Raw genomic sequence first — 72,089 nt, 5'->3', positions numbered from 1 at the left:
TATATTAAAGATTATTCGATTTTTTTTTTTAAGGAACGGTCCCAATAAAAAGTTATACATTTACGTACAATAATGATATTTTTCTACACAGTGCCTGAAACTAAAAGAACATTTGATAACTTTCTAGTGTTACTTTAACTTCTGCTAGCGTCGCTTGTCTCAGTACTGCTGTTGCTATGAGCTGCAGTCTGACTGATGCCTTCAGGAACTATCATAAACGTAGAAATGACGATAATCTGCAAAGCGAGAAAAAACAAAAGAAGACAGTGGATAACGATTGTATGAACGTGTGTATCTCAGAAGGTTGACGCTTTTGCACTCTTTTGTAAAAACCGTTGGCCGTCATATTGTTCTTTTACACTGTAAAAAGGCTATTGTATTTCATTCATTAGTATTTGTTTTCTTTTTGTCTTTGAACAGCTCTTCCTCTGATTGAAAGCAGTCAAAAGTCTGAAAGGTCATTTTTTTAAATGAATAAAATCTGAATAAAAATGTTAAAGTCAGAGCCAGGGTAAATCCTGTGAGCTTTACAGGATATGAATTCAATTGTTTCTTTTCCTCTCTCTTTCATTATAGCCTTTAGTTTCCCTGGTGTGTTTATAGACACAGGTTGTAAACACAGGATACTGGTTTCCTCCTATATATTTGTCTCAATAAAGCTCTCATAAGAGAAAACACCTATTGCTTAGCCAAAACATCAGTTGTATTTAGTACATAGTATTAATAGTCCTTAAGAAAATGTATTTTCAATTGTTTATATGTATTTTTTCCGACAACACACAAAGGCAACCTGATGCGTGTAAAGGAAACGCGCAAATTTACGAGTATCATTGAAGGCAGCATGCCCAGCGTGTTTACGTTGAGCTGACACACGCTGCAGCTCAGTTGTGTAACTGTTAATAACTGTGGTATAACTGTGTTATAACTGTTCCTGCTCGCTGGAAGTTAGCGTGAAGATGACTGCGAGTTTAACAAAGTGTAAGTCTGTGCTGATAACAGGCTCCAGCAGAGGAATAGGACTACAGCTGCTCAAACAGTTAGCTAAAAGCACCGACAGACCCGCTACCATAATAGCGACAGCCCGAAACCCGACTGGCTCCAAGGTAATAAACAATGTTTCAAAATGTTCTACATCATTATTATGTCACAACCATACACTGTATACACATATATATATATATATATATATATATATATATATATATATATATATATATATATATATATATATATATATATGCACCACACAGGCACGCGAGCTCCAACGTATTGTCTGTTTTGTCACGCGAGGGACCGCGCGACACCAGACTCCTAAAAACTCAGTGAATATAACGTCAGTTCAGATCAGATATTTAGCCTACAGTATGTCCCTCAAAGGGAAACTTGATTTGCCGTGACAGTACAAAAATCAATTAGCACAATAATAATAACTAAAGAGTGACATAGAGCATCATTGCAGCCTACATCAGATCAGTTACATCTGGAGATAAAGTGAAAGTTGTGTTTTGGGCCGTCTAATTGGTGTGTTTTCTGTCCCCAGGACCTAAATATGCGTCATGTAAAACCTTCATAGAAACTACCTGAAATACTTTATATCTATTCTTTAACGCTACACTTCACAATGACATATAATTGAAATCCCTCAGTTTTTATGTTATTGTATGACAATATTTCCAATGTAGACATAAAATACAATTTTATACTTTTTTATAAAGTATACATTTTCTCCATAATATGTAATACACATTTTAGTCGTGTCCCCAGGTTTTGGCTCAGTCCTGTTACCCTGACACTTTCCCCCTCTAAATATTTGAGACATTCCACAAGGCACATGATCAGTAGCAGGACGTCCCATCATTTGAGTATTTAAGACCAAAAGGAAGGTCTTTCTCTATTTACTATATTTTTATCATATTGTGACTGAGAATGTCAAACTCAGCGTTCAGTCCTGTTACCTCATATCTGCACAGATGCCTTATAGTTTTAAGGCAATATTTTAATGGCAGCCACAGAGTGATAATTAAAAATAGAACTGAAAAAGAACATTTAATGCTGTAGTTTATGCTCATTATACCACGACTAGCAACCTATCAGATTGCCACATTTTAACTACCCATTTTATAATGTTATATGGGACTCTAGGAGCAGATGTTTGGCTTTGGTTTGTCAGCCCAACCCAAAGTGTGTATTTGTGTGTGTGTTTTGCCTTGCTTTGCATGAAAGTAATTATTACATTTTGTCATCACACTGGTTGAACTACTGAAAGTAAACAGTGGAAATGAGTTGTGCATCCGAACTATACATTTCTGCATAATTGTCCTGAATAATCAATTCACTTTCTTGCTTAACTTAGGAATTGCAAGAGCTGTCCAACACATGCCCGGGTGTTTATACTGTGACACTAGGTGAGTCTGCATATACTGTCTTATTGTTAAGATGTTAGCTGTATCAGGTACACCATGCATATGGTCTGTCATATCACTATTTTAGTTTTTCTTTCTATAACTTTATACTTCTTAGTTTTGTGTGCTCTCACTACTTTATATATTGTAATTACTATTATTAATATGGTTGCTGAACAGTGGCACAATCTGCCCGAATGAACCAATACTCATCTAAGTATATTATTTATAGCACTAATTCAGTTTCTAGACATTTAATTGCAGTACTTTCATGTACAATACCACTATGTCAGTCACATTAACAATAACGATACTGATATTTACAGGGCTGAAGTCTGCAAATGATCTTGTGTTCAAAGTTTTCTGTCATTTTTTACAGACACGGACAGCCAGCAGAGTATCAGCTCAGCCTTGAAGGAGGTGCAGTCCATTGTAGGAAGTAAGGGACTGAACTGTCTGATCAATAATGCTGCCATCAACATCTCTACAGACATAGACACTGTTACACCAGAGGCCATGATGAAGACCTTCCAGACAAACAGTGTCGCACCACTGTTTGTCACAAAGGTACGTTTGCAGTCTGCAAATGTGATACTGAGCGTCAGACAACATTTAGTTTTGTTAATAATCTGTAGTACAATTGATTTGGCGCTATATAAATAAAGATTGATTGATTGATTGATTGATAGAGTGAGGTAGTTGAGGTCGCTTACCTTCAAATCAAAATTGTTGTCGTCTTTTGATTTTTGATGAATTAGGACAGCCGTTCCAGCTTAGTTACCAAAATTCAGAGATGCATGACAGAGCCGCAACAACTTGCAGTCTTCACACTCAATGCGAAAGATGCAATGCTGTCATTTTTGGCACACACACACCTTCTCAAACCTAGATTCATGCTGATATTGGTCAGAATCACTTGATTAGGCACATTTCCATCCTCAGGGTGGACATTTCTGTGTGTTTCAGCAGCAACAATACGTTTAGAAAATTTGCCTGAGACACAAATTAACAGCAGTTTGCTTGCAAATTAAGAAACTTAAGGGAAATACACAATGGCGGCATATCATGCATCAGCAGAGCAGTAAGGTGTCATTGCAAGGGGACATACGACTGTCCTGTTTCCAGGCACTGAGGCATGCAATTTCTCCTTAAAAGCAGTGGTAATTATTTTCCCATTTTAAATGAAATGGCAGAAATGTTTTTTATTTCTCTATATGGTCCTTTCCATAATGTTGTCAGACACTTATAATAACAATCTCAGTCTGTCAGTAGCAAAAACACACTTTTAGTGGACATACAATGACGGGACAGAATTGCCCCAAACAATTATATTGCAGCACATTTTGCTTAAGCTCTCTCTCTCTTAATACTGGAACAGTTTCAAAAATTGGTGTCCCCATTAAAGATGTAGACACAAGAAGATGGGTAAATAGCATCCAGGTTGAAAAATACTGAAGTTTACCTTTAATGCCTTAAATGTTATTAAACCACATTGCTTAACATCTAAACAGGGTTGTGTGACTATATGCAGTGTTTGACCGGGTTTATTCCATACTCACATGCTATATTGTGTGCATGAAAGAATTATTGTTTGGTATAATAACTTGGCCTTTGCACACTGATTATACTATTCCACTTTGTATTGTGGAATACAAAATCCACAAGTCCTTTTTTCTGTATATCTCACTGAAGGAAACAAACTTTTTTCTAAACAGATTCACTTTGGAAGATACACACAGACTTCTCCAATCTCCAATCGCCTCAGCTGAACATTTTTGCACAGACACTAATCTCTTACATAGGAGTCACTCTATGAAGGTATCACTTCACAGCCACTATGTAGAAGAGAAATGATTACAGTGACCAGTAACTCTTTCAAATTCTGGTATTGTGCATATTTACATGCATTGACTTGCACCTGAAACAATCAAATACTATCAATTGAAACCTTTCAGATACTGTCTCACCAAAAACTTGTGAGTAATACTGTACAGACTAAAGGCACAGTAATGTACAGTAGTGTGTATCCGCACAGTGAGACGAGTCCTGAAGTCTGCAGCAGGTTAGTCCAGACAACTCGAGTGACACAACACTGCCATCTGGTAACAACTTAAAGTATCTGCACACTTTCAGATTGAACTCCAGTATATTCCTCACAAATTTGATATTTTAATTATTCACTAAAAAGTGGGCATTGTACAAGGGATTTGAAAACTGTTATACTAATACAGGGTTCAATGGTGTAGTTGTTTTAACGTTTTGGACTATGAATCCAGTGATCCGAATATGAGTCTGGGTGGAAGCTTTTGTTAAAAATGTATTGCTTGCTGTTGTAAATGTAGGCTTTGATTCTCTGTTCTCACACTTCAGCCAAATACCTGTCACTGACAGCCAATACGTGGTGTCATTTCTCAACACTGACGTGGAAAGAGTCAAGGAAAAACCCACTGGTTGAAGAATGCAGTCAAATCAGATGCAGACTTGAACATCATTCAGTGGAGGGGGGAATCCCAGGTGGCTTGTTTCTTGTGACTCGTTGGTCTAGGGGTATGATTCTCGCTTTGGGTGCGAGAGGTCCCGGGTTTAAATCCCGGACGAGCCCCAATGGCAGGGATGTACCTCTTTTTTTATATAAAAAAGGGAGGTGAGAAACAATCAGAATCAGAAAACTTTATTAGTCCCAAAAGGGCAATTCATTTCTAAAGTCAGCCCATTACACCTTGAAGTTATCAGTTGAGATGTTTGGGAGGTATGTCCAGTCTGGAAGTTACACTTGGCCAAATTGTAGGTGCTCCAACCCCTTCGGAGGGTTCTGTGGCTCGTTGGTCTAGGAATATGATTCTTGCTTTGGGTGCGAGAGGTTCCGGGTGTGGTTCCTTCCATTGGCTTATCTGGCTAACTTTGGAACTGTTGTAAAGCTAAGCTGCATCTGAAGAAGGAGGTGAAAGTTCAACTACTGCATTGCATACATGTTGAAGGTAACAGTTGTGATGGTTGGGAGTTATGCCAAGTTTTTGATCAACTAAAGAACCATAAACAACTTTTTAATTTCTTTCATTAGAAACATTTTTACTATTATTATTAACTTTTTTTTATGGATACAATTATATACAGTGAGTCTTTTAGCAAGAAACACATTTTGTATTGTCATTTCAATTTAGTCGCATTTGACACTGAACATCTCTGTGTGTTGAGTAGAAACTGTAGTTTCTACAGTCTGGGCCTGTAGACGTCCGGATGACAGACTCCAGTCCCGGACCTACTAGCTTCAATGTTGATTTCAATGTGCTTCTCCCTCTCTCCTATTCTTCCTCTCTCTCCTCTCTACCCCAACCGGTCGAGGCAGATGTTCTCCCACTTTGAATCTGGTTCTGCCTGAGGTTTCTTCCTGTTAAAAGGGAGTTTTTTTTTGCCATTGTCGCTAAATGCTTGCTCATGTGGGAATGTTGGGTCTCTTTAAAATTAAAACCTGAAGAGTTCGGTTTAGAACCTGCTCTATGTGTAAAGTGCCTTGAGATAACTTTGTTGTGATTTGGCGCTATACAAATAAAGCTTGATTGATTGATTGATTGATAGTTTATTACGTTACATAGTTACAATTTTCCTAATAAATAATGTAGGCATTTTCTAAGACTTTCTTATCATCGCCTAGGTTATCAAATGATGACTTTACAATCTGAATGTCAATAAATGCAGATGCAAGTCTGTATACCGACTGTTGTTGGGTTGATCTGTACTAGGGTTGGGTACCTTTCACATTTAAACTGATACCAGTAAGATAATAAAGAATTCAACATCATCATGAATTAAATGTGATGGCATTATCTTTTTCAAAAGAAGATCATTTGTACTTTAGCATTCTGTATCTATCCTCCACAACATCTGAGGCAATAATAATACAGTCCATGGTTCAAAAGACAGTCTCTGTGTCTATATTCTTCATTTTTTCTAACTTTAAACAAATTCCATGTGCAAACCCAAACCAACAATGAATTGATCCACTGAGTATCTTTTTCCTTATTCCTACACTATTTTAGTCCAAAAACTATTAAAGTAGAGTAAAGTAATGAACTGTTGCACTGAGTGGCATGTTCCTTCATTATCATGAACACACACACTATAGTTTATTTTTACTCAATCCTACACACACCATTCTGGAACACAACAAAAGTGGATTCATCCGCTTTTAAATTGATACATTTTTGTCAATGATTTCAATCTATTACTTGCTTGAACTTCTGTATTGAACTGAGGAACTCACTTGAACTGTGAATTTTTGATTTGTGTGACTGCCATCTATCTAGACCAGCTAGACTTATGTTCTTTCAAGCCTTGCTTTGTGACCCATGCATTAAGTACATCTATTGACATCAAACCTGTTGATCTTCTGCTGATCACTTGTGTTGTTGCTCTCTTGTGGTCCAGGCCTTCCTGCCTCTGCTGCAGACTGCTGCAGGTCAGTCCACAGGGATGGGAATGCACAGAGCAGCAGTTATCAACATCTCCTCCATCCTGGGCTCCATCACATACACCAGGGGTGAAGGTGCCAACTTTAAGAGCTATGCCTACCGCATCTCTAAGGTCTTCCTCTCTTTATTTTACACAGAAGCGATATATGAAATTATCATGAAGAGTGCAATTTCGAGAATAATGTGTTGTATGTGTTTTTTTTATTTCTGTATTCACTTGAAAACAACAGCTAAAGAAGTAATGCTTGTCTTTTGCTCAACAAAGCATTGCTTTCTAATTTTCATAGGCAGCATTGAACATGGTGACTAGGTGTTTGGCTGCTGATCTGGGGTCACATGGAATCCTTTGTATGGCTCTCCACCCCGGCTGGGTCAAGACTGACATGGGAGGGCCTCTCGTAAGTATTTCATTATTATTATTATTATTTATTTATTTGCTGTGGGTTAATATGAAGCTGCATTAGTAGATCGTTTGGCCGTTTGAAATATGTGCAAAACACATCAAATAAAGTGGAGACTCATTAGGTTAGCTACACTGTTACACACTGTCCACTTATTCATAGCATGGGCATATTATTGTATGACAAGCTAATTATTCCGAATGATATTATCAATGCTGAATGTTATATTACATACTTGTGTGAAAATATCATTTAGTTTATGCTGATAAATCTGATTGGAGACCAACAAATTAAAGTGGTTAGTGATCACCTGTGAAGAATGCAAATATATGATAATAACAAAATAACCTGCATTGTTATGCTGATCGTTTAGCATCAGAGCTCTTGAAAGTGTTCATCATAGAAATAGCTACTGCAAGTAAGCTAGCTCAGTTGATTTTTTTCTTATTTTGGAGGCATTGGGCCTCCATACATAACAGTGATACTTAAGCTGTATTTAATGGAATTTACATTTATTTTGCACTACTACAATTTTCAACTCAGCCTGACTAATAAAGTGGTAATAATCTGGCTGTTTGGGATGAATTTCAGGCTTGAAGTTGTTAATGTGTTAAAGTTACTGAAGTCTTTCTGGGTGCATGTTTCTGTGTGTTTCAGGCTGAATTGACAGTAGAAGACAGTGTCTCTGGGCTGCTGACTGTCCTCTCCAATCTCACAGATAATGACCATGGAGGATTCAAGGACTACCGTGGAAATAACATACCATGGTAAAATCAAACACTGGGTGTAACATTGTAATTCAAAATCTGCACTGTTTAGGAAATATTTAAAGCAGTGTGTCCAAGCTTATTCTAAACAGCTTGAAATTGAAAAGTAGATGTGGTTGCTGTTTCTCTTCCCCCGTCACGAAACTGTATATTTAGAGACTAATGACAAGCTGGTCTTGAGTGGATTCTGACTGATGTCTCAATCATAGAAACTTTTGTTTGATCAAGAAAACTGTTCAGCAAGATTTCAGATGTTGGCCCAGAGCAGAGCAAGATGTTAACACTTGCACTGGAATCTCAATATTGTACAAATCTTCGTGAATGAGTGTTGTTTTTTTTTGGTCTGACTAAATTTTTTCCAAAACATCTTAAACATTTACATACAAGGCTTGGGCAGTATTAAGGTAGATAGAAGTCATGAAGGTATGATTTTCAATATCGCCAAAAACATATGCTCCTTTCTCTTTTAAACTCAGAGATATTCTGTTAACGTGATGTATTGTAGTGCATAACATGCACCACCAGAGGTCAGTCATTAATCATAAAGACGTATAGGCTGGTGGAGCAGGCAGGCATAAAGGCTTTGATGTGCCTGTGGGATTATTTGGGATTCAGATCCAATGATATTGGTGAGGCAGTCGGCAAAGACAAATCTGTGAGCACTATTTGCTACAAGACAGTTATTACGACAGAGGGAAACACATCAAACCTCCATTTGCACCTCAAAGTGCATGACCCATTTAAGCCCTATCAAAATCTTTGGGATTGTGGCCAGCTAGTTGAATAAAAGGAGCAGTTCTAAACAGTTTGAGGTGTGAGAAATTGTCACTCATTTCTTACATTCAATATACAAAGCAATTAATAGATGAATTCAAGTTGGTACAACTTAACTGTTCCCAAGGAATTTTAACATTTTACCATAAATATACACAGTAAAGAATAAATATTGTCATCATGACTCAAGAGAAGAAATAAAATCAAGATATGAATCCAGTGCCATTTGTTTGTTTATTTCACTCCATTCTCTTAAATCAGGTGATCATTTATTAGGATGATAATGCAGTGTGTGGGATTCTGAACAGAGCTCCCTATTAGAACCACCTACAGTCAGTAGACATCCACCCACTGACTTTCAGTGGACGTTAAGTTTTATTTACACAGGAGCAGAAAGATCTGATATTTGTAATTGGGGGGGGGGGGGATCAATCAGTGTCACAACGAGTTGAAGAATCAGATCTTTGGTACCAGGACAAATCTCAGAATGTGAATGGAGCTATAGTAAGGTAACATTTAGGGCAGCAGTAGCCACACAGCAGAAACATAGACTGGGATAGAGGGAGGTGATCAGAAGAGAGGCAGACACATTAAGGATTGGCCAGTTCATCTGATGTCACAGAGGAAGGAAAGCTGTCCAAGGCTCCCATCTCTGCAACCACACACACAAACATGGTTTTAAGAGTCAGAGCACATTTACAATGATTTTTGTAGACAGGCAGGCAGACAGGCAGTTTGTAACTTAACAACTCTGATACCACAACCTAAGACAGAGGCTGAACTGAGGGGCTGCACAAAGGGCCAGTCTAAATGTGTGATGACATATTTTAGAGGCTGTTCTAGTGGAGTGTCAAAATGACAATTTAGAGCTGGAAATGAGCATAAATTCAGTGCCACCATGAGGAAAAATGTTTTACCTGTGCATGATTTATCTCATAATCTAAAGCCTTCCAACATCACTGTAGTAGATTTAATATCTTAGTCATCTCTTATGCACAACATCAGTTCAATACACTGGGAAAGACACACTTTTAAGATCAATCTTCTCATATGAGATTAAACAATAGTAACTATTTTACCCCCTGCAGTGTGACTGGAGCAGAAGAGGTTAAAAAAACCCTCTTACAACCACATTAGCCTAATAATCAGAACCATTCATTTGTATTTCTCTATAACTGTTGAATAAATGAATATCTTGTTGAATATCTTGTGAAACATGTACATTGATACTGCATGGGAGCAGATAGGAATTAAAGAAGAATCCAGATGTAATGACACAAATGATAAGCTTCACCTTTAAGTTTGAGGTACGACAGGAAGTCAATGATGGTGTGGATGATGTCTTCATCTGCTATTCTCAGGGCACCTGTGGAGGCAGAGCGACAGAGTACTCAAGTCTGTATTAAATGTCAAATGTACAGTTGGAGTTGTGTTTGAAACTCTTGGTAAGAAACCAAGATATGTTGAAGAATGAGTTCAAACATTTGAACTCTTACATTCTGTTCATATTCTGAGATCATGACTAGTCTCTGCACCGATTCACATTTATAAATTCCCTGTCAGTCATTAATACATTTATGATTAATCCTTAATGTAGCTGTCAGAGAGCAGACAGAGTGTGTTCTATGTATTTATGGTGAAAAAAGACATTCACAATCACTATTTCATAGAATATGGTGAATACAACATGTTTGAATGCTTTTCTAGGTTGTCATTAGGTTGTTATAAGGGTTTTTGGGGGTGGTTGCTAGGTGGTTGCTGTGGTGATTATTAGTGGTGAGCTTTGGATTTAGCATCACTGTTTAGGAGTTATATACTGTAACAAAATCAAAGAGTGTATCTGTTAACAATTGATAGAGTCCTGTTTCCATATGGAAGAGACAAACACACAGACCTGGTCTGAAGTCCTCCTCCTTGCCCATGTCTCTCTTGCCAGCCAGACCAGGCTTGTCTCCTAGTGTCCTGTGTCCATCTATGCCATCTGGACAATGAGGAGTGATCACAGTCGACACGGTCATACAAACAGCAGAGCATTTCATTCCACTGGGTGCAGCCCTGATCTCAATTCACTTCCAATTCAACCATTTCATGATGTATTAAAAGTTAAACTGCATTTTAATGTGATCAAAGTAAGACAGTAATTAGTGTGTTTCATTTCAGAAGAATCATTTGCTGCAGCTTCAGGTTTTCCTTCATATTAGCCTTGTATGAAATTCTTAGTTCGAACTGAAAATGTCTCTTTACAAAAGAAACTGATGTGAATTTACCAAGCTTTAACTACTAAGTGAATAAAAACATAGTAACTAGGGTTGGGAACAGGGAACACATACATCAGAATTATCTCACTGTATCAGAAACATCACACATACATACACAGTGCACACATGGCACACCTCTACCTACAGTAGTTCTCATAAGAAGAGCTAAAGGACATTGTTGTATAGTCAGGTGGTTATTTCAGCATGGTATTTTGTTTGTAATTGTTTGGTTCAATTTCCAAACGTGTACAGACCACCTGCAGGGCTTGGCTCATGGAATTGCAATAAAAACAGAGATTTGACCAACAGAAGAAATGAAAAAAAAGCACATATTTAAAGTAGGATGATGAAAGGCATTCAAATAATATTAATGATAAAAAATGAAAAGAAATAGAAAAGCAAAGTGATTTTGCTCAGCCATAACAATGAGTATAGCTACATGTGGTGTATGTATTAAGAGAATGCCACTAGGATTACAAATAATAGTAGCTTTTAAACTGCATTCTGTTCCGGCATATGACGTTTAAAGTCTGTGTGTGTGTGTGTGTGTGTGTGTGTGTGTGTGTGTGTGCTATCCTAAATCCTAGTGGTACTACTTTCTGTGGATAGCACATGGTAAACCAGTCAATAAGGGGTTTGAATGCCAATATGAGAACTCTTGGCTTGAAGTTTAATATTTTTTATGAATTAAAAGAATAATTTTGATTTTTTTTTTTTTTTCCTTTCTCAGTTTAAAAAGATCTGAGGCGTGAGCCATTCAGCTGCATACATTTTGACATGACAATCATATCATAGCTCTCAGGTTGGACCATGTCTCAGATTGTGCAGTAGCAGTCTGGTGTTGATGGATTGGGGTCTCAGTTTTTGACCTGTGTAGAACTGTAGTGTGCAGGTACAGTGGTGATAGTTATGTGTTTAGCCTAGCTTAGCCCCAAAGACTGGGAGTCAGGTGAAACTGCTAACCCAACTCAGCCAAAACAGGAAAAATATGCCCTCTAGAAATCCTAAGAGACCTCTGGATTTTTGCTACATCTGGAAATACGGTAGCTCCGAGGTTAACTGATTCTAAAACCATGATATCGTTTTTACTACCATCTCACAGAGCTAAGGGAAAGGTGAAGATTTACAGTGTGTATGCATGTATGTATGTATGTATGTATGTAGGAGGATATAAGTTAATGAAACATTCACTAAAGAAAATATCTTCCTTATCAAACTGCTTTTCTTTTACATTGCATTATTCAGTGCCAATATATATATATAGTATATATACAGTATACCAGTCTTTCTCAGGTATGTGTCTTTAAGTTCACACATCAGTTCATCACTCGACTGTATGAGAGGTCATGACCTGTGATTTAAGAGGAAGGACATGAAGTGGCCGAGATGGTTTGAGTCATCTCGGGAGCTTCCTCATTAGTTAAAGTAGTGCTTGAGCTGGTACCCTCAGCATCAGTGTGTGTGTGTGTGTGTGTGTGTGTGTGTGTGTGTGTGTGTGTGTGTGTGTGTGTGTGTGTGTGTGTGTGTGTGTGTGTGTATGTGTGTGTGTGTGTAAAACTTAACATTTAAGAGTCCAATTAGAATACATGACATTGGAGTGACCCAAAAGTACAAAGAATATGTTAACAGGTTTCCTCTTTCAGGTATAAACTTCTCCTCTTGTCTATATGTCTATATGTCTATATGTCTATATGTCTATATGCGCTTGGTGATTCAGTCTTTATATTTAATATTCTTAAACAATTAGTAATAAAGGAAATGTGTTGAGGCGGAACAGTACCTGTTATGGCTGTAACAGCAATAATATTTTCTTCAAAATGTGAAACTTGTTTTATTACTATGTTAATTTGTGAATTGCTGTAATAATTCACTGTGAAAATATTCTGTTGTCCAAATATAACACGGGATAGTGTTTTTTGCTTTTTTGTTAATGTTATGAAATCAGACATACAGTATATTAGTGTGCTATCAGCTTAGAGATCCATAAATCCCACAGAGGAAGATTGTTTGTGTTTAATCAGCTTTCAGGTGTTCACCACAGTGAAAAGAACCCATCAGGCTTTATTGTGTGCAGTTATTATGTATTTTCAATCAATCAATTCAAATACTGTGGTGATGAGTTTAGCCTGACTGCTGGCTTTCAGTCTTAAGGACGATGAAGGATGCGTGCAGGTTGTAATCATGCTGGAGAGGATGTACAACCACAGATTCAATATAATGACTGCTTAACTTTAACCCTCCTGTTGTCCTCGAGTCAAGGAAGGAAAGGAGGAAGGAAAGAAAGAAGGACAGAGGAAAGAAGGAAGGGAGGAAGGTAGGGGGGAGGAAAGAAGGAAGGAGGGAGGGAGTGAGAAAGGAAAAGAGGAAGGGAGGAAGGAAGGAAAGAAGGAGGGAGTCAGGAAGGGAGGAAAGGAAAGAAGGAAGGACGGAAGAAAGAAGGAAGGAAGGAAGGTAGGGGGGAGGGAGGAAAGAAGGTAGGAGGGAGAAAGGAAAGGAAGGACGGAGCAAAAAAGGAAGGTAGGAGGGATGGAGAAAAGAAGGAAGGAGGGAGGGAGGGAGAAAGCAAAGAAGGAAAGAAGGAAGGAAAGGTAGGAAGGAAGGAAGAAAAGGGAATGGAGGAAGGAAAGAAGGAAGGGAGGAAAGAGAGAGGAAGGACAGAAAGAGAGAAGGAAGAAGGACTGATGGAAGGAAGGAAGGAAGGAAAGAAAGAACAGTCAAAACAGACAGGGTCAATTTGACCCGGGAGGACGACACAAAGGTTAAGTTTATTTGTCTCATTACTTTGTGTTTTGTAGAAACAAGGCTCAGTCCCTATACTGTTCTTTGATATGGAGTCGACATTAACTTCATAGACTCTTAGTTTCTTTTCTAATTGAAAGCACCGCTCTCCTACTACATCCTGACTGTACATAGACTGTACAATTCCAGAGACGACATCACAAAAGAAATAACATCACATAGAGTAAATGAGAGACACTGAATTCATATCCTACTAAAAGTGTAACTATCCTGTGCAAATGAACAGTTTTATGCCTATTTTGCATTATTTTTCTATTTGAAAGATAAGTGTGCATTCTACATCAATGCTAGCCTTATTATGTATGTAATGTGTTTAAAATAGCATTTATAGATAGCTCACTACAGCATTAGATTGCCCCTTTTTTTTCCTACATGAATGTGTTTCTAATCTCAAATGAGCCCACAGGAGCTCATACACACACAGGTTGTGTATGTTGTGTGTCTGCAGACAGCCTGTGTTTCCCATATGGAGTCAAACACAGTATTTAGCTTAGCACAAAGTAGAGGAAACTGCTAGCTTAGCTCCATTAACAGCCAGAAATGTTGCCTTTCAACAACAAGTCACACACGTCATATCTTATTATTATCTTATATGTCATATTTAACACATGCACAGCAATGTGAAGGGAAATATTGTATTCTTTACTCCACTACATTTATGTTCTAATGATCCAATATTTCAAATGATAATGATAAAAATCAAAGATTAGAGAAAAAGTCCAAAAACTGAAAACACATTTATCTAGACGATAATCTATAATCTATAACTCTAGAGCTGTGACAGATCGGCTATGATATCTTCCATTTGGCCAAAATAACTACGGAAATATCAAGAAATCTACAGCAAAATAAAATAACGTAAAATTATTTCTACTCATTTAAAAGAAGCCACACACTCTTCACATGTGTTTTACTTGGTAACTAACTGTCACAGCTAAATGAAATGACTTAATCTGGTGTGACTGGTTAGCAACAGTGGTAAACATCTTGGAATTTAGAAATAGTAGTTCCAATTGAAAGTAGTTTTTCCCACTCTGCTTACGTAGATTGCAGCATTATAGTCACGCTGAAAAAAGGGCCCGATTCAATATGAGGTTCTTAGCTGAAAGCACACATAGAGATGCGGTGTTTGGATGCGTAAGCGCAGACAGCAGCAGGATGACAGGCTAGAAGGTGAGATGTTCGGACAGAGCAATTCCCGGCCTGACACCAAGGCCCTGCAGCGGCCGTATATATGTTTCTATCTTACATTGAGTGACCAGCTCGTCTCTGCCTCTGGCACTGGGAGAATCCTTTATCTGAATTAGGTGATCAATACGACCTGAAACACAGGATGAGGCAGGAGCAACCTTTACCGGGGCTTCACACACACACGCACACACGCACACACACACACACACACACAAACGCGCACACACACGCACACATACACAAAGGGACAACATTTCCAGGGTTCTTTGTTCAGGAGTAATTTGGACCCTACACATTGGTAAGAACATACACACACACACACACGTACGCATCTGGACACTCAGTGTTCACTTAATATGTCCTCTATAGGTAATGAGAGCATCTTTAAATTATACTAAATTAGCTGACACAGCGGAGACAGTGGGAAGGACAAAGAGAGATAACAGCTGATTCACAAAAGATGATCATCTCTTTTGTAAGTCACATTACATAGGCAACATTTTCTAGGCAATACGTGTGAGCTCTTGAGCCAGAGTGAGACACCTTGAGTTTTATAACAGCCTGAGATTTTGGGTTTATAAACAATAAACAGTGCATGGCTACATGGGACAAGGAGTCTTATCAGTTCCACACTTTCAGTTATAGCTGCAGTAATCAATATGTTTATGTTGACAATAGATTAATGAGAAACATGATAAAGCCACTATACACAGCTGCTCAGCACCACACAGCAGACAGACAGTGTTAGAGACTAGCTGGTGAACATGGTGGAGCATTCAGCAGATAAAGAGTCAGAGTTGAAAGAGACTTTCATTAACAAACACTCCAAATGAAGACTAATGCTGCTATTTGATGTATTTTATGTATTTAAAGAATGATTTTATGGAGTTTATGGATTCTATGGATATTATGTAATTTCTGTATACTGTATGTCTGTTACTGGTGAACCAAAGACAATTTTCCACCATAGTGGACAATAACGTTCTATTATATTATATTATATTATATTATATTACATTATATTATATTATATTATATTATATTATATTATATTATATTATATTATATTATATTATATTATATTATATTATATTATGTTATATTATATTATATTACATTACATTATATTATATTATATTATATTACATTATATTATATTATATTACATTATATTATATTACATTATATTATATTATATTATATTACATTATATTATATTATATTATATTACATTATATTATATTATATTACATTATATTATATTACATTATATTATATTATATTACATTATATTATATTATATTACATTACATTATATTATATTATATTACATTATATTATATTATATTATATTACATTATATTATATTATATTACATTATATTATATTATATTATATTATATTATATTATATTACATTATATTATATTATATTACATTATATTATATTATATTATATTATATTATATTATATTATATTATATTATATTATATTATATTATATTACATAAGGACATCAGATTTTGTGCCCTAAAATATCAACTACTGCAGCTTGAACTGTAAGAGAAGACTGTGATTATAAGGGCAAATGTTGAAATTCCCGTTTCCACTGACCATGTGAGAGCTTTAGGGAAAGACTTGAAAATGAATCAAAATTGACTGCATGTTTTAAGAATACTGAGAAATAATTCTGATATATTTGGTCAGAATTCAGCTACATGTCTATCTCTTGCAGTTTTGGAACATTGATAAAAACATGTTGTAATCATATCTACATGTCAGCCAGTGCAGTGTTATCCTCTGTGGCTGTGATTGTGACTCTGCTGAAGTCAATATTGCCCAGAATGTTGCCAATGTATCATCACTTATAGATTTTTCAGACTGAAAGCACAGGTGTATAACCATCTGAGCACCACTTGTTATAACATATATATCAAAAAAATCCCTTTCCATCTGCTACAATGCAGAAACTCAGTGGACATCTGCAGGTTTGGACATTTTGATGTTAATGAGATTATCTACTTCAACATAACCTTTTTTTTTTGTCAGCTTCAGTTTGTTTACATGAAGCTCAAAGACACAACAAGACAAACCAGATGCTGTGTGAGCACACAGAGGCAGGATGATTAGAAGATAGAAAGCTAACAGGGAAACGCTCATCAGCAACATGAGGATGGAAGTAGTTGTTGATACCAAAGTATGTGATGTGAGGTTAGCAGCTGGCTAGAAAACAGTGAGACTATCTTAACAGTGTTCTCCTGTGCTGGAGGTGTCATGTAGGACAAGTGCTAAATGAATGTGTTTTTATTTTAATGAATGTTTTATTTAAGGTGGATGCTGATATTTTAGAATAAAAGCTACAAATCAAATTCTTTTGTTTTCATTTTTGATGCCAACATGCCATCAATGTACACTATAAACACTGACAGTCAGGACAATTGTATAATTAAATATTTTGTATAATGATGTAAGCCAACAAACAGATGATTTAAACTTATTTGCATACAAATCCTCTTTTTGTCATGATGTATTTGATCATTTAACTAGGTAGGTACTAGGTCTGGGTTACAGGTTCTCAATACCTTTAAGGTATCTACAAAAAAAATGGATACCAAGTAGTATTGAAACATCTCCCGTCAAATGATACCTGTAATTTGTTCCTTTTTGCACTCAGAGCTAGAAAATATGACTATTTGTTTGGACTTGCTCGCAGCCAATCAACTACTATAGTACTATACCCTAGTATAGTAGTCAGTTGGTATCACTTTAAAGGTACTTGGATAGGTACTGGTATCTACATTTTTCAAACGATACCCAGCGCTAGTAGTTACAGTATGTTACCAATTCTGTTATTTAAAATTTTAAAATGCAAAGTTTGTAATGTATAAACAATTACTTTACATAGGATACTGTTTTGAACATGTTCCAAGCACAAATAATGACACATAATAAATAAACTTTGCTTCCATTTGATTCACACTGGAGCTGATTAGTGATGCAGTGTAACAGTGGGCTGGTCAGTGTGTGTGTGTGTGTGTGTGTGTGCTCGGTACTTACGGGGCCCTAACAGGTAGCCAGCACTGTTCAGAGTCCAGCCACGCTTATCCTTCGCCTGCAGGACCGACAGACAAAATGATCAGATCATGAATTCACATTCTTACTCTGTCTATTCAAATGTTTATTTTACACACAGGTATACACACTGGGTATAACCACACTGTCTTATCATTATATCAACCCAACTACAACATCAACATTCACTGACTGAGATGAATTTTCTTTTGTTATTGTTGTAAGATGCTGCCTAGCTTTACCTATACATTACATGTACAGTACACACTATGTCATGGTTTGCATATTATATTCTGTCTATTCTCATCCATATGAATATGAAGAACTAAAGGCCAGCCTGAGAAATCTAGTAACTGGACTTTGAGTTGAAGGACATGTTCAAAATGTTGAAAGTCTGTCAGTCAATAGTCAGGTGTTCATATGAACAGTAAAGAGGTTTTCCTCTCTGTAATGATTCCTCCTGTTCATACTGACTATTAAAAGATCTCCTTCAAATGTGCTTTCAATGGAAGTGATGGAGGACTAAATCCACAGTGTGTCCACACAGTCATTTTAAAAGTAGATGATCAGCTTCTATTCTATTCATCAGTGTGAGTTAGTCATATCAAGTGATATCTGACACATTTACATCTTTTTACCATCAAATTCCCTCTTAGTGTTTCCCTGTTGAGCTGTGGTGGAAGTATAGTAACAAAAAGAGAAGATTAAAATTTGACTCATTTAGACGGCTGAAGCTTCATATTAGCTTTTAAATACGTTACGTTATGTTTACACAGAAGGATTACTGTGGATTTAGTCCTCCATCACTTCCATTGTAAGTGTATTATGAAGAGATCTTCTAATGGTCAGTATGAACAGGAGGAATGATTACAGCAAGAAAAAAGCTTTACATGTTCATTTGGGCTCCTGACCGCTGTTTTAAGACACACTTGAAGTATTTAAAACAATGTTTTTTGAAACTTTTTTTACTATTTCGAAACACAAAAATGAACCATCAGGCTCAACAGGTTTGAATATATATATATTATATATTATATATTTATGACCAGTTTCAAACCCGCCTTTGAGTGATTTCTGTGTCAACTATGAGATCAACGTTATCAATCTTGAATCTTACATACCTTACATCTGCTTACAGCCCACATTATAAACCTGCATAAACTACTTTAAACTTTATGGTCTGTCTTATAAATCTACATGATGAGCGGTTAAATAAACGTTTTGGCACCTGATCGGATATGCAGCTGTAATTTGGTCGTTAAGAATTAAAACAAAGCTGCAACAAAATGAAAACTTTAGCACAGTTATTCATTTAGACTTCATGAGTTAACAACGTACCGCAATCACCAACCCGATGGTCTCAGAGAGAGTTGCGCAAAAGATGAGCGATACGCAAAAAATCCCAAAGCACTTCTGCATCTAAGAAACAGAAACAGAGAGAAGAAGAAAAAAACAACAACATCACCTGTAAAGTAGTTTGAAACATTTTTAATTAAGATGAAATTCATCCGCGAGCATTCAGGAGCACTTTTCAACTCTAAAAAAACATCAACTCCATAAAAGAAGTAGCTTACCTTTGATATGACTTTTACACAGCGTCTGTTCCTCTATGAAGTCAGCAGCAGAAGTTGCTGTGATTGTGCAGCAGTCAGTGGTTCGGATGAAATGAGGTCTCCATCCACCTTTTATTGTCACTGCAGCCCAACCCTGCTGCTGCCCGCCCGCGTCAGCAGCCCCTCCTGCAGACAGGAGGGGAGGTCACGAAGAGAGCGCATAATGAAATTCAATAATATCATATAATGTCAGCACCAAGATTTTTCTTTGTCGCCCTCGGAGACATGGGATTGGATTTAAAAAGGGGGGGGTAAAAAATGCGTCTGCGCTGTTTTCTCTGTCCTAACCTGATATCTGACTTTAACATGTTTATTCTAGGTGCTTCCTGAGTCTCCAGAGGAGCAGGTCAATAAACATCTTCATGTTGCTGCACGTGAATGTAGGTGATCACCAACTATCTTCATGTTTCTATTCTATGATTTTGGTCTTTTTTTTGTTTTTATATTTCCTTTTGCTTTATTTTGCATTATTTCATTGAGTTTCTATATTTTATTTAGTTGTTTGTTTTGTAAAACATTGGTGACTGTGGATGACCATTTGTGCTGATACTGTATTTAACAGAGTGTAGAACATGCCTATAATTCTACATGTGCCTTAGCACCAGCCTAATGTTGAATTTCTTGTAGCATTAATACATTAATAGACCCAAGTCATGCCTTTAGTATCCACAGGACAAGAGGTGCAGAAAGATGCCAAAGAATTATGAAGTCATATTTACTTTTATTGTCTCATGCAAGTAAACTCATTAAGAAACCACCAGGAAGCTGTTCCAGCTGTTCCAGACACAGAACAGAAAACAGTGTGTGAAACTTATTATCTGCACTATGAGATCTCTTAGGAAGTCTGTATTGAGGTATTAAATAGGAAGTGGCCTGTGTAAGTAGAAGGTTCGGTACCACGGTCAAAGGAGGAGGCCTCATAAGCAGGCAGCAGTTCAGGACCATGGACAGAGGAAGGGGATCAAACTTAATGATTAGGACCATGGGGAGGGACCGGGGTATGGGTGAGTGTGGGGGGGTTGGGGGGGTTGGGGAAGGTACCCCACCATGGTGCCCCATTTTCCGAGTTCCCAGTCAGAAATTTCAACTGGAACGCCTCCTGAAGTCAGATCTCTGACTCGGAAAGTCGGACGAACCCCACCAGCCCCCGACCTCAAAGTCCAAGATGTTAGCCCTGTGCATTAACAGTGTGAAAGTTGTAGTTATATCCTGTTTATTAGCAGTTTTGTCTTGTTTGTGTCTCATTAAATCAGTCGTACACACCACACCGTCCAACTTCTATCTGTGGACATGTTGCTACGATGTTTGTATGAACGAAATACAGCAAAATGTATTTCTATCAGCAGGTATTGTTATCAGTAGGTAACCTGTCTACAACTGGTTTTCTAAACTAAATAACATAAATTTGGGTGACGTCATTCCCAGCCCCGAATTCCAACGTCCGAGGTAAGTGGAACGAGAATGCTGTAGGAAAACCTACTGCTTACAAACTCAAACAAGTACCTTCTTTGAACCATTTCTTCCAAAAGTACTTACTCCTCTCATGCTCTTTCTATCTCTCCATCCGTCTCTCTCTCTCTCTAAAGATGTTATCTGCCAGGCACTTTTGTTGAGCACTTGTAATTTCATGCAAAAAGGCTTCTTCATGATCTACTGTAGCTTGAATTGTGCCTCATTCATTTTGGACAAAAGCATCTTCCAAATGAATTTAAATGTTGCAAATTTGCACTCACACAGAGAAAGTACAGGCTGAGTGTTTATGTAAGAGCCATGTTTGTGTATGACTTCCAATTCAGGACAGAATGTACTGAAAGAAAAATCATCCTGAATGAATAAGAAATTGCTTTAGACAATTACTTACACACACACAAACACACACACACACACACACACACACACACACACACACACACATTTTGTTATTATAGAAAACACACACTACTCTGTCTGCCTGTTGTTCAACGTGTTCAGATGAAATATGGCAGTACATACTGTACACTAAGGGCTTGATTTACTAATATCCCAAATAGTGGGTACTAAATTGCGTGCACGGTGCAATAGATTGCGCGTGCCGTTTGCGTGCGTTTTGCGGGTGATCTACTAAGAATAACTGCGTAAATGAAAACAGGTGCAACGGGGTGGAGACAGCAGTATTTAAATGAGGGTGTTGTGTCTTTATGGAGAGTTTGGACGAGCTGAAAGCTGCAAGCGCAAAATGAAATGTGATCAGGTTCTAGTGGAAGAGGTTAACTAATATATTGAGTTATAACAAAAACTAATATTACCAGAAAAACCCACATATGGAGAGTATTTGTGACGAAGTCAATGCTGTTAGTAAAACCACAAATATTCCACTCCAAGATATTAACACAGGTGTAAAAACTCCGTCCTGTGTGTATTCTGTCATTGTACCTCTGTGTCCTCGTCACCATAGTAACAGCAGGTTAATACCTGTCCTTCAAAGGTATTATTTATAGACGCAGTTAGCGTCAGAAATAATACCTTCAGGTTTGGTAAATCACAATGCGCGTGCTAAATAACATATTTGCATTTTCTCCTCCCTGTATTTTGCACACTGGGGTTAAAACGTCTCATATTACATTCATTACGGTAACCGTACTAAATGGACAGCGCGTACTATCTTGCACAGTTGAAAGACGCAAACCTCAGTGCGCTGCGTTAGTAGATCAGCTTGCACATTTTTTGCGGGTGATGTCAAGTTTGCACACGTTTCTACACACGCAGACCTTTAGTAAATCAGACCCTAAGACATTTCTTTGACATTTAGTCAGTTCAGTTTACAAGATCATACATGAGCATCTTAGACAAACCCTGCACTATAACTGCATGTCAGGAAATACAGTTTGAGACTGTCCTTTAGTACATTTGTCTCATTCTTTGTACATTTTTTGCAAACAAATAATATAAACACAAGGCAGGTGAAACACTGGCCTACAGCAAAAACTTTTTTTCAGATTTAAAAAAAATAATAATTTATTTATATGTCAGTCCTGTTTTAATGTCATGTTTTAAATGTCCATTCACATGTTTTAATGTGAAAGTGATGCTTTTAAATATCTTCGCTTCAGGTTGTATCTTTAACACAGTGACAGTACAGTACTAAGGAAAAGCAGAAGCAGGTTACCAACCTATCACCTGAAATTCATGAGGTTTATTTTATGCTCAAACATCTTATTTAGTAAGAAAAGGAGGTACAGTAGTTTACAGACTGACTGCAAGTTCCACAACAAACTTCACCATCAGGCAAATAAAAACCAGGTTATATCTACAGACAAAATACCATCATCCCAAAATGTTTCCTTTAGTACAGAAGACACGACTCTCTGCAAATACATCAAATTATCCCAAACTGTTAAGGCATATGTGGATTTGTGATTTGGACTTGCAATATTCAGTTTGCATTCTACCTCTCTTTATCCTTTGTGTGCTGTTCTTGTCTTGCACTTTTGTCCAAACTAGTGGTTTGATGTTCAGTTATTAGTAGGCTGTGGCACATCATGGTCCCAGTTGGACTTCACTAAATTCCTTCTATCAGGTTTTGAAATGTCTTCAAATGAAATGTATCCTGTCTTGTATGGAGCCATCAGATATAAACCTGACATGTTTTAACAGTGCACAATAAGCTGCTGTGATCTAGATAAACCATTTTAAAGTTATCCATGAAGAAGAACTGTGTGTACATGGGTTCAAAGCCTATGTAACTACCTCTTGATTCAATTATTTCTTAAATACCTGTGAGAAGATTTCTTTATTATTATAATCTAATATATTCTGTGTGCTTGCAGTATAAAGAGAAACATACAACAGCACCATTATTATATTGTGACACATGTTACCGATTAAAACTGTGAAATTAAAAAATATTTCATTTCGCCGACAACCCAGCGGAACTTCTTGATGAGGCTTGATGACACCACACTGGGAGCGTCATACTAATAATCAGTTCTAAAAATGTTCATTTATTTTGGTCTTTGGGCACATCTCAAGCAAATAAATAAATAAAACATCTGCACACACAATTACGAGGTGCTTGAAACAAGGCAATTCACACAGGGCGTCACTTGATCCTTTGCAGAGGCCCAATACAGTAACTGTTTATTGAAGGAAACGTTAATGTAACTACAGGGAAAAGCTTTTCTCATGAGGACGTTTGAAATTACACACCAGCGTTATATTTCATTTACTGTATTTATTTGTTTGCATACTTACATAACAAACATGGGGAGACAGAATGGACATGTCGAAAAATGTCTTTGATATTACAATATGTCACCAGGATGCACAACATATGTTTGTAATGTCACATTAGATAACAATATATGTTTAATAGACATTTTGTGCAAAGTGGCTCACCAAAAGTGCATTCAAACTCTATAGAATAATGGTCCCAAAAAAAAGGATGACTGTACTATTAATCACATGCTACTTTTGTCTTTATCAGTAGCAAAAGATAAACTGTTTTAAGTAGTACTGTATTTATCCAGGCTTTTGTTTAGCACATGTATATGTAGGGGTTCAGGCAGGGATAGTGGATTAAAGCCTCTGAAAGCACACAACAGCCCTCACTAACGGTAATATTGATTTGTTTTTTTATTATCAGAATTGGAAGGTTATTAGAAGCCATTCAGAAGCCCAGAGCAAGAAAACACACTAATTAAATTCATCCACAAATTTTGCAAGAGGAAAATACAAAATATATTGCGTATATTATACACCTTCCCCGTGGTGGTCAAAATAAACACTGACAGTTTAATAGCCAGGTGGAAAGTGCAGCCAATTATTCTCTCTCTCTATTCAACTCTTCACCCTCATTCTGTGATAACACGGATCCACAGATCACACAATGACCTGCGCCGAGGCCTTCCTGCCGATGAGCCGACCAGCTCCCACTGAGGAGTTACTGTCACTGGCAGTAATGAATGAACTGGAATCAGACATGATGACGGTCTTTACCACAGAGTCGGGGCACCTGGTGGGCATAGTGAGACATAATACATAAGGAGAACTATCAGAGAGAGGAAGGTATGAGAGGAAGCAACACAGAAAGAGGGGAAGGAAAGAAGAACGAGAAGGAGAGGACAGGAGCACATTACACCGTAGTTCATATTACAGCTGCTATAATAAGTATTATGTGCAAAATTGTTCAGCTGTTAAGTCTTTCTCTGGTAGTGAATTATCACCAACTCTGCAGTTCCCCTCACCTCTACAGAGCTTCCTAACCTCTTTAGCTCTTTTTTTTGGACAGACACAGTTAGAAGTAAGCTGGAGAACATAGTGGAGCATTTAGTAGATACACAGCCAGGTATTTTCTCCAGAGGTGGTGGAGACCAAAACAGAGCTAATAGTGGAGGATAATAAATATTAGACATATATTCATCAGGTGGATGCAGACATGAATCTAAATGAATGGATGTGTAAATAACTTAGTCAGCATGTCCATGCAGGCCCCACATGGGTTACATGAGGGCTATGTAGGTACAGAGTGGGCATGCGCTTAAACTGGGCAAACGTTGCGGGTCCCATATGGTTTCAGTAACATGGGCCCCACATGGGCTTCACATGTGGGGCCTGTGAAGCCCATGTGGGCTGACTGTATGAATCCCATAAGGGATGTAAGTGGGCTAAGCGGGCATGGGCATAAACAGGGCAAATTGTATGGGCCCCATATTGTTTCAGAAACATGGGCCCCACTTGGGAAGGTCCATTTAAGATCCATTCTGATCCCACTTAGACCCCATATAGGCAAACATATGGGCCCTATATGGGCCCCACCTGATATCCAGTCAGAACCCACCTGACACACAGAGCCACCATGGAAACTGCGGACAAACTTATTGGGACCCATATTTGTAGCCCAAATTTAAACCTTATGCCCCATAAGGACACATGGACATGCTGGCTGGGAACCAGGATAACTTTATTAGATGATGATGTTTCACTGTAGTGTTTTCAGCTTGTTTAACTGCGCCAAGTAACCGAAAAATCAGTGAATGCAGTATTCAGTTGATTTGTGTTTAATCAAAAAGTAAAAGCAAATCAGAGGTAGGATAATATTGCAGTATTCCAGAATGCTAGTGGGGGTTTTCTTTTTAGAGTTGGGGTAATATGTGTAAACTGGCTCAATTGGGTCCCATAGCAAAATTTTGCAACATGGCTCTTTGGAAGGTTTATAGGCCATAAATCAATTGAATTCTCGCTATGTTTAATACAGCACCTACAGAAAAAGTGCTAATTGACTATGGACATGCCTTACAACCATTGTGGTAAATACAGATAAATGAATCTGCTTTACCTACAAAAGACCTACACAAAAGAAGTAACTGACTCAGTGCTTTTACAGGATAAATCCCCATCTGAGCTCGAGAGCCACAATTGTTCTGTTTGTTTGAGACTGTGCAGGTAAACAAAATTCTCGATCATGTTCCTGGAACCATCTTGAGACATCGAGTACTCTTTGACATTACACATCCATTTGGAGTGTGGATAGAGACTTGCACCTGTTTTGCAACAGCACCAAGGTAACACTGTGGTCATTTGACTGATGCTCAGTTGAAGTGCTCAATGTGTGCCAACTAACTACTCCCCACACCATTAATGTCACCTGCTCAGACCTCTGACTCAAGAGACTAAGTCCCAGGATTCAGGCTGTGTACACCAGATTGTGAGCCACAGATTGCATGTCACAAGAGAACTGACAATTTATCTTCTCCTTTCAGTCGTCTGGTTTCGGTGGTTGTCTCCTGAAGCTTCATCGCTGCTAGCAACCTAGTGAGCACCACGTTTATCATTTGCAGGTCACAAGATGTCTTGGTTAAAAAGCAGACTAAATTTGATTGTGAAGTTTAGGTTAAGGTCGTTTTGATGGCATTTTAATGACTGTCTCAATGATTTCCAATTGAAATACAGTCATTGACATTCTGTTGAAACAACTGTTGTATGTTACTTGGATTTCTTAAAAACCTTTCAACCAAATCCAGCCTAGTTGTAATCCACAGCAGTAGTTCCCAACATAGGGGTTTCCAAAGATAAATCTGAGGGGTCCATCCCACTGACTGTACGTAAAGATGAATGTAGTGAAGTGTGACATCACCCATTCGTTTCACTGGCACTGATTTGAAGCCCAGAGTTTCAGTTTATGGTCAGCACCATCTTTTCTGTGCGGAGCCAGGACCTTCTAAATAAGGAATGCAGGGTGGGTTTTTTTATGCTTTGGCAACACGTCCCACTACCTCAAACCCAAGTTAACACTAGCTTATAAGGAACACTGGCTGGTGCACTGGCATTGAGGGAAATCCCTGTCCAATTGGGCTTATGTGCCCCCAAACATTCAGATCGATAGTTCTTCTACTCTATCAGGTTCATGAAAACTCAGTCACGTAAGAGGAAGTCTTCATTAGTCTAATTGACTGATCTGCTGACAGATTGACAGCTTGCCCACCCTATCACATTCATCAAAACTGTTGCTCTTACTGTACGTGACTGATGTTACGCTACATTGTGCACGCCCTGTCGGAAGGTGGTTTCATGTAGCCAGCAGCCAGATGAAGGTTGTAATCTATGGCTAAACAGCTATCTTTGAGCCACTTTTTTAAAAACATGTCTAAGGCATGTTTTGACCAAAAGAGAAGTCACAGTAGCGGGGTCGTGAAACATTTGTTTGTTCTAAAGTACCCATTAGGTCACCAAATATGGGATCCAGATGCACCTGAGATCATCCATGTTGACTGGACGCCTGAACAACCTGACCCTTCTGACTTTTGAAGAGAACTAACCGAACACTTCGACATACAATGACATAATCAACCAAGATTCTGCCTTCTGTAGTAGCAACAGGTACACCAGTGTGGTTGTTTTTTTTTTTATCCTGGCCCGCAATGGCATGTTATGATTGCAGTTGCCATAAGAAAGTTCTAAATTGTAATATCCGTTGTTCAATTTGTGTTTGTAGCTACTCTTGTAATGAGTGGTATGCAGTGTTGGATTTGTTATCATTGCGTTGTTTCCTCTTTTATGTATAGATAGCCATTTATCTTACTGGCTCATTTGTGTAATACTGCCAAAAGAAAAGTCAGATCTATGACCATGTTAGAAGGAGTGTCCACCCACAATAACCCTGTGCCCCATTGCTGATAGTGGCCTGATGCTGGCTCTGGCTTTAGCCTCAAGCCTTGATAGTAATCTTTTCGTCCATCCCTGATTGTGAAGGAGGATCAGTTGACGACTGCCAATACAACTTTCTCTGTGTTGCTCTGAATGGAGTATTAGTGTAAAATAGTTATGTTAGCCACATTTGGAACAGTCGCATATAAACACGGTATTTTCTGTTTTGTACATAAATCAGAGGAATGATTGCAACTACAATGTCAGCTATCACTCCAAACTTAACATCACTTACACTGTGTCTCTTGCCAGTTCTAATGTTTGATAAAACACTGAGTGACCCTCTTGACTCTTTCGGTATGATTTATCATGAGTTTGCAGCCATATGATTCACAGTTTGGAGGAGTTGGTTGTGAAGTGGCAACTGAGTGCAGAGCAGGAAATGTCGTAATACTGTACACTTCTTGTAATCCAATTATCTTAAAAGTTCCATAGTCTCACTTTGATATAAGCATTTGTTTTACATTTTTTGATCACTGCTCTGGCCTTTAATTTCTTGCTCAGCCATACTGAAAACTGACTTAAGGCTGATGTGATGTTGGTCAATGAGACAATTTTAGACAAACAAAGCCACCGCATCCCTATCAGCCTGGATGCCACATCGGTGTGGAGCTGGATTGATTAAGTTACAATCGGTTGGAGTGTTGTGTTAGTGCTCTGAACCTGATCTTCCTGCTCTGGTTTGCCTCAATCGTGTCTCTCTGCTGTCAATAGAGACCACTGTGAAGGTCTGAATTGGGTTAAAGTGACAGTTATGAATAGATCTTCTGCACTGTAAACTATTGACCTATCTGGATACATGTTTTCAAATAAGGTTTGGTATAACTTAGTGGGTAAGAAATCAATCTTCAATGTGAGGAGGAGTTTCCCCTAAAGGATCATGACCTTTAGGTCCTGACAACATCAGTGGAGGTCTGTTGAAGCTTTGTGACAACCAGCTGTCAGACGTTCCTGTAAGCTGTCACAAATCTCACCAATGTAAGCACCCCACACAGGACTCAGAGACTGGAGTCCAGGCTCGAGGCAGTCTTTCTATACTGTTTCAGCCTTGTCTTGCTCTTGTAGTTATTTAGTCATAGTAGAGTGTGGCACTAAGAATGGTACAATGACTGTACACAGTGTTGGTTAGTCCACCACTTTGGTCCAGACTAAAATACCTGAACCACTATTAGACTATTAGACATAACTTGTAATAACTGTGTCTTTTCATTTGTCCAATGTGGGTTTATGACCAAATAGGAGGTGCAATGATTCGTTTGATGAGTTGATTAATCAATCACTAGAAAATTAAAGCAAAATTACAGAACATGCCTAGTCCCACCTTCTCCAGTGTGAGGATTTGCTACTTTTCTTTGTTTTATGTTTACTTTATATTCTAAATTGCCCATCTTTGGGTTTTGGACTGCTGTCTTAGTTAATGCTGACATATATTTATATAGAGAGAAGCTAAATGAATACAAGCACACCACTTATTACATACATCCCCATGTTGAAGTGCTTGAAGGAGAAAAATGAGGAAAAGCCATTTTTTCTTTCTGCGAATTTACAATTACAAAGTGGTGACAGTTTGAGGGTAGGGGGGCATCAGGACTCCAGTTTCATCTGCTTTCATATCCACCTCTGCTGTCCTCAGCATCAAAGGAGACACAGCAGCAGCGGAGCAGAACAGACCTCTGTTCTTTGAGAAGGAACAGAGGTCTTGCTGAGAAGAAAGAGAAAAGGATGTGACTAGTAAGCTATTACAGTATCATTGACAAGTCCCAGAAAAGGTAGATGAGAGCTACAATAGCACAGCCTCAGCAGGACACAAAGACATAGAAGAACATATCAGCCTTAGAATGGGTTTTCATCTTGTATTTTGATTTGTCTCAAGTTCTTTTAAAGGGAAATCACACTGTTGTAATGGCAGTGAAGACGCTGCTGCAGTTATCACTCAACAAGTTTTAAATAAAATTGTCCTAAAGCAGTTCAACTAGAGGATTATATTTCAAAGCTAATGACTGGAGTAAAATAACTTTATTGAAAGCAGGAATCATATCTGTCAAACCATTAAGGGATAATTCTGATTTATTATAACTTGGAAAGTATTCTCATTGGTTTTAAAAGAGCCAACAATTTATCCAGATTATCTAAATAAGCGCAGTAGTACACACTCATTCCTTACAGAATATGGATAGAATATCCCAGGGAAATGCTTCATCCTTCAATCAAATATTGCATTGTATCACAGAAGCTATATAACTAGAAAAGAAGTGAATCCAGAAGTGGGTGTACAGTATTACAGGAACTGGATGCCCAACTCAATGATGGTGCTTACCTGGCAAATGAGCCAAAAAGCTGCTTGCTTCTAGGTTTGCCTCTGTGTTGTGAGGCCGCTTGTGGCAGTTGTGTGTCTCCTATTGGCCCTGCCCACGAGTTCCCACATAGACTTTACATTAAGATGATGTCAGAAATTTTAAAATTGCTTCTTTATGTTCAAGGAAAGTTCAACAAATATAAAACCTTCATGAATTTAAAAAATCATAATACAAACAGTAACAACTTACCTTATTTAATCCAGTCCACAGTTTTACAGACGTCTCTTTTATAATGATGGTCTATGGGGAAAATGCTTTTGGGCCGCAGGGCATCTTTTTTTTGCTTGAATACCATGAGTGGCCACTAGGAAAATAGCACTTTTACATTTTACTCTTGTACATCCATGGCATGGATCTATTACAAGAACTGGATACTGGACCATAAATGGTGCCCATTCATCCCTAGATTGTTTGGGTATATTCCCGTTATGCAGCCCACTGAATATGCGCAGTAGAGTTTGGTCACAGTGGCACCCTATCCAGCTCTTATGCATCCAGGATGTATGGCTTTCACTCAAGAAAACTGTATACACATCTACACAAAGTACAATCAGTCAAAGTCTCAAAGGAGATGTGTCTGCAAACTGTGATTGAGAGACAGTTTGGGTTTATCTTTCTTAGTTTTATTTTCAAAATAAATTTGGACTTTTGGATTTGGAGCGCCCTGGGGGTCGAGTGGTTAGAGCGCATGCCACATAATTGCAGAGTCCCTGGTTTGGAATCCGGGCAGGGACCTAAGCTTCAGGTCATTGCCCTCTCTCTCCCTGCTTCCTGTCTGCCTCTCTGCCAGTTACCATCTGAATAAAAGGCATAAAAAAGCCCAAAATTAAATCTAAAAAAGAAAAAGAATTTGGCCAGACTGAAGGTTTGTTTAACTCTGGATGGATATGGAGGCTGACAGAAACAGGGAGAGACAGAGGGGAATGACCTGCAGCATAGGTCCCTCCTGGGATCAAACCAGGTACGCTGCCATTATGTGGCATGAGCCTTAACCACTTAGCTACCAAGGTGCTCGATTCTCTGACTACTCGTTTTTCTTGACTTCCCTTTTGGTGATGTCATTCAGCTAATAATTCTGTGAGTGCAAAATCATTATTACTAATAAGAATCAAAACTGCAAACAGAAAGATCCAAGTTGTATTAAACCAAAGGTCTTCTGAGGTAGTACACCTTCTAAATGTGAAGCTAAAAATTAAAATGCGTGCTGGGTCAGGGTGACTTAGCAATGAGATGATGGGTAGGTCAATTATGTTGCATGTGCCTCCCTGCTGACCCTCCTTAGAAACTCTATCACTCACCAACACATATCATTAGCATTTAGAGAGGCTGGGATCAGCCCAGGATCCACACCAACACACAAACACTCGAGATCCACCAGAGGTCTTAAGACTCCCATACAAAAAGACAGGAAATACAAAGCAGAACATTCAGATTAGGAGTCTATTTCTGTTGCATGACGAGTATTCACCACTGAGCAGGATTTCATCGTCAGTGTGACACGAGGCCAGATCAGGACTGCTTATTGTTATTTTACATGCGTTCATTCTGTTCTTGCGCCTTCTATAGGACATTAAGTAGAATGCAGTCTATTCTTGTTATTTTAGATGTTGGTTGTTTAAAGTCACATTATTAATAGTCACATGATCAATTGAGCGATTAGTAGCTTTTTGCCGGTCAAAGAAGCATATATTTACATATTCAAATATACAGTCTCAAACCCTCCTCACACATTTCATTTAAAAATGTCAATTACTTCACAAAATGGGGAGGTGGGGAGATGGACATAAGGCTCCATGCTGGGTCCACTACTTTTCAGTCTCACCACATGTAAATATATGACATAGCTGTTGATCCTGATTAAGACTCTTGTGCCTGTGTGTTCATGTATTAATGGACTTCATATGATGCATATGCTGGTAGAGCACTTAGATGCATAGATTCTGTTGCTTAGTAGTTCTGCACCTGGTTCAAACTTAGCCTGTTTATAACATACACATATGCTAAGATGAGATGTATGTATAACTAAGTTCTTACATAGTTTTCCCCCTTTTTTATTGGTGTGGCATGATACAAACATATCACTTTTCTACATAATTGTCATTCCTTAAATTACATAAATGTGCTTAATTTGTCATTTGGACTAAATTACCAAATTACTAATTAATACTACTACTTATAGATCCCACCAAACACATTTTATGACACATAAAAATTCTCATAGGCGTCTGAAGTGTTTCACATTTCAATTTCTTTGTTAAAACTTAAAATAACAAATGAATCTCTCTCCCGCCAGAATCCAGAATCTATGAATATACAAAAACAAAAGTTGAATTGCTGGACACAAGATGTCTCCTACTTCCCTGTAAAGTCCATCATCAGTGTACTTGCAGTGGAGGTTTCAAATTTCCACATCACACTTGTATAAATTGAATATTGGTCCATGACTGGTTACGAACGAATGAAGCTGCATGAATCATGTATAAAAGTGAGATTTCAGGTGAGTTCAGAGAAACTTTCCCAATTCAGCTGAATCTGAAATTAAACAAAAAAGAACAACATCATACAGGAGGAGCAATAAGAATTACACATTTTAAATGGTTCGGGGACTTTAAACACATATGTACATTTCAGGAATTTACCATTATTATTTCACTTATTGTTATTTTAATGTAGTTTTTTAGATGAGCTTTAATGGTTTAAAATGTTTGCTCTCTTGTATAGCATTCAAAGCCATTACTCATAACCCAAAGCACCTTGAGATGCATTCTGTGTATGAAAGGTGCTATAGTAATAAAGTGTATTTTTGCTATGATTGTTTTCATTTGTAAAAAAAAAAAAAACCCAACTATTACTATTGGTAACATTGTTGTATAACATATCATATTATCAAGATTAAAAATGTTAAGAGAGGAGTGTGATCAATGAGCTGTCTTTTAACTAATGGGCATCATAATCAAACAGAACTAACCATCAGGTAATTTCACTGGGTTTGTATATTTGATCACAGAGCTAATCGACTATCCTCCTCACTAAACCCAGCAGATGACTAGCACCACTCTGTCACCTCTTGCTATGAATAATATGTGCAAATTACACTTAATCACTCGTCATTCAGGTCATCTTCAAATGGAGCTGCACGCCAGCCATCTAAACACATTACATCGTGACACGGCAATTATGTGTTATTTGGGAAGAGAAGGTATAATGGCTCCCGCTCTTTGTGGTAGCATCTCTCTTTGCTTCTTATGATCTTTACTAATACACTGTCTGTGTTCTTCCTTTAAACACAAATGGGTGACTGTGACTTCCAAGACTTTTTGTTTGGGAGACAAACTTAGTAACCTACATGAAGCCTACCTTTGTAATGCTGAATAGAAGGTAAAATATAATCCTCAAGCCTTATTCAAGGCAAATTGAGAGAAAAGAAAACATGTTTTTGGAGTCATGACAATACAAGCAGCTACCCTGCTGGTGCACAAGACATATCCCTCAGTGTCTCTGGAGCCGCTGCAGCTTGAGTATTATACACGAATCCTTAAGTGGTATTCGCCTTTTAACCCCCTCTCTTTTTTTTCATCTCTGATAGTAATTTTTTGTCCTGGACCCCGAACTGATCAGCATGAGTCACGACCAGTAATTGAGCCCTGTATAACAACCAACAGCGTTCATTTGGTGACTCATATGCAAACACACACACACACACGCACACTTAAGTAAGGGTGCTTACTATATATGGTCAGCCGTCATTCAACGAGCCCGTGATCATTGTTCTACAAAAAGACACACATTATCCTATCGTCTCTGAAGATACTAAATCTATATCCAAGGACGGTTGAATAGAGGCAACTGGACATCTTGGTTGAAGATACTTAAAGATGTTTCGCCTCTCATCGGGGGGCTTCTTCGGTCATTGATACCAATTGGTTTTTCAGTGCTCCTGGCTGTCTTTGAAGTCACCTGGTTAAGTCTCCTGGGAAGTGATGAAAGGACAGTATTGTAGGTAGGGGAGTGTTGTAGGTGGGGGATAAGTGGTGACACCAGTTATGACGATCATAACAGTACTCACTCCTTTCTGTCGTCAGTGCCATCGGTTGCCGACAGATTCATTTCGGCTTGGTGCTAAAACTTCAATTATAAGTGGACTTTGGAGCCCTGCAGTGTGAGAGCTGTTTATTTGTTTATTTCAAATGAGTGAGATGAACCAACTCAAATAACCTCACTGACAAAGTGTGTCTGTGTGGATTCATTCACTGCTTCAGCAGGTGACACACATTCAGAAGGTCTTATCTGTCAGTTGTAGTTTTAATACTGGTAAATACAGTTTCAACACCATCACAGCATTTGTGTGAGATAATATCCATTAAAGCAGATATGTAGATGATGGTCTGTTTTTAGTGTGCTTTGAGTCTCTATCAGGTCTCTCACGATGCTCCTCCAAAGCCTCCGAATTCATTTAAGCAAACAGCACCCTCTGCTGGTCAGATGACATTTCTCAACTCAGATTTGCTGAAGTCATATTGGAACTCCAGTCTGTGCAGTGATGGTGAATGTTTCTCTGTGACATCCAGACTAGAACTAGTTAAGTTAATGACTGGAAATTAGCCTTTTTATGTAACTAACCATTAACTCTGTTCACCATATGCACATGACTACTTTAACAAACTATTTTTTCTGCTTCTTCTTTTCTTTACCATTTCAATCAATCAAACTCTATTTATATAGCACTTTTCATACATTGCAATGTAACACAAAGTGCTTCACATATGCATAACGGAAACAAACAAACAAACAAACAAACAAAGGAAATCGTTAAGCATTGGAACGTATTAAAAACATGAACTCAGGAAACGCTATCATAACTCTCAGGAATCTGTGATGACCAGAGGTAAGATGAAAATTGAAAAAAAATACATGAAAAATAAACAAGTAGATTAAAACAAAATAAAATAAATAGCTGGTAAAACATTAAGAAAATATAAAAAAAGAAAAAAAAAAGAAAAGAATACTACAGAATAAAATGAGTAGAACCGGAGATGTTAGGAGTAAAAGATTAAAAGTAAAGTAGGAAAACAGACATAAAAGCTGGGTTATGAAGAAGAAACAATAACATAGAATAATAAATAAACAAATAAATAAATAAAAGACAGAATAAATAAATAAATAAAATTCAATTAAAAGCCAGATGAAAAAGGTTGGTCTTATGTTTGCTTGTATAAATAACAACATATAAACATTCTACACAGTATGTTTGGGTCAAAGAAATGAATGATAACCTTGTATAGGATGATTGGCCTATTAGTTCCATAAAGGAAAATGCCCCTAAACTATCACAACGGAAATTTACACTGTTCAGTATTGTACCTGTGGACTGTACTTATGGAGACAGTGATCATCATTCTTAATTAGGGCCCGAGCACTGACCAGTGCGAGGCCCTATTGTAATTTGTTTTGTATCTGTAGCTCTAATTATTATAAAAACATAATTGTAATTAATAAATGATGTCAAACAGTACATTAACTAATTATAAAAACTTAAAACTTTTATTTTATTTTATTTTTGATCAAATCTATTTTTATGAAATGTATTGTTTATCCCTATCCCAAAGTGTTGTTACTGAGAGGATGCAGATACAATACAAACATTAAATAACATTTTATATTTCCATTTCAAATACTATAGGGCTAGTGATCATTTTTATTATCGATTCATCTGTAGATTATATTGTTGGTTGTTAGATTTAGAAAAATGTCAGGAAATGGTGAAAAATGTCGATCACTGTTTCTCAGAGTCCAAAGTGACATCCTCAAATGTTTTGTTTTGTCCCAACTAACAGTCCACAAGCCAACGATGTTCAGTTTACTGTCACTAAAGAAACCAGAAAATATTCACATTTGAATAGCTGGAACCAGAGAATTTTGACCCTTTTTTTTTTACTCAATAATGACTCCAAACTATTCATCATAGATAATCACAATAATTGTGATAATTGCTAATTAATTTAACAGTTTGCAACTGATTGACTAATTGTTGCAGTTATTAAATATTATATACTGAAGCAATTTGGATCAATAAAATTGATTGAAATTTGCTGATTGAAGCTTTCTGTCTGCTCGTCTGGATGGTGCTTAAATGATCAGTCAAAACTTATAAATACAAGATTCATATACAATACAAATCCTGAATGTCGCAAAACCCATACACACTCCATTCCAATAGGTGGCGGTAGTGAGCCTTGACAGTATGTGCGCATACTCACAAACTTACACAAATAAAGAAGAGCTGCGCAATAGGCGAACACTTTTTGAACGTTTGAGCTTGCCGTAGTCGGTATAGGAAATCACATTGTATTCCACATTAGAACAGCTCCAGAGAGAAGCAGTCAGTAAATGTGTTCTTATTCATCACTGAAGTGATACAACATCATTTTAACTTCCTTTTGTTAGTAAGGAGGCTTTTCTCGACAGTGAGACAGCGTGTGTAACGTTGTGAAAGCGTTAGTAGGAAACATAGTGGCGCCTTTCATTGACTTCACTATCAGTGTGAAGCTGTTCCTCCATAACAATGAACTACTCTGACTATGACTCTGATGGATATTCATCTCATGAAGATGAAGACTACGTCCCGTCAGGTGAGCACTGGAAGCAGCTCGTATAATGTAAACAGTGTAACTTTATATACTACATTATAAACCTCTACCAGTGAGTTTACTGTTGTTATTGTCACATACGGTGAAGCTCACACATTAATAGTACGCATTAAACATGATAAACTAACCACAGTGTGTGAGTTATTCATGGTAATGTATTAATGTTGTGAGCTGTATGTCTACAGCTACATGCTACATGCTTCACTCTGCATGTGGCGGGTTATTATGTGTTATGTACTTTATTAATGACCGTTATTATGTTACTTTGCATATTTTGTTTATCAATTGTTACAAAGTGTCTTCCCACCACGTCAGGTTAACATCTCTTTGGTCACTCATTTCATTTACCTCCGAATCAACTGAAACAAGCTGCATTTATACTATGTTTGGCAACAAGGTGATATATGTCCACTGTGATCAAATATTAGACCTATGCACTCACAAAATATGATTGTTTAGTTGTAACTTCCTAGGTTGTTTTGTAGTTACTTTATTCATCTTACGATAACCATTTAATATTCAGTCCATACACATGATCAGTGTTGGACAGTGATGTGTGAAAGTCATGTCCTACTTGTTAGTAAGATTTATGTTGCTTACAAGAGGTAATGTCCAGTAGTATTTCCATGTGATGATACTTTCTACATCTCAGAGGGAAATATTGTACTTTCTATTCCACTCCATTTATTTGACAGCTTTAGTTACTTTTCAGATGCAGATTTGACACAATGGATAATATAACAAGCTTTTAAAATACAACACATTGTTAAAGATGAAACCAAAAAGCAGTGTGTAGTCAGGCTCACATTTCAGATGTCTATGAGTTGTTAACAGCTCCACCAAATAGTGATTTTTCCCTCTAAACTTCTCACATGCTTTCATTTCAATAAATGTTCAAATGATCCAATATTTCAGCAAAAATCAAAGATTAGAGAAAAAGTCCAAAAACTGAAAAACACATTTGTGTATCAGAACTTAGTTTTTTCTTCTTTCCTCTCCCATTAATCATCTCACCACCCCTCACATTTATCTGCTGACCCTTTGGAGGGGCCCCACCCCTAGGTTGGGAACCACTGGACTAAACTAGCTAACTGTATATAAAGTAGTGTAAACTAGCTCCACCTCCAGCAGCTACAACAGTAACATGCTGCTCTAACACTGATGCTTCACTATTAATAATCTAATGATGTCATATATAATAATATATCAGTCAGAGGGAAGAAATGAAAAAGGAACTCAGGTCTGTTGTGAAATTTGTCTTACAGTTGATCCGTTAAGTTACTTTTCTTTGAATACGTTTTCTATTTGCTTGACACACATCATTACATGAAATCAGTCTTCGTGAGTCTATTTGTGAAACAGTAATTGTGTTAGTTTTTAATTTCAGGTTACTCAAAATTTGGATAACAACATTTTTTAGAATGATCATAAGATCATACCATCTCAGCATAACTATCAAGATATTATATTAATATTTAATATTGTAATGATAAGGTTACATTATTGCTTAGTCTGTCTGTGTATCTGCTTTGTGTTCACATTCTATTCTTCTTTTTTTCCCCACTTCTTTTTTTTATTAATTTTAAGATTAATAAACAGTAACAAGGCATAAACTTTGTCTTCACAAACATCAAAACACACAAAAAACCCCACAAAAAAACATACCTATAACCATGTGGAAATAAATAATAATAATAAAAGAAAAGAAAAAATAAAGAAATAAATAATAATAGAAAAAAAAAATATATAATAATAATTTTTTAAAAAGTGAATAGACAACAAAAACAGACTAACACAAAAACACCCACACAGCGTCAAACAAACAGAAGGCAAGTACAACATCAGGAGTCGGCAAGTATAGTGACTAAATCATGACCAACTAAAAATGACTGTGCCCAGTTATTTTAGACCATGCCAAACCACATTCTATTCTTCTTATCGTCTCTGCTTCCTTGTCTCTGTCTCCTCAGATGATAACCTCAGTGAGGATGACATTAATGAGTGTGAAAAGGAAGACCCCCTGCATGAGGGTGATGACGTCCCACATCCTGATAATGTCACCAAGAAGAAGAAGAAGAAAAAGGACATCGGTATGAGGTGAGGGGGCTTTTCAGAATCGTTGTATGAAAGGGGACAGCATTCCTAGAAATCTGGATTTCCCTGTTGTTGTCTGAGACACGTGTTTTGTGGGTCTTTTGGGGCTTTTTTGTTTGTTTTTGACATTATAGAAAAGCCCCTCACACAGAACATCAACCAGTTTCTCAACTTGTTGATTTGGACCCTAAATTCAATGACAGCTGATCATTTTTTACTACAGTTTGGATATAAAGGGACAAGATAGTGAAACCCTAATGTACAATGAACAATAAAATATGTACATGTATAGCTGTCTGAATTACACTCATAATTTCACATTTGAATGAATTAATATAAAGGGCATAATACTGTGTTATGATAATATGTAATATGATCCTTAGTTAATAAATGGCCAATATGGATCAGAAATTAGTCTAACCATATTAATATCACAGAAAAGGGACAAAGGCATGAACGGGACTTCTCTCCAACATCTTGGATAAAAGCAGCATTTTATCAGCAGGCCCTAGCAGCAGCTTTTCATAAATTCTTGATCAGATCAGAGTTGAAATTTCATGTCACATCATTAAAGTTACATTCTGTACTCATTTTGCTTCTTGTACACCGTGTTTTATTTTTAATCAAGCTTGCATACAAAATATCTGAAGCTTTTTGTTGAAAAGAGGAAGTGACACCAGGGATGATATCCTTTATTCTCTGCTATCCTTGAAAAAAAAAAAAAACCTACAGAAAGAGGAAGCAAGGAGTCCTGAAAATAGACGAAGAGGACAAAGAGGAGAAGGATGGAGGGGAAGCAGAAGATGCGCCACCACCACAAGAAGAGGTGGAAAGACCCAAAAAGAAGGATGATGATGAAAAACAGAAGAAAAAGTCAGATGACCTCTGGGCCAGTTTCTTGTCTGACGTTGGATCTAGACCCAAAGAGTCCACACCTGCTTCACAGTCCAGCACCACACAGACGGTAACTATGTTGTAATTTCAATATTTAACTGAGACTCTGAACCCAAACATACAGAGGGTACCATGTTCTAAACCTAAATATACAGATGATGCAGTGTTCTAAACCCAGTCATACAAAGGGGCATGTTCTAAACCCAGTCATACAGAGGGTACCATGTTCTAAACCCAGTCATACAGAGGGTGGCATGTTCTAAACCCAGTCATACAGAGGGTACCATGTTCTAAACCTAAATATACAGATGATGCAGTGTTCTAAACCCAGTCATACAAAGGGTGGCATGTTCTAAACCCAGTCATACAGAGGGTACCATGTTCTAAACCCAGTCATACAGAGGGTGGCATGTTCTAAACCCAGTCATACAGAGGGTGGCATGTTCTAAACCCAGTCATACAGAGGGTACCATGTTCTAAACCTAGTCATACAGAGGGTGGCATGTTCTAAACCCAGTCATACAGAGGGTACCATGTTCTAAATCCAGTCATACAGAGGGTGGCATGTTCTAAACCCAGTCATACAGAGGGTGGCATGTTCTAAACCTAAATATACAGAGGGTACCATGTTCTCAATCCAGTCATACAGAGGGTACCATGTTCTAAATCCAGTCATATAGAGGGTACCATGTTCTAAATCCAGTCATACAGAGGGTACCATGTTCTAAACCCAGTCATACAGAGGGCACCATGTTCTAAATCCAGTCATACAGAGGGCACCATGTTCTAAATCCAGTCATACAGAGGGTACCATGTTCTAAACCTAAATATACAGAGGATGGCATGTTCTAAATCCAGTCATACAGAGGGTGGCATGTTCTGAACCCAGTCATACAGAGGGTACCATGTTCTACATCCAGTCATACAGAGGGTACCATGTTCTAAACCCAGTCATACAGAGGGCACCATGTTCTAAATCCAGTCATACAGAGGGTACCATGTTCTAAACCTAAATATACAGAGGATGGCATGTTCTAAATCCAGTCATACAGAGGGTGGCATGTTCTGAACCCAGTCATACAGAGGGTACCATGTTCTACATCCAGTCATACAGAGGGTACCATGTTCTAAACCCAGTCATACAGAGGGTACCATGTTCTACATCCAGTCATACAGAGGGTACCATGTTCTAAATCCAGTCATACAGAGGGTACCATGTTCTAAACCTAAATATACAGAGGATGGCATGTTCTAAATCCAGTCATACAGAGGGTGGCATGTTCTGAACCCAGTCATACAGAGGGTACCATGTTCTAAATCCAGTCATACAGAGGGTACCATGTTCTAAACCCAGTCATTCAGAGGGTACCATGTTCTAAACCTAAATATACAGAGGGTGGCATGTTCTAAATCCAGTCATACAGAGGGTACCATGTTCTAAACCTAAATATACAGATGATGGCATGTTCTAAATCCAGTCATACAGAGGGTGGCATGTTCTGAACCCAGTCATACAGAGGGTACCATGTTCTAAATCCAGTCATACAGAGGGTACCATGTTCTAAACCTAAATATACAGAGGATGGCATGTTCTAAACCTAAATATACAGAGGATGGCATGTTCTAAACCCAGATATACAGAGGGTACCATGTTCTAAATCCAGTCATACAGAGGGTATCATGTTCTAAACCCAATCATCCTTAGAGTACCATGTTCTAAACCTAAATATACAGAGGATGGTAAGTTCTAAACCCAGTCATACAGAGGATGGCATGTTCTAAACCCAGTCATACAGAGGGTGGCATGTTCTAAACCTAAATATACAGAGGGTACCATGTTCTAAACCTAAATATACAGAGGATGCAGTGTTCTAGATCCAAACCTACAGAGAGTACCATGTTCTATACCCAATCATCCTTAGAGTACCATGTTCTAAACCTAAATATAAAGAGGATGGCATGTTCTAAACCTAAATATAAAGAGGATGGCATGTTCTAAATCCAGTCATACAGAGGGTGGCATGTTCTGAACCCAGTCATACAGAGGGTACCATGTTCTAAATCCAGTCATACAGAGGGTACCATGTTCTAAACCTAAATATACAGAGGATGGCATGTTCTAAACCTAAATATACAGAGGGTACCATGTTCTAAATCCAGTCATACAGAGGGTGGCATGTTCTAAATCCAGTCATACAGAGGGTACCATGTTCTAAATCCAGTCATACAGAGGGTACCATGTTCTAAACCTAAATATACAGAGGATGGCATGTTCTAAACCTAAATATACAGAGGGTACCATGTTCTAAACCTAAATATACAGAGGGTACCATGTTCTAAACCTAAATATACAGAGGATGCAGTGTTAGATCCAAACCTACAGAGAGTACCATGTTCTATACCCAATCATCCTTAGAGTACCATGTTCTAAACCTAAATATACAGAGGATGCAGTGTTCTAGATCCAAACATACAGAGGGTGGCATGTTTTAAACCTAAATTTACAGAGGGTACCATGTTCTAAACCCAATCATACACAAGATACAGAACAGTTTTTACAGCACAGTATCTGGAGAGGGCACCTTCAAGTCCTCTGAAGGAACCAAGTCCATGGGCCCCTGACTTTAAACACAACTGATGTCAAATATGATTAAGAATACAGCCCAGCCCACTTACTGTAGTTCTCTGTGTGTCTCTTAATTCCTTCTTCTTCTCAAGTTGATTTTTTTTAAATCCTCAGGCTGATTCTTCAGCAACAAAGGTTGCTCCTTCGAGAACACAAACAAAAGAACCAGAACCTGCTAAAGTCATCATCACTAAAGTTTTTGACTTCGCTGGAGAAGAAGTCAGGTATGACTCTGAATCATCCTCATATTCTGAGACAGTTTCACTACCTCTCTGCCTATTCATTATTTCATGTACCAACTGGAAAAGTTTCATACATTTCCTAAATTCAGCTACATAACCATATGATAACATAATAATCAAGCAACATGAGAGTAACATTTTAAAACGATATAACAGTTTCTGAAACATGTAAGCAGCAGATTCATTTCTTTCAACATCACAAAATGTTTTTCCGAAGAATTTCAAAGTAATTGACTTAGATTAAAAAAATCAAGTGGGGTGGGACTGTGGAACGGTATGGGTGAAGAGTTAAAACAATGTCCAAATAAAACAGTTTAAAACAAAAGTAGGCTCCACTCACAAAACCAAAAAAGCTTTATTTGTATGCTGTTGTTGATTGTTTGTTGTGGGGTTTTTTTCTCTTTTCAAATTTCTCTTTTCAAGTTTTATTTCATGTTCAAAATTAAAATTTCAAAGCAAAAAAAAAAAAAAAAATCAAATCAAGCTAATGATAATTTGCAACTGCTTTTCCATCCAGTATAATCCCATAGTATCCCACAACAGAAAGGACTTGAACTTATTGTAATGTTATTGAGTGAGTGACGTTGATGCTGAAGCTGCAGATACTGATGCTGATCTCAGGTTATTTGTCCTGCCATTTTCACATCAGCCAGTAGGTGGTGCCACACACAGATGCAGTGTGGATGAAGCAGACAGTTTCAAGCACAGTTTGTTGACAGAACACTGTCGGCTGGTTGTGGTGAGATACAAGTGTAATTCTTTAAGTGATACTGTGGCTATGACTACACATTGTAACTGCCCCAGAATCCTTTGCTGAGTAAGTTTATTGTCATCCAAGGAATTTGACATCAGTATCCAAGCTCAAAGTTTCCCTGACCTCAACGAGTCAAAATGCTCTCTTGTAGACCACATTTCAACATCAACAACAGCCAGATTGTCATGATATTTACCAAACACATTCCTGCTCCCCTCAGGATGTATCCTTTAGATTTTAAAGCCCCCAAGACCTCTTATCGCACCACTCAGTATAGACCTTAAAAATATATTCTACATTGTCAGCAGTTGTGCCATGCCTTAATTACATACAGCTTTAAATGGGAACAATGTAGAGAACCCCTGGGACAGAGTTTGGGGTAATTATCATATCTCATCAAATGTCTTCAATAAGAGTCACATAAACAGATGACTGTTTCCCATGAACACAGTCTAATTATCACTGTGTAAGATGCACATGGTGTATATCACACCGACAGCCACACCCCTGCAGCCGTAAAGGATGCTTAGTTATGTGGAGTGAGTCACGCCCCTCCCTAAATGTTTACATCTGAGTAGGCTCCACTCACAAAACCAAATATGATCCTGGCTGTAATTCATCAGATTGATTATGCATGAGGCTGCATGAACTGTAATTAGAGAAGCATAAGATAAGTACGTGTATGCCAGTAAAGTATCCCCAGAGCCACCATAAATGCTGCTGGCTCTAATGTGTGACGTGATCATTGTAGACAATACTCATCAGAAGGTTTATTTTCAGTAAATTCAGTAACATGACCCAAATAATCACCAGAAGCAGAACATCAACTCATCCTGCTGTTGCTCTTAGTCTCTGTGGCCACTCGGATATCTTTATGTTGTCTGATATGAGACTCGCCCTTTCAAAATGCTTTTCCTCATCATCTCCGGAACTGTGCGCTCTGTGTAATTATGACCGCATATAATTAGCATACATAAAAGAGGAGGCCTTTCAGTGCCGCCATGATGGATGCAAGTGGTCGTGGAGTCTGTGCTGGGCTGATGTTCCCAGAGGATGCAGCGGTTGTGCCTTATATAGCCTGCTTGTCTTACCCCACTGTGAGAGACGAACAGATGTGTGTGTGTGTGGGGCGCTACATCCTGTTTTATTATTTACTTTATAACACATAGGTTTAGATGCAGAATGGGCTCAGCGGCTGTTTAGATTAGATATGTGTTGATGGACCTTAGCCTTGACTTTCGGATTAAAATGTATTACATTTTTAAAATGTTTATAAATGTATTTACCAGGAACAGCGCAGATAAATCAACGGTTGAATTTAAATGTGCCAGAATTGACCAAGATTATATATACAGCCCCAAAAATGCTTCTTGCAAGGAAACAAACAGAAACTTAGCCTAGGCTAGTAAAACTAATCAGAGCATTTCCATAACTACAATAGTTAACAAAATGGCATCTGTGGAGGAGTGTGTACTGCTGTTCTTACTGCAAAGGAAAAAAAGATGAATATAAAAGCACAGAAGATGCGATGTGAGACCTCTGAAGGATGGAAGAATTGCCGTCTAAATGAAGAGGAGACAAAGTTCAGCTGGAGTTTGATTGAACTGCTTAGCATCATCGTTAGAGCAGAGAAGAATTGAAAGGGTTACCTGGTTACCTTTCTCTTGTTGTTTCATGCTGTAGTGAGCCTAAGAATTTATAGGCGGTATGTGAAATATTATGTAACTTGAAGTCTATGGATTCACACAACACAGTCTATGGATTCTAGTCTTTTTGACCTCTTGAAGGACTTTTACACTACATGTCACATTTACCCATTTACACACATTCATACACTGATGAGAGGGTGCCAACCTGCTCATCAGGAGGGAGACTACCCATTCACACACATTCACAGCAGCCATTGGGAGCAATTTGGGGTTAAGTATCTTGCCCAAGGACACATTGACACGTGGACTGGAGGAGCTGGGAATCAAACCGCCAATCTTCTGATTGGTGGATGACCGCTCTACCGCCCACGTTTGCAGTCTTATAGTTTTATCCCACTGGGTGAAGCCGCGTCACGTTCCAGCTGTGCTGCGGCTGCTGGAGCTCATCGTGACCACTTTAGTCAGTGCACCTGATTGCACCAGATGCACCGCTGCATGTTTCAGAAGCAACCCCAGAAGTGGCTCTCTGCTCTGCCCTTCTAAAATACTACACAGAACAGATTGAGCCAGGCAGGAAGTCAGACACAGAAGCAACACCTAGAAAACACACCTAGTGCAGACTCCCAATCATTTATCAAGAATAAAAACAATTCAAAACAGACGCATAAAGAAACCATGTAACTCCATAGCCTACTTGCCCGTAGTAGAAGGACGAAAAAATCAAGAAAGAATGACTGAATCAACAAAATCTGAGCAGGTCACTATGCTACTAGAGGAATTACGGTAGGCTAAAGGCACTTATTCAGCTTTACTTGAGGCTACTGCAATTACTGTAGTTAGAGTGCAACTGTATTTAAAACGTGGCTGTCGTGACTTCAGTGAAAGTACTGCACTGAAACGCTCCCTGTGGAGTATGAAGTCATAGAGAGGACAGAACAGCTGGACTGTGACACAGCTGTACCCAGTAGAACCAAGGTGTTAGTCAGAGTTTAGTGAATCCATTCATGTTGCCAAGCAGGACCATGGCATGGTCAAAACAGGTCAAAAAGAGAGGACAGAAGTCTAACTAATCAATCATCACATAAATATACTGTAGGCAGGAGCAGATAACATGAAATCAATCAGTCATCATACTTAAAGTTGACCTTGTTCCAAGCCTGTAAGTTCAACAATGAGAGGTTCTGAAAGTTTGGACACACTTACTCAATGGGAAGTTGTGTCCAAATGTTTGTCTCGTACTGTATACTAGCTATAAAACTCCATTTCAACTTTGACATTCTAATTCTGACCTGTTCCTTTTCAATACCACGTGTAGCATACTGTGTGTGTGTGTGTGTCTCTCTGTCAGGGTGAATAAAGAAGTATCAGCAGACTCCAAAGAAGCCAAGAGTTTCCTGAAGCAGCAGAACACAAACCAGGAGGAGGAGATAGATGAAGAAGATGGGCCATTTCCCAGCCAAAGAGCTCTCCCTGGTCCCAGGTACACACACAAACACACACACGCACACGCACACACACGCACACCCCACACCAGCATCTAGAAATCAAGATCAGGCCAATATATATATGGACATTATTCACAAAGTAATTGAATTTCCCTTGTTTATGTACTCTGTGTGTGTGTGTGTGTGTGTGTGTGTGTGTGTGTGTGTGTGTGTGTGTGTGTGTGTGTGTGTGTGTGTGTGTGTGTGTGTGTGTGTGTGTGTGTGTGTGTGTGTGTGTGTGTGTGTGTGTGTGTGTGTAGCCTGTTTTATGTATATGTGTGTTTGTGTGATGTACCCTCCACCCCCCCTATCCTATTTTAATACCTTGTGTTGTCATGGCAATAAATCGTTTGGGGATATGCACATCTTCCCTCCAAAAAGCCCAGACAGGAAACAGAAAACCATCTCCCAACAGACAGGAAGTACAGTGTGTCCACAAACTATTTCCTATTTATCGCAGTCCTGTGTGTGTGTGTGTGTGTGTGTGTGTGTGTGTGTGTGTGTGTGTGTGTGTGTGTGTGTGTGTGTGTGTGTGTGTGTGTGTGTGTGTGTGTGTGTGTGTGTGTGTGTGTGTGTGTGTGTGTGTGTGTGTGTGTGTGTGTGTGTGTGGAAGGGACACCCAGCACAACAGGAAAGAACCATCAGCACCACTCCCTTATTAACCTTGTGCCATCCACACACACACACACACACACACACACACACACACACACACACACACACACACACACACACACACACACACACACAGACATGGTATGGACCTACATTCATTTCCTGGAGACTTACTCTAACTATCACCACTAATTGCCTAACACTAACACTAACCACTGACCCAAAGATCAGCTTTTTCCCTATTGTGGACGCAGCTTTTGTCACACACACACACACACACACACACACACACACACACACACACACACACACACACACACACACACACACACACACACACACACACACACACACACACACACACACACTGATGAAGCCTGTGAAGTTAGTGTTAGTTTGTTGCAGATTGAGATAGTAACTGCAGTTATGTAACTTACAGTAGCAGCCTGGCTCTCTCAGATGAGAGATACATGGGGAAATCTTTGATGATCAACTAATAACTGTGGTCTTGCTGTGGTCTAAATCAGTATATGAGTTAGTAAACTTAATGTATTTACCTGTTGACTCACTTTCTTCAACTAATCCAAGTAAAATCCAGTTGAGAACATTCTCTCCTCTCATTGGTGTTGTTAGGAATGGGAGATAGAACACAAGAAGAAGCTACTATCTGCTTCAAGAAGGAAACCTACTTTGTTGTGCTAGTCGAGGTCGGACCTCAATTCACTCTCCAATTAGCTGCCAGCAGCTGTTGAGTTCCCTCATCCACATCCCAGCATCCGTTTAGCTCCAATGTGCAGTCTTAGTAATTAGTAGTAAATCCAAAATTAGATTTTAGTTTGAAAAATGATTTATTTTCTGTCAATCAAACATTGCCACTCTACATTAAACCAATACGAAATGGCTCAATGTTAATGTCTTAAACTTAGCAATTTTATCATATAATACTGTTGATTACAGTTGTCAGTGTCACGTAGTAATTGGTCAGATGGAAGTCGGATCACTTTGCTACCACAAACCAACTGCTTAACCCTCACACACTGTTCACTATTTCCCTTCATTATTAGTCTCTATACATCATTTCTGAACCACAAATCATTAATGAATACCTCATCAGTCTTTGATAAATTGGTGATTCATCCTTAAAGAGTTTATTCAGCGTGTATGCTTTTTGTTGACGGAGAAAAACATTTACAATCACACTATATATCTGTCCAGTGTTACATAACAGGGGAGACCATTTCAATTCATCATATTAAATGTGAATAAACAGTATTTTACAATAAGTATGAGACAAAAATGTGTAACGGTTGCACAAAAATGTTTTTTTAAAGAGTTGAAATATTTCCATTTTTTTGTATATTCTGGGCCACATGAGGAAAAGTTGTTGTGTATGTATGTAAAGGGTTAAGAATTCATTAGTGATGGGACTGAGAGCACTTCCTCTAAAAGCTCTCTGTGCAGTTGTTTTTTGTAAATATGGTTGCTGTTTTCAGACCTGCCCAAACTCATCATAGTGAGGAGGAAAACCAACCAGAGTCTCATTAAACATGATTCAGCTACACTGTGACACTGCTCCAACAACAGCCCACTTTAGGACTAAACTCCTATAATGTGACCTCTGCTATCACCGACGTTACTAACCAACCAGTCTCACCACAACATGATATGAGCCTGCTCACTTTACAAAAACCGTCTTCCATGTAGTCCTCTTTTCCCTGACCACAGCCAGCTGCAGCTCCTCCACTTTGAGCTGTTTCAGTGCATAGTGCTACTCTGTGGCCAAACATTGTTCATTGTTTTACTACATCTTCAAAATATGAGAGCGGTACGAACGGATGGTGCAAGCTGATGTCATGTCTCCACTTGCACTTACATTGTAAACGCTGTGATTCACCGCTATCTGACATGCTTTCAAACTGAACACAGATTTTATTAGACCCATCTTACACCTTCAGACTGTAGACGCCTTTACTCAGACTGCTGAAGCTCCATAAAGAGGACTGTGGATTTCAGCCCCTGTCTCTTTTACTGTAGGCATGTTTGGAAGAGATCAGCTCACAGTCAGTCAGGAGGAATAATTATAGTAACAGATAACTCTTAACTTAGTGTACATATGCCATGCAAGTATTCTAAACCTCTCCTTAAGTAGGATATCAGGAGGTCCTTATAAACTCAATTATATTAGATAGCAGCTCTTAAAGCCTCTGCTTTAGATAAATATGAAGCAGACTTTCTTCTTGTCATTATTTGGTTATACATTGTTCATAGAGGTTCAACATGTTCTTCACTGGTTGCCCGTTCACTTTAGAATTGTTTTTCAATTTTTTTTCAATTTTACTGATTACATTGAAGACTAAACAGGTTCTTGCTCGAGAATACATTTCGGATCTGTTCACCCCTAATGAACCAAAATCACTGCAATGTTCTCCTTATGGATTATCTTTGTTACAACCCACTACTCCTAATTTAAGTTTCCTCATGCAATTGTACAAAATATATGTAAATGTGCTAGTTTGTGAATTCTCTTTTTCCTTTGTTCAGTGTAACCCTTGCACTGGAGAGTGCCTAGATTAACTTCTCCATCACATCTCACAATGCTTATATGTAAATAATCTGTATTATTTGTATATGTGTAAACTCATAAAAATCTTAAAAATCTAAATCTAAAAAAATCACCATCTGAGGTCCTCTGGTAAAGACCTCCTGGCTGTTGCCAAATTGATAATTAGATGATGGAGTCTTTGCTGTTAAGCCCCCTCTTTTTTATCCATGCATTTCTCTTCCTCGTCAAGACCAGGCACTTTACCTACATTACCCACAATGCAACTCAACCTCAACAGGTCTGGTAACCTCAGATATCACACAGCTGCCTCTGGAAACATACGTGGCTTAATACTATTTTTTACACATATGTAGTAATGCCCCCCAACACCTGGAAACACACATTTAATAAGTTACCCTTAATACAGAATCATGGTTTTCTGGGATTCTGGTACTGAGATACAGAAGGCTCTTAGAGTCAGTCCACCTGTACATTTATTGTGTTTAAAAAAATCATTTTTCAAAAAGCAATAAAAATGTTTAGTGCAATTTGTTGCAAAGTGGCTTTTGCATGTCTGAGAAAGCCTAACACAGACAGATTGGTAAGAAGTCAGAAATAAAAGGGCCACATGTGCTTCTTAACTGATAAGAGGAAGAAATTCTAATGTATGAATATTGTAATATAATGATAGAAGTGTCTGGGGGTAGAAGTGATTTCTCTATTCATGGACAGGAAGGAAGTGTCAGCCTGCAGCAGGAGTCCTCCAGCAGCTGGCCTGGCTGTGTGTGATAGATACACAACAAGACAAAGAACCATGATATTTAGAGGAGTGGAGGAGAGTTCAGACTCAGGCTTGGACATCCTGTTGGATCAATGAAACATCAAGACTTTGCTCAGAAATATGAAATAGCGACTCACTACTCACTGCAGTATTCCCACATGTAACATACTCCCAAACAAGCTTTGAATGTTGGCCTTCGGTGGCACAGAATAGTCCAAGCGAACCAGACATCAACACATTACAATTACGGTGCATTAATGCGAGGTTCTCATGGCCTGTATGTAATTGTGAAATACCAAAATGACTGGTGTTTAAACGGTTCACAGTAATTAACGTCTGCGTCCAGTCATGCAGCAGTAAATGAAAAGCTGGCTCTGCTGTGGTCTCCAGTGGAACATCATTATGCTTTCACACAATGATTAATAGCTTTTTCTTTATCATACAGCACTCACTTGACTTTTACTAACTCATGTGCAACATATAATATCTACCAAAACAGAACTAGTAATGTCTGAGACTAGACATGAGACCAGACTAATCGTAAGCAGCACAAATAGAATGAACAAGGCTGAACTCTGTTTGTTTTAATAGTGTGTGTGTGTGAGTGAGTGTGTGAGTGTGTGTGAGAGAGAGAGAGAGAGAGAGAGGAGAGAGAGAGAGAGAGAGAGAGAGAGAGAGAGAGAGAGAGAGAGAGAGAGAGAGAGAGAGAGAGAGAAGAGAGAGAGAGAGAGAGAGAGAGAGAGAGAGAGAGAGAGAGAGAGAGAGAGAGAGAGAGAGAGAGAGAGAGAGAGAGAGAGAGAGAACGGGACATTACATTAGCAGCTTGTCATAGCAGCCTCTCTATGGAGTGGAACACCATATAAACAATCATTGATCACATGCTTCAGTAGATGGACAGACTGTACCTCAGCATGTCTTTAATGCTTTGTGTACTGCACAGTCACTGGCTGTGTATGTGTGTGAACCAGTGTTGACCTTACTTTCAACCAGGACTGCAATACATGATCGTTTTCTCGGTCAGTGGTTCCGCCTGTAAAACATCAGTAGATTGAAAAGTGAAAATATGTCATCACAAGTGGAGCCCGAGATGATGTCATCACATGTCATGTTTTGTCTGACTAACATCCACAACCCAAAGATATCTATCAATCAATCAAACTTTGTTTATACAGCAGCTTTCATACAGGTGAATGTAGTTCAATGTGCTTCACAGCTGACTGACAAGCTGATAATAAGACACAACAAGTGATGACATAAAGAAAAGGAAGAAAAATGATGAGGGAACAAAAATAAAGAACAAATTACAAAGAGAAACAAACACTGAGACCAATGCATGCAGAAAATAAGAATGATAAAAAATATTTTGAAAAATCTATATTTAAAAAATCATATCATCAAATCATAAAAAAATCATAGTAAATTGAGTTTGTTATGATGTTAAAACAAGGTAAAGTTCCCTAGTTGTATGTATTCTGGGTCTGTTACCAGACAATACCATTCTGACTGGAAGACAGAGGTTATGGTTACGTTTGGCAATTACAACAGAGTGTAGAATAATATTAAGGCACTGCAAATATAGTCTAGTCTATGTTGATCCAACTAATGACAAGAATGGGTCACTTACAGCGTAATGGGGGGTTAGGGTTCATTTTTGACATCGATAGCGGGGATGACTGATTAAATAAGTGGCACATGATGTAATAGATGCAACTGATTGGTCAAAGCAGAGGTCAAATGTAAATTATAGATGTACGGCACTTGTTTTGTTTTTGTGTTTTTGATGTGAGGACAGTATGTTTGTATGTTTGTATGATAATGATGATCGTATGTTTGTTTGTGTCTGTCAAAAATATTCATTTTAAAATGTGAATTAAAACAAAGTAAAGCGGCACATTATCACATGTGAGAAAGTAGAAGCATGAAATGAGAAATGTGTAAAATTATATTTTAGTTTGAAAACATTTTCATTTTCTGTCAATCAACTAAATAACTAAACAACTAAAACGTAATATTGCCACTTTACGTTAAACCAATACGAAATGCCTCAGTGTTATTGTCTTAAACAAAGCAATCCTAACATATAATACTGTTGATTACAGTTGTCATTGTCACATTTTATACATAGTGGAATTTATGATTTAAAAAAAAAAATTCAAACTGAACAAGTTTGGTGTTCAGAGTTACTTCAAGCCAGATGTAAATAGAATTGTAGTGCTGCTGTCATTGTTTACTGTATATCACAGCTGATCAGACCAGGTTAGACCACCATGAGTCTGAGTGTGTTCCAGTGTGGCTCACCTTCACCTTATTATGAAGTTTTCTGTCTGTTGAGCTCATTAAGTTTATTTTAAACCTGTGCAGTAACTGGAATAATGATCAGAAACTCCATGTAGCTTAAGAAATCATCATTCTCTAAAACTAAAAACTAAAAAGTAGTCATGACTGCAGTGAGGGAGTTTTTAGTTCATGTACAGTAATGGAATGTGGACCAGGCTGATGTTGAATTGTCAGCAGCATCGTCCTTCATCATGACGTGCTCGTGGCTGCATCAGCACGTCGCCTTTTTTTTTAAAGGTTCCTCTTCTTGTGTCCACAGTGCCAAGCGGCCGGCGGGCATGTCCAGCATCCTGAACCGTATGGGAGGGAAGAAACAGAAAATGAGCACACTGGAGAAGTCAAAGATGGACTGGGACGCTTTTAAATCAGAAGAGGGCATCTCTGAGGAGCTGGCTATCCACAACAGAGGCAAAGAGGGGTAAGATGGTGCTGGAGTGTGACAGTTGACATTTTTTTTTATTTGATTTATTTTTCTTTCACATAGAGAATATTTAATATAATTCTATATATATATATATATATATATTTATTTATTTGTTAGATTATTGAGTAAAAGCGTGTGTGTGAGATAGTGGGTTAACAGTGTTAACCCACAATGTAAGACTGCAGGATGTCCATGACAACGAAACAGTGTTACCATGGTTAATTCATTAACATCAGGAGAGGGTGACATTTTTCTCTTCCTCATAATCTCATCTTCATCCTTCTTCCCTTCCTCTTATCACTTCAGTTCAGTTCAAAGGAGCTTTATTATCATGAGAAACAGATGCTAACAGAGCCAAGGCTAGTGTGAAAAACACAATGTACATCAAAATGTATAAAAAAAAAATAGAAGAATAGTGAAGTATAGACTTTGTATATGAATGTATCCTTTCTAGTCCTACAACCACTCCATGTACTTTATACTACATGGCACATTCAACCATTCACACACAACCTGCTCATCAGGAGGAGTTTCTAATCATTCACACACACACACACACACACACACACACACACACACACACTGATTGCACAGCCTTAGGGAGCAATTTGGGGTTCAGTAACTTGCTTAAGGACACATCAACATGTAGACTGGAGGAGTCAGGGATCAATCTTCTAATTTAAATGAATGTATGTAAAGATATTTATATGTATATACAGTAGGTATGTCTATGATTAACAGTGTCCATGGTGGTTATCTTCCATTGGACGTCCTTCTCTGATCACAGTTCAGAGATATTGCTGCTGTGTTTGCACCTTTTAAAACGTGCTGTTTACAGTGTTTTGACAGATAAAGCAAAAACAGGATACTAAGAAGTGAAATATAACAACAGAAAGCTTACATACATGTTTACATTTCACAGCTATAACACCCTGTACACATTTCTTTTAGCATGACTTTTCCCACAGTATTCAAAAATATATATTTTTTAATTTTAGTGCAGTTGATTTTTTTTTTACATATTTTTATACACACAAATGCACATGTTTGACCTGTGTTTATTGAAGAAAATTCAAAAATCAGCATTCAAACATGTTGTATTCATCATATTTATAAAATGTTCTCCTGGACCATGAAGCAGTGATTGTCTTTTTTTCCATAAGATGAATCATTATTATTATTATTAATGACTGATAGAGAATCTATGAATGTGGATTGGTGCAAAGACTAATTATGAGTCACAATATGAACAGTATGTAAGGGTTGAGATAGAGCTAAAGCAAGAAGACATTTCTGTATTTCACTCAGCAGATATGTCAGCCATGTGTTCAGAGTCTTTGTGGGTGGTTGTACTGTGCAGGTAGTAGATGTCTGTGATGTCTGTGATGTCTCGGTACAGTTGGCAGGTGGTTAAAGAGTTCAGCAGGGTTTCCACCTCCTGCTGTGTGCAGTCAGGTGTGTCTGTATCCAGCTCTCTCTCCACAGTGAGGCTGTACACGGTAAAGAGTAGCAGTCCTGTTTGCTTTTTTTGACTCTGACTCTCCAATGTTTCTAATAGTTTTCTTTGTGTTTTCTTCTCATTAAGTTTAGTCTGATGAGGTTTGTGTGTGGGAGTCTTAGAACCAGCTGGCTGAGGGAGCTCTGTGTGAGAGCTTTATAATGAATGTGTATCGTTCTAATTCTGCTCTTTATGCATTCTTCTTTCTGTTCAACACAGAGAAAACTTTAGCAGAATTTAGCATGCTGAATCTGTATTTGGTGTTTGTAGGTGAGTGAACCCAAGACCTCACAACCATGAAGGAAGATAGATTTTATTACAGAGACCAATATTTTAAACCATATTTGAATTGGCTTGTTCTTTTTGATGGCGGGAAAAAATCACTCATGGCTTTATTGAAGTTACCTGTGGTGTTAATATTAATCCAAAGTGGTTTTTTGTATGTTCTATCTCCATCATTTTGACCAAATACCTCAATATGCATATTTTACAATGCTGTAGGGTTATGACTACCGGTGCTTAATGTGAATATAATGACTAAGTGGGTAATAGTAGATAATAGAACAGTCTTTTAAGCTCAGAAAATGATATTTTTACTGTAATGCAGCCTTTAAAAGCAGGAAAAGACACTTATATCACCATATTACCATATTATAATCTATAAAATATCACAATATCAATATGATATCGATATAATATTTACTGCCCAGCCCTATTCTAGAGCAGTGGTATCTATCATAATGTTTGTCTTGGTTATGTTTATTGTCAAGAATTCTCAGTGTGTGTGTGTGTGTCTGATGTGAGGCGCTGCTGGAAGAGTGTCAGACTCAAGCTGCATCCATGTCTGAGCCCCCGGCTTTAGGGATGGAATTGTGTGTGTGTGTGTGTGTTTTTTGGCTTTCTCAAAAGTGCAGTTGTTGCTTGTGTACATTGAGTTAATGATGTCTGAGGTTTGTCTAACAGTTTATATACAGCAGACCTTCACGCCAAATGAAATGGAAGCCTTTTCTTTTAAGTAAACAAAGCAGGAGAATAATTGTTGCTTTTGTTTATTTGGTTGTTGAATTGGGTGATGAGGGTGAAGATATAGTTAGTTTTGTTCCCAACAATATCAGTTTAACACACATAACCACCAGAATATAAAACTCACACATCCAACCATGCAAAAAAAATGCTCATTTTAGTTCAAGGGCCACACACAGCCCAATATGATGTCAACTGGGCCAGAAAAACCATGACATAATAACCTACAAATAAATATACATCATATCTTTACTATGATAAACTATCTATTTACTGTGAAAAATCAACCGTTTCCACTATATTTCTTTTTTTAGATAATTTTGCACAGAAGCTGCTGATAGAAAACATCCAGAGAGCAGAGAATGTTTTATGTTTTATACCACTCCTGTTTTACCTAACACATGGAATGTCTTATGTCTCATGTATTTTATTGAAACTTAAAATGAACAGAACTATATGAAACCTTAATATGAATTCCTCAACTAGACCTACTTATAAAAAACATTTATAAAATAATCTTAATAAAATTATTAACTTTTAATTTAACAAAAAGACAAACGAAAGTATTACATCATATATCATTTTTTTTGAAAATATTACTAGTTGTGACACTTTTGTTTATGGGTTGTTGTCAAATTTGAGGAAAAGTCATCAAATTTCAGACTAAAAGACATCTGTGGTGAAAATGTGGATTATTTTTTTTGTAATATTCATACATTGCAAAGTTATCCAGTGGGCCCCTGCTGACATCCCTGTTCTAGAAAATCCCTGAGGGGCCCCAGATGTTGTAAAAGATTGATTACTTACCCCAATCACATATGTAATCTTTCTTAAGTGCAGAGTTGTTCCATGTACTTATCCTTGGCCTGTCCACCGCCTTCCAACTTAATGCAACACATATTTTGGCAAAAAGTACTTTATTCAAGTGTACTGCGAGTATACTTATTTTATACTAAAACTGAGCAGTATACTTGAAGTTGACTTTTTACTATATTTTATATACTTAAGAATAGTATAGTGAAGTATACTTGGCTTATACTGAAAAGTATAAAGAAAAGTCTATTAATAATAAGACTTACACTTATACTTTAATACTAAAGCTTCTACTTGTACTTTAGTTACTTTTTACTTCTTTCTGCCACAAAGTACTAATACTTAGTATATCTGGATCCTAGTACAGAATACGGTCAAGTCATTGACTCGTGCTTACATTTCATTTAGCAGAATAAAAACATTAGCTTTGAGGTATTACCCCTGTTATAAACTTCTATGTTCAACATCATATAGTATATAACTAGTACACTAGTAGTATATAGAAGATCATATAGTATATAACTAGTACACTAGTAGTATATAGAAGAGTGGACTTGTGCTATACTTTAAGTATACTTCAATAAACTAACATGTGGACTAGGAGTATATAACTAGTACACTAGTAGTATATAGATGAGTGTACTTGTTTTATACTTGAAAGTGTACTTTTGTAAACTTAAAATGACCTTATAAAGTATACTTAAAGTTTACTTTTATAAACTTAAAAATGTTCCAATGTAGTCCGAAGAGGTATTAAATTATTATACTTTCTAGTACACTACAAGTACATGGTCCGGAGTACACTTGCTATACTTATACTTACACTCAAGCATACTTAATAAAATGAACTTCAAGTATACTACTTTTTGCTAAGGGCAGCAACAGGCCTGTTATTAGATATAGTCTGTGTTCTGATCATTTGGTAAAAAGGATGAAGTCTCTCTCAGTACTCAGTAACCACAGCTGAGCCTCCATCTTTCATCAGCCCTCTCAACCATCAAACATTGAGCTGGAATCCTCTCTGTTCTAGCAGCACTGATCAGATAAACATAATGGGCGCTACATCATATCAGCTGTCAATAATTAACGTTCATTCTTTGAGTAACTTGATGACATGTCAGAATGAGTTAGATTATATGTGAGGGAGGAAGCTCCAGTCTGTATTTCTGCAGCAGAGTGATACATCTCTCTAGTGGATCCTATCACAATTTCAGCACTTCTCCACTTAAACTTCAATTCATACTGTATCTATAATTTAAGCAACAGTATTGAACCAGGACCTTTGGTATTTGGATCAAGTGGTTAATATAAAATAAAAGTTTGTCAGATTTAGTAGCTCCAACTGTTATTTAACCGTGCCAGATACATATTTAATCAACACTGCACATCTTCTGCTGCTCTGCACATATTTATTTTAACTTTTCTATTCTGAGCATCTTTGTCATACAAAATATTTTCAGGATAAATGAAGTTATGATGTCTTATTTCCATGTTGTAGTTGTAGTGAGTGTGCACTGGGCAGCTGTGTCGGTGAGATAAACGGAGGTTCAGGATCAGCTGATGATCTGTATTCTTTACTCTTGTAAGGATGAGTAATTGCACTGTTGCCCTTAAACGGGACATATTATGCACACTTTCAGGTTCATATTTATATCCTGGGGTTCTACTGGAATATCTTTGCATGATTATTTATCTTCTATTGGCTCTTTATGCAGCCCCTCAGTTCAGCCTCCGTCTGAAACAGGCCGTTGTATCTGGAGAAAAGATTTTCAGTCCACATGAATATGTGATACATGCACTTACACATTCAGTTCTTCATTATCTGTGTGTACAAAACCACAGCAGCTTCTCAGCACTTCCTACAGTGGATTGTATTATTAAACCACAGCTGTTAAGGGTTTTTTTTATTTTTATTTTTTTTTTTCATATGGCCCGTTCATTTATTCTGCAAATTGGAGATAATTCCACCCTACATTACATGTCAATAATCACAAAGTAGAAGATGCTGACATCAATCAGCCACAGCGAGTGAGGCCCAGTGGAAAACACACAGGTTTTAATCATGAAGCACCAGCTGGGACGCAGTGAGTGGAAATGGAGGGAAACATAGTTCCATATGAGCAGGGATCCTTCAGTCTGGATGGAGTGAGTGAGGAAGACGAGTGACCCCAGGGAAATAACATGAGTCTGCTGTGCTGTTTGCACACTGTTAGCTTCTTCATTGTCATTCTGTGCCACACACACACACACACACACACACACACACACACACACACACACACACACACACACACACACACACACACACACACACACACACACACATACACACACAAACTTAACATGCAATAACTTCCAGCCAAGCAGAAGGATCGGGCTAATTTGAAAACAGTCAGACACAACAGGGACTTAAATCATTCTCTACACACACACACACACATACACACACACACACACACACACACACACACACACACACACACACACACACACACACACACACACACACACACACACACACACACACACACACTGCAGGAAAAGTTGTGTAACTACTTCCTGTGCTGAAGTGGAGAGAGGTAGTTTAGTGGTGGGAAAATCTGTTGTATTTTCAAGCAAGTCTAACATCTCTCTCTTCCTCCCCCTCCCTCTCTCGCTCTGTGTGTGTGTGTGTGTGTGTGTGTGTGTGTGTTTAGGTATGTGGAGCGGAAGAACTTCTTGGATCGCGTCGACCACCGACAGTTCGAGTTAGAAAAAGCAGTGCGACTGAACAACATGAAACAATGACACGGACTGACAACACACACACACCACACACACACACACACACACACACACACACACAGAGACGAGTCTGAAACAAAGCCAGCCAGAGACCGGAACAGATGTTTAGACGTTGTGTATCTCGCTTTCTGTCTCTCTAATGACAGAGTTGGTCTTCCCTCAGTACAGTGAGCAGTGACTGGAGCTGTGGCTGGAGGTCTATTTCAGGACGGGGATATTAATAGTCAGAGTTAGTGTAACGGAGGGTGTTGAGTGTACCACTTCGTCTTCCTGTGCCTCCGTCTTTGTGAGAACCAATTAGAGTCTTGAAGCTTCACTCTGAGCACGTTTTTGGGAAGTGAGGTCATTTTTGCCAGTCGTGCTACCTCTGGGGGGTTGAGTTAGGACTATTTTGGGTCTGGGAGGTACGGGATCTAATTTATTTCAATGTGACTCTTGTTTTCATCCTTTTGTTGATCATTTCTATCAGTGATAATAACAGTCTGGACGTCTGGAAACACAGAGACGTTGGTGAATAGTCAAATGATCACAGACATGCTTCCCCCTCAATATTTACTGTATTTACTGTAGTTGTGTGCATGCAGTTTTTCTGTCAAATAAAGGTGCAAAGTGGGGAAAAAAACTGCCCCTCAACCCCCCTCACCATTCTGTATCTCTTTTTCAAAATTTTCAATAAACAATGTTATTTAACATAGAAAGTCATGACTCTCCTGGATTATGAGCCTATAGGTTTGTTATGTTATGATCACCAGTTTCAATGATTACAACTCTGAAATCAATCAATCAATCAAATTCCAACAAAAATCATCCAAAGGTGCTTTACACATAGAGCAGGTCTAGACCATACTCATTTAATTTATAGAGACCCAACATTCCCACATGAGCAGCACTTGGTGACAGCAGCAAGGAAAGAATATCATGCAGAGAGCTCAAAATAGTACAATACCCATGAGTCTAGAGGGCGATCCACACCAAGAACAATATCTGTAATCATTACCAAAGTGTCCTGTAAATAGTGACACCAAGCCCACGCTTCTGAAAATGGATATTGATGAGCTGTAACTGCTGTATGTTGTCCAGTACATCAACATGACCCCACCTGCTTCCCTTCACATGTCTCACTGTGAGTGTTGATCTGCTGATGTTCCATATTAATACCAGCTTGTAAAATGTAAAGACTCATGGATCAGGTGTTATCATCCATACACTGCTCACATTTAATACCAGGTGCACATTAGCAGGGTGTCGATAACTTTGATGTTCTTTAACGCAGAAGACTCAAGAAATGAAATGAAGCATACTGTGAGGATTATGTCCTAAAAAAAAATTGAACTTTTTAATCTTGAAATCATGTTTTGATCCAGGAATGATCCAAAATCTGAGAGAGGACTTGTTGAAATATTCCTCTCGCTATTGGCTGTATGGCAACAACATTGAAGGCTTTTTGACTGGATGTTTTAGTGTTTTTTTTTTTTACCTCAATAAAATGAAAACTTGTTTATAACTATTTGTACTAATTATTTGTTTTTTAGTGTTTTGGTATTTGGAGAGTTTCATATTTAACAACATTTTGGAAATGCTCAACCAGATATGGAAACATCTTTAAAACTGTCAACACTGTACACTACATGATGTAGCTTTGATGGTGTTTAGCTTTTTAGCACCATTTTTCATCTCTGAGCTCTCATCTCCACCAACAACAGGATGGATGTGTTAAAAGAAACCACATCAACTTATTCACCAGGTTCGTCGATTTTTCCTCACAATGAAGCCATCAGGATTTACATCATTTAAAAGATGTTCAAATCATATTCAAACCTAAACTCAGAGATCATCAGGAGACAGTGAATGGATGATGGGATTGGAGTCTCTTCCTCCTGTGGTTAATGTGTAGTTAACTCATGTTCATGATGTTTAATACAGTGTGTTTAAATTGGGCAGTTTCTGTTAATTCAGGTGAGAATATGTGTGTACACACACTGTCATGATGATCTATACCACTGTAGAAGTGTAATCAATCAAACTGCATCACATCAGAGGAGGAGCACAGTGAGAGGAGCAGCTCCTTCAGGTGTTTGAGAGGAAGAGTGTGGAGAGATGGATTGATGTGAAAGAAGGAGATATATTTGATTTAATGATTAGTCTGGAGTCTTGATGCAGTTCTCTGTTCATTCATGTAAATATAAATATTCAATAAACATAAACAGATCATGTTATGTCTGCTGATTGATTTATTGTTTGTTGTCTAATGTAGGTTGATAAGACACTTCATATTCATCATCATGTCATCACCTGCTTTATGTTGTTGGAGTATGGTATGACTGTTACATTACTGCATTACATACCTGAGTTTAATGTGTAGTGATGGAGAGTAACTAGTTACATGTAACAGCATTACCTCATTTCATTACAAAATAAATGTAAGTGTAATCTGTTACAGTTACTGATCATTAAATGACAGTTACTGATGAAATGTTGATGATTACTAAGGAGGTTACATCTGAAGTCACCTTTAAGATTTGACTCAGGAGGGTTTTTACCTCATGTTTTAATATTTAACATGTTACTGAATACATACAGTACCAGTCAAACGTCTGGACACACTGTTTATGTGTGTATAATATTTAACATGTTACTGAATACATATATTGCTGTTTTTAATATTTAACATGTTATTAAATACATATATTGCTGTTTTTAATTCTTTGAAATCAATATTTTTTTTATATTTAGTAAATAAATCATGATGTGGGCTTAAATGGAGTCACAGTACCAATTAAACCCACTTTATTCATCAAATATCTTTATCTTATATTCCAAAATCTACATTTACTAATGAATACGTTTTCTAATGAGAGATAAATGTTACTTTATAAGAAATGATCTCTCTTATAAATCATGTCAGTATCCATGAAAAACAGTAATGTAATGTAATAAGTTACATTACTTTGATGAAGTCATTGAAATAGTTACATTACTTATTACATTTTAAATAGAGTAACTAGTAATCTGTAACCTATTACATTTACGACAAACTCAAAAGTGTAATTACTGGGTTTTTCTAGAGCATCTCCCAGCCTTCATCAGTCAGTTGCATTTGGCTGATAGAGAGGACTCAAGTTCTATAATATTAGCCCACTTTATAACAACTGAGCCAACTTCAGTTTGCAGAGAGGTGTGATTGAAAGCACATGGGCAGGACTGAACTTTCATGCTCAAATAGCACTTTTGATTTTTTTCAGATCAATGAGATCAAACACCAAAGCTCTGGCTTGAAACTTTAAAAGACAAATCTAAAAGATTCCTGGTGAACACATCTGTATATGATCTCCTTTGCTTTTATCCAGTTGCACTTCCTGGACTGTATATGTGTGCAGGGACAACAACCTCTTACTCAATGCCTCAAAAACAATGAAAACAGGTACAGATATGAGTAGGGACAAACATCACATCGGACCAACCCATGACCCTGACACACTGCTTTAAATCCCTCAGCAGCTACATCAGTAACCTCAATACCAACCACATCATTAACCTTAATCCTCCAGACATGACTCAACTTTTTCCTCTAATCTTTGATTTGTTGCTGAAATATTGGATCATTTGAACATTTATTGAAATGAAAGCATGTGAGAAGTTTAGAGGGAAAAATCACTATTTGGTGGAGCTGTTAACAACTCATAGACATCTGAAATGTGAGCCTGACTACACACTGCTTTTTGGTTTCATCTTTAACAATGTGTTGTATTTTAAAAGCTTGTTATATTATCCATTGTGTCAAATATCAATAGTGTCAATATTTTGCATTCAGAAAACAGTCTGTACAGATCATTGTACAGTATATTCTAGAGTGTCAGCAGTAAAACCTTCTCATCAGCATCCTGTGGTGACTGAAGAAGAAGAAGGTAAAACCTGCAGGTATCCTGAGTAAAGCAGCTCTATTATACTTTAAACACAGGTGTGGATTCCTGAGAGCTCTTTAAAAACTGCTTGTTATTCACTAAAGCCGTCCCTACACACACACACACACACACACACACACACACACGCACACACACACACAGAGGCAGAGAGAAGGATATTTTATAGCATAGGGCTGACAGGAGATTATCCTCACACATGTTCACTCAGCTTATCGTGGCTGAAGATGTCTATGGGTGTGATGAGTGCTTTGGCATCATTCTATTCACAAACAGCATTTTTACATATCATGGGATGCTGAGGAATCCACTCCAATCAAAATGTCTCAGCAGAGGCAATCCACTTTAATGGTGTCCCATAGACAGGACAGGCGCATGTGGAAGTAGGTATTCTCTAATGATGATGGAATCCATCCATCAGCTGCATCCTGTCCACATGATCAGAATTTACTGAGAGGATATCAGCACTGCATATCAACGTGCTCACGTGTCCTCTCATGTTTGATTTCATTGCTGGAAGGCTGATCATTTTAACATGAAGCTGCTCCTAATTATTAATAGAATCATGATATCTTATCCATCACTAAATCTTTCAGAGTGAGCACTCTTGTTGCAGTATGACTGGATGTGAGTCATTAAGGCTGTCAATCATGACAAATTGTTGTTATTCTGCATATATTTTTTTATTTTCCTTGATTAGTGTAAAGGACATGCATCATATTAAAATGCATCTCATTATTTATGTTATCATCCCATCATTACCCACAGGCTCTTAAAGCCACCACCCGACTAAGAAACAAGCATGTTACAACAGTACTTCACAGGTTTAACTCTGCTCTCTTAAAAACGTTATTGGACAGTTTAAAAAAAAATCTTTGTCATAACATGGTGCCTACATTATCCACAATGCAACTCAACCACAGGCTGTTCCATCAAGGGCTCAGTGTGTTATACATGCACAGTAGTGGCTAATGTAGTAGCTACATATTTTAAGACCTTTCAAACCTTCATTTAAAATTACAGAATCATTGATGCTGCCTTCATTTACAATGACATCAAGTTATAAACATATGTGCATATGCATATATGTGCATATATACACTGGGGTGTAATTTCCACTGGGGACAGGAGGGACCCACATTTCAATTTTTTTTTTTACTGCACGGCATCATCGCCACAGATGTTGTTTTCATCTATTCCTGCATGGTTTAAAGTGGTCTACATATGAAAAAAATTTTTAGCCCCCTGTATGTACATATATGTGCATATTTTACCCAAGTTAATATCTGAGGTCTACGACCATGGTGACGTCTGTCTCTGAACCGACTCTGGCAGAAGAATACATTTTAACTATATTATTTTCTGGTTAAATGATCTTCTTAAAAAAACATCTTACACACAGTTTGATTGAGATTCGCAGACTCTGCCTTTATATTTGGTGCATAATCAAAGAAACAGCCGACCTGCAGTCACTGTATTCTTTCTAGTGACAGACTTCACTTTTCTAATCTGAGGAGAAACACACACACATTGCTCCAGTGTAACATATTACTGTATGACTGGCTGTGTGCATGTGTGTTTGAGTGGAAATAACTGCAGATATTTAGACCACAGTAGGGAGCCTGATTGTGTTCCAGCAAATAACCCACACACACTCACACACCCCCCCCCCCCCTCCCACACACACACACACACACACACACACAGAGACGAGTCTGAAACAAAGCCAGAGAGCTCAACAGGAGCACAACTATTAATACCACACACCATCTTGACAATCCTTCTATTCCAATCATTATAATGACCCAGTGATTTCAAACAGCTCTCTGTGTTCTGTGGGTGTGGTTATGAATAACAAAGCTTTGACTTTTGTCACTGTCAGTGTTTAAAAGTGATCAAAGCTGGGCCACATTCTTAAAATAATCAGAAAAATGCAACCGAGAAAACTTCTGCTAGTTCCTGCACAGCCTCACATAAAGGAATGCTGAGAACACACACACACACACACACTCACTCTGTGTTGTATCTTTGAATAAAGGAAATTACACTATTGACACAACATTTACCATAGATGCTATTGTGGGCATACTAATAATATGTATGCTATGTTGAGTGTTTTTCATACTGTATCATGATAAATGAAGTTAGTGCTTAATGCTCACTGTAATGGAATGTGAAGTTGTCATATCATCGCCTTTATTAGTGTGTGTGGGACACAGGGTACTGTAGTCCTCTGGAGATGATTTCTTCCATGCATTTTGTGCCAGACTATTTATGCTTAGTGTAGAAATCGTGAGCATTAAATACAAATGTGTGTTTTGAACTCTTTTTTCATCCCTTTAATAAATGTAGCTCCTGCAGGTGTGTGTTTGTGTGGTGAAGGTGAACTAGAGTTAGAGTTCAGGTCACTCTCCCTCTACACTGGGTTGCATGTACATTTTAACAGGTAGCTGTTGGTTTGCAGTGGAACACACACACAGGCTTCTCCTCAAAGCATAGATCTACTGATAGGTCAAATGTTTTATGTTATTAATTCACCACTGACTGTTGTTCTGTTACTTTGAACTGAAAACCTCATGTCTGTCTATATATACATACATATATATATATATATATATATATATATATATATATATATATATATATATATATATATATATATATATATATATATATATATATATATAAATATAGATAGATATAGCTAGATAGATATAGATAGATATAGATATATATATATACAGTATATATAGTAGCCTACAGCAGTTGTTTAATGCATTTTCTAGTGTATAGTAGTATGTAAACCATTTATTGTCTTTATTTTAAATTCACTGATTAGTCAAATTAATTATTTGATTAATTAAAAATAGAAGAATAGAAGAATAGAATAAATACTTTATTGTCATTGCATTGATAAAAAAATACAACAAAACTGAGTTCAGCAGCATTCTATATAGCAGCATCCTAATTGTCTTAAAATAATAAATAATGTCTTAAAATCACTAAGTGTCCTAAAATAAATAATTGCCTTAAAATAGTCATAATAAATATAAAATAGTCAAGCTTTCAATAATACAGTTATTAAAAATAAAGAATATTGCACTGGTTGCATTCTGCATATTGTATTTCCTAAGAGCTTAGAGCTTCAGAAGGCAGTCCAAAAAAATCAGGTTATCAGTTTAAAAATGGCTATTTTGATAACTGATTATTAATTTCATTCATTTTTCAAGCAAAGATGCTAAACATTGAACAGATGCAGCTTTTAAAATGTGAAGATTTCCTGTCATTATCATATTATAGCAAACTGAATCTATTTAGACTTAGAGTTTGGACTACTGACATTTGAGCGCTTGCAAATGATAGTTAAAAATGATTATTCAATGAATAATAGAGTCATTGATAATATAAAATAGTTAACAGTTGCAGCTTTGGTCTAACATTCTTATACATTGTGCTTATGGCAGTTATAGTAGAGAAAAAAAATGCATGCTTTGCAAAATTGTGGTGTTCAGTGCACAGTGACGTGATGTGTAGTAAATGTAGTAGAACACATAAAAGCACAGGTATGATACTTTATAGTCTTGTTCTACAATATGCCCCAGAGGACTGCTGGTGGGGGGGGTGGGTTCTGGCAGTGAGACGGTCCCTTTAAGGCTGGACTGGATGATCCGTGTGGAAGGACGGCAGCAGACAGACACAGAGGCGGTGCTCTCAGCTCTCCTACCCGGTTCACTCACATTGCAGACCTGTCAACAGGACGGTGGTCCCGAATCACCGCTGTCTCCTCCAACACGCTTTTTATAGACGCGTTAGAGCTCCGTGAAGGAATCCGTGACGAGGAGGAAGAAGAGGAGGAGGAGGAGGAGGAGGAGGAGAAGGAGGCGGGGAAAACGAGGCAGAGAGACAGCCGGGGCTGCTGGAGCTGCTGCAAGATCCTGCTCCAGCTGCGGACACATTTCTACCCCTCACACTCCCAAACCTCCCCCCCACCCCCACACACACACACACACCACCACCACTTCCTACAGCTGGATGTTTGCATTGCCTGCAGAGTTGATCATGAAATGGATGAAGGAGGACTGACACCTGGGGAGCAGTGAAGAAAAGATTTTTTTTTTTTTTTTTTTTTTTTTAATCAGTTGGAAAAGTACCATCAGTGGAGGGAAAAAAGAAAAAAGGAGCACCGTGCGTTTTAGCTGCCAGGACCCCAGCAGAGTGACAGCACCAGCAAAATGTCTGTCCCTGTGAGTATATACCCGCCCCAGGCTCACACACACACACACACACACACACACACACACACACACACACACACACACACACACACACACACACACACACACACGCACACACACTTTTAATGCTGTTTCTCCCCTCACTGTTTACTGACACTTCTTCCACATGTTAGTGTAAGACTTATCACATTTACAGCTCTCTCTCTCTCTTCAGTGCAGCACACTCATGAGCCTGTTAGTCATTGACACAGCTACTGTACATGTAAAAATACACCACAGTGGAAGAAATGCTTCTCATGGTTGAACAGAAGCAGAATGAACCCAGTGACCAGCCAGAAGTACAGATGGGCTCATTAATGAAGGAGCATAAATGAGACAGTTTTTTTTTTTTTTATTGGGATGATCTTTGGTGTAAGGACACATACTGGGACTGAAGTGCCATAGCTATTCTGGGCAGGTTGGGCCTGTCAACACGTTCAGACAGCTGATGTTGCTGTGTGTGTGTGTGTGTGTGTGTGTGTGTGTGTGTGTGTGTGTGTGTGCATGCGCTCCAGGGTTTGGATTTATATCCATGTTGCTTTAACACACAGTCTCAGATGTTTGGGAGCAGTTTGAAATGGTCTTGATGGAGCTTGATGTGTTGCTCTTTATCACATTCCTTAGGATCTGTTTCACAAACTCAGTGCCTGGAGGGTCTAATGGTGCACCGAGAGCTGTGTGTGTGTGTGTGTGTGTGTGTGTGTGTGTGTGTGTGTGTGTGTGTGTGTGTGTGTGTGTGAAGGTGCTCGGTGATGCCTGTTTGTCAGTCCTGCCATTCTGTGTACTCAGCTACAACACAAATGGAACAGGGCTCACATTGATTGTATTACTAACAATATTAGGAATGCATGTTAGTCATATCTCATAACTGATGATTCACATAATCATAACGGCTGATAATAATGAACTTCATTTTACTGCCAGAGAACCATAAGTCCATATGAGAGCTTGTACATGTAGTGCTGTAACACAAGCAGATGTCTGTGATAATGCTGCTTTATGTCCTGATTCATAGCTAACACTGCAGTTAAGAAGTGTGTTCAATCAGTTGAGGAGATGAGCAACACGGAGAACATGGAGGATCTATTCTGGCTCAACACTTCCAAACATGCTGGCTCTTGTATTTTCTTTAAAAAGCTTTTTTTGGGAGATTGGGTGGAACCAAAATGAAAACACAAAAAGTTAGACATTAAGTTGGCATAATATGAATAGATAGGTGTAATATAAAAGAATATCAGAAATAATCTATCATGTCTCATGCACATTGAATCATTCACTAATAATAAATGTACAGTCGCCCATAAAGTTGGAATAAAATATTTTTTACTTCTTCTCATGAAATGATTGTGACAATGTGATTTATTCTTGATAGATAAAGTGTATATATTCTCAAAATTGTATTGATAAATCTCATAATACCTGATCAAAGGTGATTACTGATGTGTATGAATAGAAAATAAAAAGAGGAATGTGTCTGAAAACAACATTATTCCAACTTTATGGGCGACTGTGTATTTTTAATTTCTGCTGTCTGAAGCTGCAGTTCTTCTAATCACCAACAGATGTCATCTCCGATACAATTCCAACTATATTAACTTTTATACAAACAACATGTAGTGACTTACAGTTCACCCTGAGGTCAAAATAATCAGCTGATCACCACTAGGCCTGTCATAATAATTATGTTATCGACTTATCGTATAAGGGGTACATCCCACCCCCTTACATTATTATGCTATTATATTATATATTATAATGATCTTCAAATGACAATAATATCGTTTGTCATGATTATTTCTGAAACAATATATTGTCGAACAAAAGTAGTTATCATGACAGAACTAGCCACCTCTGTCAGTGGGATTCATCCTCTGGGGATCATGTAGGTTTGTACCAAATTTGGTCAATTTAGTCATATGTTGAGATCTGTCAATAGTGATGGACTGACCGATCGACCAATGGAAGTTGCCACGCCCTAATGTGGCAAAAAATTCCATACTTCTCTTTTTAAAATACAGAAAAATGTCTTGGTATCTAATTCCAGTTGTTTTAACGTGACATGTGTCTAGTTGATTGACAGCTGTCTCAGTCTATCACGGTCAGCTGAGGTGGATTCTGTTTGCTCGTCTTCATCAATGAGCAGACAAACAGGCATCAGATCAGCCTTCACTAACCTGCTGTTGTCAGAGTCAGTTTGTTCATGTATCTCTGCGGGCTGTGACACCTTCATGAGAATTCCTTCATATTTTTTTTTTATCAGTGCAGCTTTTAGCAAACTGAGACAGAGCAGCGTGACCGCATGCGCTGTAACGTCAACTTGTGTTTGACGATCATCGGTGCACACAGAGCGGTGCGGCAGAGGAGCCTGTGCATGTGTGTTATGTGCATAGCTGTCATTTCTAATCATGTGTAGTACTTGCTTGTGTGGAGAGGCGTTTCCAGAGACAGTGCTGCTCACCTCCTCAGTATGGCAGGATGTGTTCTGATCTGCTAAACTTGGCATTCACACATCGACCTGCTGCCTCCTGCTATTTGACAAAACACACAGGAGATTCAGATCTGTGTGTGTGTGTGTGTGTGTGTGTGTGTGTGTGTGTGTGTGTGTTCCTGTCATACACAGGGGTATTGTATAACACAAAGGCAAAAACTGTGATGATGAAAGTGATGCACTCAAAGTGTATTGGATGCATTATGTGTGTGTGTGTGTGTGTGTGTGTGTGTGTGTGTGTGTGTGTGTGTGTGTGTGTGTGTGTGTGTGTGTGTGTGTGTGTGTGTGTGTGTTTTTTCTCAGTGAGCTTAGAGACAGTCAGCTCCTGTCTCCTCTGACAGCAGTCAGAGCAGGTTGTACCTCCTCCTCAGCAGGGAGGACACAACTTGGTCTCCTCTCTCTAAACTTTATCTCCTCACAGCACTTTGAAAGAACTTCTGGTACCAAAAAAAAGTCAACTGAGCCTCTCAAAACTATTTGCACCTCTTTCAATTCCCACTTAGAAAGTTAACTTTTCAGAATAGCAACTAATGATGAGAAGAATTCTGACAGGTTTAGCGATGTAGTGGCTCAAAAATGTCACAATGGAATGAAAATAGTAGTGTTCATGACATGTACGCTATTTTCTGTTAACAATCCCACAATGCAATGCTTCATATTTTAAAGATATATGTAAACTACCGTCATGTGACTCTACAGCTGTCGGTGACGACACAAAATGATGACGATCAAGTGTCTGAAATCATGATTTGTGGAGGGATTTCAGACACAGCCAAAGTGTTTCTTCATGCTCACACTGATGTTGGGATGGAACAGTTGATTGATAGGTTGATTGATCAGGTTAATCCATACTGAAATATCTCAACAACTATTGGATGGATTACCATTAAAAAAATTGAGTGTTCATTTAAAGTAAACTTAAAACTATGGTAGCATTTGAATACACCTAAAGCTACAGATACAATTACCATCTGAAATACTGATTACCTAAAATTGACTTCACAGTATGATGAATTGTCTTATTTACCCCGATGCTGCAACTAATGATGATTATTATTGATTAATGTGCAGATTATTTCTCGATTGGTGGATTACTAATCCGTTGGTCTGCATAATGTCAGAAAACAGTTCACAGCATTCAAAAGTGTCTTTATTTCCACCAACAGTCCAAAACCAGAAGATATTCAATTTCACAGTTGCTGTCATACAAGTACTAAGACAGCAGAAGATATTCAGGTATTTTAGAAGCTGGTTCAATTCATTGGAATCAGTGGAATACAGAAGCCTACAAGTTATTATTTCATCTTTACATTTCTCACTTCTACATAATGTATATAAATTTACATTTAGTGTGTTGGTTCAGTGACTCTCTCACCAGTCAAATTCTGGATGTTTGTGATGATTGGCTGGCTGAATATCTGGTGGAATGTCATTGGTTGTTGTTTATTTGACCTTTTATTGAAAAAAGTGATATGAGCAGTACATTTAGAGCTGTAAAGGATTCATGTCACACACACACACACACACACACGCATACGTAACAAACACACACACACACACACACACACACACACACAGGATTTCAGTCTGGTGATACTGTTGGTTCAACAGTATGTTGCCATGGTTACAGAGGACTAATATAGTGTTACCTACCTGAGTGATAGTGGGGTCACTGCTGGTGTGTGTGTGTGTGTGTGTACAGTGTGTGTTTGCTCGATGAGATGGAGAGATGTGCTCCAAAGGTTGGAGGTATTTTGTCAGCTCGCTCTGTCGCTGCCTGTGACATCATTAGTGACATCATCACACCTGCAGTATCAACCATCTCCACAGCAACTGTTCCCATGATGCCTCTCACCTGGTCAATATCACATCTCTTCCTGTGTGTCTCTCCACACACACACGCACGCACACACACAC

General features: G+C 38.0%; 3 protein-coding genes across 3 annotated transcripts; 2 read left to right on the top strand and 1 right to left on the bottom strand.

Annotated features, from left to right (window-relative positions):
* Positions 1 to 859: 859 nt before the first annotated feature.
* On the top strand, positions 860 to 9,026 carry zgc:110339 (uncharacterized protein LOC550490 homolog). Its single transcript, XM_062420964.1, has 6 exons — positions 860 to 1,103; positions 2,354 to 2,405; positions 2,782 to 2,969; positions 6,828 to 6,983; positions 7,159 to 7,269; positions 7,930 to 9,026. Exons 1-6 carry the CDS (start codon positions 957 to 959, stop codon positions 8,041 to 8,043), a joined length of 768 nt encoding a protein of 255 aa, XP_062276948.1. The 5' UTR covers positions 860 to 956; the 3' UTR covers positions 8,044 to 9,026.
* A 377-nt stretch (positions 9,027 to 9,403) lies between these two features.
* Positions 9,404 to 19,551, bottom strand: gal (galanin/GMAP prepropeptide). The gene is made up of 6 exons (XM_062420244.1): positions 19,471 to 19,551; positions 18,118 to 18,172; positions 15,120 to 15,191; positions 10,708 to 10,794; positions 10,108 to 10,179; positions 9,404 to 9,465 (listed from the first exon to the last, which is right to left on the bottom strand). Exons 1-6 carry the CDS (start codon positions 19,549 to 19,551, stop codon positions 9,404 to 9,406), a joined length of 429 nt encoding a protein of 142 aa, XP_062276228.1.
* A 17,114-nt stretch (positions 19,552 to 36,665) lies between these two features.
* Positions 36,666 to 60,931, top strand: cfdp1 (craniofacial development protein 1). Its single transcript, XM_062421033.1, has 7 exons — positions 36,666 to 36,912; positions 38,901 to 39,027; positions 39,757 to 39,988; positions 42,659 to 42,768; positions 46,538 to 46,669; positions 53,208 to 53,366; positions 59,403 to 60,931. Exons 1-7 carry the CDS (start codon positions 36,846 to 36,848, stop codon positions 59,491 to 59,493), a joined length of 918 nt encoding a protein of 305 aa, XP_062277017.1. The 5' UTR covers positions 36,666 to 36,845; the 3' UTR covers positions 59,494 to 60,931.
* Positions 60,932 to 72,089: the final 11,158 nt, after the last annotated feature.

This window comes from Scomber scombrus, chromosome 6 (assembly GCF_963691925.1).
Source record: "Scomber scombrus chromosome 6, fScoSco1.1, whole genome shotgun sequence".
Classification (NCBI taxonomy): Eukaryota; Metazoa; Chordata; class Actinopteri; order Scombriformes; family Scombridae; genus Scomber; species Scomber scombrus.
This window is presented reverse-complemented; position numbering and strand designations above follow the sequence as displayed.

Coding starts and splice junctions, on each gene's coding strand:
- gal (XM_062420244.1), bottom strand. CDS start 19,551: ATGCAGAAGTGCTTTGGGATTTTTTGCGTATCGCTCATCTTTTGCGCA. Junction 10,795..15,119: donor AGACGAGCTGGTCACTCAAT/GTAAGATAGAAA, acceptor CTCATTGTCCAG/ATGGCATAGATGGACACAGG. Junction 9,466..10,107: donor GTCGTACCTCAAACTTAAAG/GTGAAGCTTATC, acceptor GTGTGGTTGCAG/AGATGGGAGCCTTGGACAGC.
- zgc:110339 (XM_062420964.1), top strand. CDS start 957: ATGACTGCGAGTTTAACAAAGTGTAAGTCTGTGCTGATAACAGGCTCC. Junction 2,406..2,781: donor TGTTTATACTGTGACACTAG/GTGAGTCTGCAT, acceptor CATTTTTTACAG/ACACGGACAGCCAGCAGAGT. Junction 2,970..6,827: donor CACCACTGTTTGTCACAAAG/GTACGTTTGCAG, acceptor CTTGTGGTCCAG/GCCTTCCTGCCTCTGCTGCA.
- cfdp1 (XM_062421033.1), top strand. CDS start 36,846: ATGAACTACTCTGACTATGACTCTGATGGATATTCATCTCATGAAGAT. Junction 36,913..38,900: donor TGAAGACTACGTCCCGTCAG/GTGAGCACTGGA, acceptor CTGTCTCCTCAG/ATGATAACCTCAGTGAGGAT. Junction 53,367..59,402: donor CACAACAGAGGCAAAGAGGG/GTAAGATGGTGC, acceptor GTGTGTGTTTAG/GTATGTGGAGCGGAAGAACT.